The sequence below is a fragment of the Schistocerca americana genome, chromosome 8 (assembly GCF_021461395.2).
Source record: "Schistocerca americana isolate TAMUIC-IGC-003095 chromosome 8, iqSchAmer2.1, whole genome shotgun sequence".
Classification (NCBI taxonomy): domain Eukaryota; kingdom Metazoa; phylum Arthropoda; class Insecta; order Orthoptera; family Acrididae; genus Schistocerca; species Schistocerca americana.
Genome location: NC_060126.1, coordinates 191416700 through 191488788, shown reverse-complemented (window position 1 = coordinate 191488788; position 72089 = coordinate 191416700). Strand labels below are relative to the sequence as shown.

General features: G+C 42.7%; 1 protein-coding gene across 1 annotated transcript; it reads right to left on the bottom strand.

Annotated features, from left to right (window-relative positions):
- Nucleotides 1-45473: 45473 nt before the first annotated feature.
- On the bottom strand, nucleotides 45474-59865 carry LOC124545664 (arylsulfatase B-like). The gene is made up of 8 exons (XM_047124611.1): nucleotides 59764-59865; nucleotides 57382-57541; nucleotides 55286-55509; nucleotides 52010-52259; nucleotides 51642-51790; nucleotides 49627-49762; nucleotides 47390-47548; nucleotides 45474-45952 (listed from the first exon to the last, which is right to left on the bottom strand). The coding sequence occupies exons 1-8, from the start codon at nucleotides 59863-59865 to the stop codon at nucleotides 45474-45476; spliced, it is 1659 nt and encodes a 552-aa protein (XP_046980567.1).
- Between the last annotated feature and the right edge of the window lie 12224 nt (nucleotides 59866-72089).

Sequence of the window (72089 nt, the reverse complement as noted above, 5' to 3'; positions counted from 1 at the left end):
AAAATAACATTCTTCCATTGCTCCATAGTACACATTTTATAGTTTCGGCACCAAGTTTTCATGTTAAGGGCATCTGCATAACTGATCAGTGGTTTTGAATTTTAGTTTTTCCTGCAATTCCCAGCTTGTGGAGCTCCCTTTGTGTTGCTTTGGTGCTAACACAGTTAGCGAGTGCGACATTCACTTCTGCAGAGACTTTTGCAGCTGTCACTGTCTTATCTTTCTTCACAATCCTGTTCGATGGCTTCTTAATCCTTCAAGGAAAGTCAGATGGCAGCCGGACTCGAAGTACTTAAATAATGGTAACAGAACGAGCGGCTGTATTTGAATCCAAGTAGTTTATTCTTTTTAACACATACTGCTAGTTTCGACACCAAATGGTGCCATCTTCAGGCCCCATGCGTAACCTGCCATCAACAACAGTTTTCGTGTGCAATGAACAGAATCGTATGCAGAGGTCCAATCCAGTTAATTTGGCCAGTTAAAAAGAATAAACGGCTTGGTTTGAAATACAGCAGTTGGTTCTGTTATCATTATTCAAGTGATCGATGACCGTCTGTCACGATCAACCAACACACACTTTCGTCCGCGGTGTGACTTAATGAATGATTTTTTTCCGCTTCCTCTGTATGCGACATAAATCTTCCATATGGTACCTCTTGAAAGACCAAACACTTCGGCTCCGTTGGTTACGGAAACACCCACAATACGAGCGCCAACAGTTTGCCCACGTTCGAATTCAGTTAGCTCCGACATGACGCACTCACAATCACACAAAACACTGTTCAGACGATGACTGGCAATTGCAGTGTGTTGAAGGCATTTTACAGGTGCCGTTAGTAGTCAAATACAGCAACACACCCTGCACGCTGGGCTAGCATCTGCATTTATGTTCAAGCAAGCATTTCTAGCAGTGTTTCCATATTTTTCTCCACTCGTGTATAAAACGGCTAACTGTGACGATTTACCTAATCTATGGTGTAATATTAATTTCAGTCTCATTTGTTAGTCTTGGTGCTGCAGTATTCAGAAATATTAGTACGTTTCTTGGCAACATTATTGTCTTTTTTTTTCAGAATAGTTTTCTGCTATTTCCGAAACTTTGATTTATTTAGTTTTAGATCCTGTACAGTCACGCCACTAGCATGCCAGATCTAGAATGTTTTGGCATTTCATTTAAATTATTGCTCTTGCTATAGTTTGTCATTCACATTGTCACGAGCGTAATAGTCGTGGTACGGAAGCATCATAATTTCTAGAGGGGAAAACAGTAACACTTAACTGTGAAATTTAGCGAGCTCGAAACCTGGGAAAGTCTCTCGACCTTTAAGTTCCATCCTCAATGACATCTAGTTTCCCATTGTCCAACACAGGGCTCGGGTCAGCCCTTCCACATCCCCCCCACCCTTCCCACCGTTAATGTAAATAATAATAATATAGTATTGCATACTATTTTACGTCCGCAGCTCGTGGTCTCGCGGTAGCGTTCTCGCTTCTCGAGCGTGGGATCCAAGGTTCGATTCCCGGCCGGGTCAAAGATTTTCACCTGCCGAGAGATAACTGGGTGTTGTTGTGTCGTCTTCACCATCATCATTCATCCCATTTACTTTCGGAGGAAGGCAACTGGAAACATCCTCCATTAGGACCTTGCCAGTCGGCGCTCAGCCGTGGCAGCGTGCGAACGGCCCCGCGCGCCGGCCAGTGCTCCGCTGCAGGCGTTGTTTACTTCCGCGTCGCAGCTCTAAGGCTTGTGTCCGTCCACCGTGAACAACATGTCGAGCGCTTACCGCCGTGCGACCCTTAAAGTTTCCTCCCCAGCTGAACATGCGCGACCTCGTGCACATGAAGTTGAAACGTTCATACGTCAAGAAGTTCGTTTAGATCCTAACCACGTTATCGGAATCCATTTTTCGATCATGAGTAGTGTCGTTTATATTAAAATGACAAACACCGAGGTGTGTGAAAATGCTGTTCACCGCCATGCCAATGGACTTAAGTTCAAATACTCTGATGGTCACGTCGGAGCTGTAACACTTGAACTCGCTGAGTACGGTCAACGCACGATTAGGGTGTTTGAAGTACCTTTTGAAGTGCCGAAGGACGAAGTTGTCTCTGCGTTACAACCATAGGGTAACGTCATCGGTTACGTAGAGGAAAAATGGCAAACCTTCACGACCTACCATGTCCTTAATGGTGTACGTCAGGTCAAAATTGAACTGAAAATACATAGCCGGCCGAAGTGGCCGTGCGGTTCTGGCGCTGCAGTCTGGAACCGCGAGACCGCTACGGTCGCAGGTTCGAATCCTGCCTCGGGCATGGATCTGTGTGATGTCCTTAGGTTAGTTAGGTTTAACTAGTTCTAAGTTCTAGGGGACTAATGACCTCAGAAGTTGAGTCCCATAGTGCTCAGAGCCATTTTTTGAAAAAACATATACCATCATACCTGGCAACTGGCGGGGTGCGAGCCATTGTCATGTACGACGGCCAACCCCGAACATGTGCGGGTTGTGGACAAGAAGGCCACGTCAGATCCGCATGCATGCGACGCCGCCTGATCCAGACGCCGGTCGGCGAGGAAGCGTCCCCAGCGGTGATCACTCAGATCCCTGTCACATATGCCAATGTTGCCAAGGGAGATAGCACCTCTACACAGGGTCTTCCTGCTCCGTTGACGTCGTCTGATAAGGTAGATGCAACCGCTACTGAGATTCCTTCTGAGGTGCCACACACGTCAGATCCTGACCTGCCGAATCTTCGCAGCACTGTGACTGAAAATGCCACTGTTATGGACGTTAATTCGGGAGTGGTATCTACTTCTGCTTTCCTTCAGACTGGTCCGGAGTCAGACGAAAGCCACCCGCAATCAGACTGTGAACGACATGTTCCAAAACAAGGGTCGACACGAAAGAGAAAGAAACGTAGCCGTACGCCCCCTGATGAATCCATTCTACGGATAGATACTAGGGATGCAGACCCGAAGATGGACGACAAACCGCTCTTTGCTGACCAAAAGTCTGATGCGAACGACCCGCCACAGGTGACCACTGGCAACGAACACCCCTCCTTACTGGCGCCGTCGCCCCCACAAGTCGACGTTGAAGAGAACCTATCCGCTGAGCCGAAAACTACGTCTCCTCTCCACGTGGATGATGTGCACAGCCGATGCCCTACCACAGTATCGGTCTCCTGGGCAGACGACGTGGAGATCGAAGGGACTGGGGTGGACGGTGCTGATGATGGGGCGCCCCCATTGGTTGCGCCCGCGCCCGCAAACTCTCCACAACAGCAGCCGACCGGCAAGATCGAAGACCTCTCGCTCCTGAAGAAGGAGTCCCGCCTGTGCCTGTGGGACTCTAACACCAGCATTATCGTGTCGCAATGATTAACCTCGCGACCATTCGTGCGCCCCACAAACTAGCGCTGCTCCGCGATATGATTTATGATGCGGACATAGATATTGCGCTTTTTCAGGAAGTGCATGTCACCGATTTTTCACCACCACATGGCTTCACGGCGCATCTTTCTCCCGCTTCGGACACCGGTAGAGTGGTGTTGCCATCATATTACGAGAAGGTCTTCCTGCCGAAGATGTCCTATACCTCCCCAACGGCAGAGGTATGGCCCTTACTCTCTTTGGTGTACGCATCGTCAACATTTATGCGCCGTCGGGCTCCAGCTACCGTCGTGAACGCAATGCCTTCTTCGCGAATGAAGTTACATCCCTTTTTATGGGACCACGCGATGACTGGGTCGTGGGTGGAGACTTCAACTGCACCCAGCGACCTCAGGATCAATTGCCGCGTCACGCACCATGCTCAGCTCTGGAAACAGTCGCCACGCGGCTACAATTTGTCGACACGTGGAGACATGATCACGGTGATCTTATGGGCTTTACGTACTGCACTGCGTATTCCTCTAGCCGACTGGATCGCATTTACATCTCGCGATCGTTAATTCGACACACTCGACAGGCTGAAATCCGGCCTGTTGCTTTCTCAGATCATGAGGCTTACTTCTGTGATGTTGTTCTCACAAGACAGGCAGTATGGTACGGACGTGGTTTATGGAAACTGAACACGGCTCTTCTTAATTCACCTGACTGTCGACTTGTACTTGGATCACATGTAATAGACGCCGTCCCACGTATCCGTCTACCATATCCTGGTGGATCCAGTGTGCAAAACCTGCTCTTCAAAAAACTTTGATCCGGTATGGCAAAATGTTGTAGCCTGGAGGAAGAGCACCATGGACTTTTACTACAGGATCCTACGAGAATGCTCCACGATGGCAGCCTCTCCTGAGCGTCATACAAGGATGAACCATGATAAGGCACAAATCTCCAATCTCATGCGGAGGCATTTGGAAGGAGCGATAGTACGATCTCATACTGCTGATCGCATGCCTCATGAACATCCGTCAGTCTCATATCATCCAAGAACGCCAAAATCGACGCCGAAAATTGATTCACGTCCTAACAGACCAAGAAGGGCGTCGCTACGTAACCCAATCTGCAATAGGGAATGTGCTTCACGCCCACTACCAGCAGCTCTACGCCGCAATTTCACATTCCCCAGAGTTGATCGAGGAAGTCTCACAGCTCAACTTCGGTGGTATCCCAGGAGATGAGGCGATTGACTTGATGTCAGAGGTGACTGATGATGAAGTCCGCGATGCGATCCGGGCAGGAACCATCAATCGCTCCCCAGGACCCGACGGTTTTGCCCTCGAATTTTATCGCACCTTCCGTGATTTGTTAGAGACCACCTTCACCTCCGTCTGTCGGGAACTGATGTCTCCGGAAGTACCTGTGCCGGACGCTTTCATGGAAGGAATTATTATTCCTGTACATAAACCGCATGGTGGCAACAATATCAGTGATTATCGGCCCATCACCCTCCTTAACAGTGATATGAAAATCTTCACTCGCCTTTTGGCGGCACAACTTAAAAACGTTGCCCGATATGTTGTGTCGCCAGACCAAACATCTTTGGGAGGGTATAATAATATCCGCACTGCTTTATGCCGCTACAGGGATATGATCGCCGTTACCCAGGCACAACGCCTCTCTGGGGCACTTGCGTCTTTGGACTTTAGTCAAGCGTTTGACAAGGTTGACCATTCGTTCCTTACGGCCGTTCTCCACCATATGGGTTTTCCAGTCGCCGTTATCACGGTAGTGATGCGCCTTCTGCGGGGTGCCTCATCCAGGATTATGTACAATGGCAGACTCACTTCTCCGATAGAAATAGGTCGATCCGTACGTCAAGGTTGCCCTCTATCAGCGATTTTGTACGCCTTTTCCTTGGAATCCTTGCTATGTGGTCTAAGACAACGTTTGGTAGGGTTGTCCATAGATCGCTACCGATTCTGTTGCACGGCCTGTGCTGACGATGTAGTCATCTGTTTACGTAATGCCGACGAGGTTAGAGCTGTTTTGACGTGGGTAGCGACCTATGGTGAGGCATCGGGTAGCTCTCTAAACGTACGTAAGTCACAAGTTATGTTCATTGGCACGGGACTTCCCGTGGAGTGCGTTACACCTTGCACCACCGTTGATACAATTCGCTGTTTGGGAATAGATTTTTCATCTGATCTCCGGCGTTCAGCCACCATCAACTGCCGACGCCTCCTTTTAATGATCAGAGCAGGTCTTATGGACCATCGCCTTCGATACCTAGATATTCTCCAACGAGCTCGATATGTCAATATATATATCGCATCCCGAGTTCCACATGTAGCACAAGTTCTATCTTTCCCGCTTACTGTGGCACGTCGCATGTTGGCAGCGATGGCATCTTTCGTCAGCTCTGGGCTGTTGTTCAAAGTTAACTATGCAACCCTTACTCTTCCCCGTGAACGAGGTGGGATAGGTCTGTTTCACGTGCCGGATAGAGCTCGCGCCCTATTTGTCAGCTCCCAGATGACGGTATGGACACGTTGCCCAACGAGCCTCACTGGTCTCCTCCTGTCGGCACATACGCCGGTCTCACTGTCAGCCCCAGTGATGATCTCGGATGTTCCGGCCCAGTTCCATTATATACGATACTTCTTTCTTGAACTCAGTTATCAACGCCTCACCTTACCAAGACAGCTTTTACTCAAGACAAAGGCAGTATACAATGTCCTCCAATTAGGTCGTCCACCTAACCCGACTGAACAAAAATTCCCCCAAGTTGACTGGCGTCATGTATGGCGCGCGGTGTTCGCCTGTTACCTTGACACGAATCTTCAATCTGTCTGGTACCTAACTGTCAATGGTAAGCAAATCAACCAGTTTCGCCTTCATCGTATCCACCTCGCCCAATCACCTCTATGTTCCACGTGTGGAGTGCCAGACAATCTACATCTACATCTACATTGATACTCCGCAAGCCACCCAACGGTGTGTGGCGGAGGGCACTTTACGTGCCACTGTCATTACCTCCCTTTCCTGTTCCAGTCGCGTATGGTTCGCGGGAAGAACGACTGTCTGAAAGCCTCCGTGCGCGCTCTAATCTCTCTAATTTTACATTCGTGATCTCCTCGGGAGGTATAAGTAGGGGGAAGCAATATATTCGATACCTCATCCAGAAACGCACCCTCTCGAAACCTGGCGAGCAAGTTACACCGCGATGCAGAGCGCCTCTCTTGCAGAGTCTGCCACTTGAGTTTATTAAACATCTCCGTAACGCTATCACGGTTACCAAATAACCCGGTAACGAAACGCGCCGCTCTTCTTTGGATCTTCTTTATCTCTTCCGTCAACCCGACCTGGTACGGATCCCACACTGATGAGCAATACTCAAGTATAGGTCGAACGAGAGTTTTGTAAGCCACCTCCTTTGTTGATGGACTACATTTTCTAAGCACTCTCCCAATGAATCTCAACCTGGTACCCGCCTTACCAACAATTAATTTTATATGATCATTCCACTTCAAATCGTTCCGCACGCATACTCCCAGATATTTTACAGAAGTAACTGCTACCAGTGTTTGTTCCGCTATCATATAATCATACAATAAAGGATCCTTCTTTCTATGTATTCGCAATACATTACATTTGTCTATGTTAAGGGTCAGTTGCCTCTCCCTGCACCAAGTGCCTATCCGCTGCAGATCTTCCTGCATTTCGCTACAATTTTCTAATGCTGCAACTTCTCTGTATACTACAGCATCATCCGCGAAAAGCCGCATGGAACTTCCGACACTATCTACTAAGTCATTTATATATATTGTGAAAAGCAATGGTCCCATAACACTCCCCTGTGGCACGCCAGAGGTTACTTTAACGTCTGTAGACGTCTCTCCATTGATAACAACATGCTGTGTTCTGTTTGCTAAAAACTCTTCAATCCAGCCACACAGCTGATCTGATATTCCGTAGGTTCTTTCTTTGTTTATCAGGCGACGGTGAGGAACTGTATCGAACGCCTTCCGGAAGTCAAGAAAAATAGCATCTACCTGGGAGCCTGTATCTAATATTTTCTGGGTCTCATGAACAAATAAGGCGAGTTGGGTCTCACACGATCGCTGTTTCCGGAATCCATGTTGATTCCTACATAGTAGATTCTGGGTTTCCAGAAATGACATGATACGCGAGCAAAAAACATGTTCTAAAATTCTACAAGAGATCGACGTAAGAGATATAGGTCTATAGTTTTGCGCATCTGCTCGACGACCCTTCTTGAAGACTGGGACTATCTGTGCTCTTTTCCAATCATTTGGAACCCTCCGTTCCTCTAGAGACTTGCGGTACACGGCTGTTAGAGGGGGGGCAAGTTCTTTCGCGTACTCTGTGTAGAATCGAATTGGAATCCCGTCAGGTCCAGTGGACTTTCCTCTATTGAGTGATTCCAGTTGCTTTTCTATTCCTTGGACACTTATTTCGATGTCAGCCATTTTTTCGTTTGTGCGAGGATTTAGAGAAGGAACTGCAGTGCGGTCTTCCTCTGTGAAACAGCTTTGGAAAAAGGTGTTTAGTATTTCAGCTTTACGCGTGTCATCCTCTGTTTCAATGCCATCATCATCCCGTAGTGCCTGCATATGCTGTTTCGAGCCACTTACTGATTTAACGTAAGACCAGAACTTCCTAGGATTTTCTGTCAAGTCGGTACATAGAATTTTACTTTCGAATTCAATGAACGCTTCACGCATAGCCCTCCTTACGCTAACTTTGACATCGTTTAGCTTCTGTTTGTCTGAGAGGTTTTGGCTGCGTTTAAACTTGGAGTGGAGCTCTCTTTGCTTTCGCAGTAGTTTCCTAACTTTGTTGTTGTACCACGGTGGGTTTCTCCCGTCCCTCACAGTTTTACTCGGCACGTACCTGTCTAAAACGCATTTTACGATTGCCTTGAACTTTTTCCATAAACACTCAACATTGTCAGTGTCGGAACAGAATTTTTCGTTTTGATCTGTTAGGTAGTCTGAAATCTGCCTTCTATTACTCTTGCTAAACAGATAAACCTTCCTCCCTTTTTTTATATTCCTATTAACTTCCATATTCAGGGATGCTGCAACGGCCTTATGATCACTGATTCCCTGTTCTGTACATACAGAGTCGAAAAGTTCGGGTCTGTTTGTTATCAGTAGGTCCAAGATGTTATCTCCACGAGTCGGTTCTCTGTTTAATTGCTCGAGGTAATTTTCGGATAGTGCACTCAGTATAATGTCACTCGATGCTCTGTCCCTACCACCCGTCCTGAACATCTGAGTGTCCCAGTCTGTATCTGGTAAATTGAAATCTCCACCTAAGACTATAACATGCTGAGAAAATTTATGTGAAATGTATTCCAAATTTTCTCTCAGTTGCTCTGCCACTAATGCTGCTGAGTCGGGAGGTCGGTAAAAGGAGCCAATTATTAACCTAGTTCGGTTGTTTAGTGTAACCTCCACCCATAATAATTCACAGGAACTATCCACTTCTACTTCACTACAGGATAAACTACTACTAACAGCGACGAACACTCCACCACCGGTTGCATGCAATCTATCCTTTCTAAACACTGTCTGTACCTTTGTAAAAATTTCGGCAGAATTTATCTCTGGCTTAAGCCAGCTTTCTGTACCTATAACGATTTCAGCTTCGGTGCTTTCTATCAGCGCTTGAAGTTCCGGTACTTTACCATCGCAGCTTCGACAGTTGACAATTACAATACCGATTGCTGCTTGGTCCCCGCATGTCCTGACTTTGCCCCGCACCCGTTGAGGCTGTTGCCCTTTCTGTACTTGCCCAAGGCCGTCTAACCTAAAAAACCGCCCAGCCCACGCCACACAACCCCTGCTACCCGTGTAGCCGCTTGTTGCGTGTAGTGGACTCCTGACCTATCCAGCGGAACCCGAAACCCCACCACCCTATGGCGCAAGTCGAGGAATCTGCAGCCCACATGGTCGCAGAACCGTCTCAGCCTCTGATTCAGACCCTCCACTCGGCTCTGTACCAAAGGTCTGCAGTCAGTCCTGTCGACGATGCTGCAGATGGTGAGCTCTGCTTTCATCCCGCTAGCGAGACTGGCAGTCTTCACCAAATCAGATAGCCGCCGGAAGCCAGAGAGGATTTCCTCCGATCCATAGCGACACACATCATTGGTGCCGACATGAGCGACCACCTGCAGATGGGTGCACCCTGTACCCTTCATGGCATCCGGAAGGACCCTTTCCACATCTGGAATGACTCCCCCCGGTATGCACAATGATGAACATCGGTTTGTTTGCGGACCGGCGGCGGAGGTTTGGCACTTGGTTCGTCGTATTTTGGCTTTTCTAACGCGGGACATTCAGGATCGGATTACTCCCCTTTCATTATTATTTCCGGAACGTGACTATTTTCCTCGGACAAAGACCAATGCTGTGAATTGGATTCGCGGACATGCAATTCACTACCTATTTGGACAAACTGTAGACTCTGTACTCGATTTTTGGACATATCTCAATGACCGTCATTATGTCGTTGTCCGTCACCCAAAATACAGACAATTTTTCTTGAACTTCCTTGGGAGTGCTTTCCACGACCCGCCTCACAGCTGGAATGTGTTAAGCCAAGAGAGAAGAAGTTTTCCTGTTTGAACCAATGAACATTTCTGAACAATTGAACGGAACACATCAATTTCGAGAAGACGTGACTCAACATATTACCAGCGGGGCGCAGAAGGCCTCTGATCAATTACACAACAACAACAAAAAAAAATAAAAAAAACAAAAAATAAAAATAAAAATAAAATTCAGAAAAAGGAAGATTTTGTTTTGTTTGTAAGGATAGCCCTAACCTTGATTTACCATATTTCGCCTGGTACATAGGTAGCTCTGTGCAGTAGCTTTAGTCAGGAGCCAACGCCTGAAGTGGACCGGATTTTTTTGTTATAGGATGAAAAGTGGCGTTGGCACTTAGGGGTTTGTTCTTTTTAATAAGGGACTTTCTAAAAATTAAAGAAGGAAAAGAGACAAGAGAAAAGAAAAGATAAAAAAATATACATATATAAAAAAAGTACGGCGGTGCGGCTCTCACGCATCGTTCCCCTACACTCTGTCAAGAAGCTTGGGACTTCATTCATATATACTAAAACATTTTATGCGATTAATCAGTGCTCAGTGCACCGCTTCAGCATAACTTCCAAAAAATTTGCAGTTCAGGAGTAAATTGAAAAAACATTTGTCCACACATTTGAGGAGTACCTACTTCATGTGTTGGGAATGTTGAAACTAAATGCTTCTATTGATTCATCCCAAATATCCACAGTAGTAGAAAAGTGGTTTACTGCTATTATGCAACAAACTGGGTGGAGATTGCGTGGTTAAACTATCAATTTAGATGCTTGCTTGCCAGGATTGCATCAGAACAGAAATGTGGCAACACACTAAGAAACATTTACTGAGAGGATGTTAGAAAATGGTACTTAATTTCGGTACATTTTGATTCGTGACATGTCATAAAACGAATTCAGTGATCTCTAAACAACTTTTTTGTCTCCTGGCTGTCTATGACGATTCCACTGTGATTGAAAGTAATGCTGCAGACATTCGTGATTGTACTGTTACTCTGGAAATAGCGGCTGCTAAGTCCGTATGTTATCTTTTTAACGGGACTAGTAGAACTGCACACCGTAGCGTTGTTACAGGAGCTATACTGAGCTAGCAGCAGGTACTGAACTAAACTGACTGCAGGACTGGAACTGTGTGAATATCGACGGCGCGTCGTGATTCGTGCCTGTAAGTGGAAACATTTGCATCTCTGCCAGAACAGGGCGGGAGCAATGTAGTCCACGATTGATAGCACTCTCTTTGGTAGCTATCGCCACTATGGTGGACGAGTATGACGCGCAGATAGACGTGGCGAGGAAGCGCGAACTGGTCCGAATTTATGAGCGCCATCTGGAAGCTGCTCCAAGGAAGTGAGAGCCGCCAGGTGAGCGGTTTGCCTACATGGCCTACATGATGGCATTTTTTGTATACTTTAAGCCGGGTATTCAACATCATGTAAATGTTTTGATAACTATGATGGCAACAAATTTTCACAACTTTTGACGACTTCGTAATTTATACTGTATAAAATCGAACCGTGCACTCACCACCATCAGTACACTGAGGTGACAAAAGTCATGTGACACCTCCTAATATCGTGTCGCAGCTACTTTTGTCCGATATAGACTGGACTCAGTGCGACGTATCATGGACTCAACAAGTCGCTGGAAGTCTCCTGTACACATATTGAGCCATGCTGCCTCTACAGCCGTCCGTAATTGCGGAGGTGTTGCCGGCGGAGGCTTTTACGCACGAACTGACTTCTCCGTTATGCTCCATAAATGTTCGATGGGATTCATGTTGGGTGATCTGGGTGGCCATATCATTCTCTCGAATTGTCCGGAATGTTCTTCCTAGTCGTGAACAGTTATGGCCCGCTGACATAGTGCATTGTTATCCATAAAAATTCCATTGCTGTCTAGGAACAAGAAATCATGAATGGCTGCAAATGGTCCCCAGGTAGCTGAACATAACTATTTGAGGTAAGTGCTCGATTTATTTAGATCAGGAAACTCAGTCCATTCTACATAAACGCATACCATCCCATTGTTGGGGCACCGCCAGCGTGCACAGTGCCTTTTTGACAACTTGGGTCTATGACTTCGTGGGGTCTGCGCCACACTCGACCACAACCATCAGCTCTTAGTAATTCAAATCGGGACTCATCTGACCAGGCCACGGTTTCCAATCCTCTAGGATCCAATATACAGAAGAATGGAAAAGAAAATTGAGAATGCGCTAGGTGACGATCAGTTTGGCTTTAGGAAAAGTGAATGGACGAGAGAGGCAATTCTGACGTTACGGCTAATAATGGAAGCAAGGCTAAAGAAAAATCAAGACACTTTCATAGGATCTGTCGACCTGGGAAAAGCATTCGACAATATAAAATGGTGCAAGTTGTTTGAGATTCTGAAAAAAGTAGGGGTAAGCTACAGGGAGAGACGGGTCATATACAATATGTACAACAACCAAGGCGGAATAATAAGAGTGGACGATCAAGAACGAAGTGCTCGTATTAAGAAGGGTGTAAGACAAGGCTGTAGCCTTTCGCCCCTACTCTTCAATCTGTACATCGAGGAAGCAATTATGGAAATCAAAGAAAAGTTCAGGAGTGGAATTAAAATACAAGGTGAAAGGATATCAATGATACGATTCGCTGATGACATTGCTATCCTGAGTGAAAGTGAAGAAGAATTAAATGATCTGCTGAACGGAATGAACAGTCTAATGAGTATACAGTATGGTTTGAGAGCAAATCGGAGAAAGACGAAGGTAATGAGAAGTAGTAAAAATGAGAACAGCGAGAAACTTAACATCAGGATTGATGGTCACGAAGTCCATGAAGTTAAGGAATTCTGCTACGTAGGCAGTAAAATAACCATTGAAGGACGGAGCAAGGAGGACATCAAAAGCAGACGCGCTATGGCAAAAAAGGCATTTCTGGCCAAGAGAAGTCTACTAATATCAAATACCGGCCTTAATTTGAGGAAGAAATTTCTGAGGATGTACGTCTGGAGTACAGCATTGTATGGTAGTGAAACATGGACTGCGGGAAAACCGGAACAGAAGAGAATCGAAGCATTTGAGATGTGGTGCTATAGACGAATGTTGAAAATTAGGTGGATTGATAAGGTAAGGAATGAGGAGGTTCTACGCAGAATCGGAGAGGAAAGGAATATGTGGAAAACACTGATAAGGAGAAGGGACAGGATGACAGGACATCTGCTAAGACATGAGGGAATGACTTCCATGGTACTAGAGGGAGCTGTAGAGGGCAAAAACTGTAGAGGAAGCCAGAGATTGGAATACGTCAAGCAAATAATTGAGGACGTAGGTTGCAAGTGCTACTCTGAGATGAAGAGGTTAGCACAGGAAAGGAATTAGTGGCGGGCCGCATATCAAACCAGTCAGTAGACAGTAGACTGATGACCAAAAAAAAAAAAAAAAAAGGATCCAACCGATGTGGTCAAGAGCCCAGGAGAAGGAGGACTCCAGGCGATCTCGTGCTGGCAGCAAAGGCACTCGCGCCGGTCGTCTGCTGCAATAGCCCATTAATGCCAGATTTTGCCCCACAGTTCTAACGGATACGTTCGTCGTAAGTCCTACACTCATTTCTCCGGTTATTTCAAGCTGTGTTCTTATCTGTTAGGAATCATTACGCAAACTCCGCTGTTCTCGGTCGTTAAGTGAAGGCCGTCGGCCACTATATTGACCGTGATGAGAGGTAATGCCTGAACTTTGGTATTCTCGCACACTCTTGACCTTGTGGATCTAGGAATATTGAATTCCCTTGTGCGTAGCTCCAACCACTATTCCGCGTTCTAAGTCTGTTAATTCTCGTCATACTGCCATAATCATGTCGGAAGCCTTTCACATGAATCACCTGAATACCGATGGCAGTTCTGCCAATGAGTTGCTCTTTCATGCCTCGTGTACACGTTACTACCGCCATCTGCATATGTGCATATCGCTATCCCATGACTTGCGTCACCTCGGTGTGATTTATACGGTACAAAATCGAAGAGTGCTCTCACTGTCGTCAGTATTTCACTTCCCGTGAGATCATGAACACGAGTCTGCTGACTATGGTCATGCGAGCACATAAGGGAGGAGGGGAGAGTTGTGTTTCGTTCGCTCGATCCCACCTACGTTCAACAAATTCATTCTTTGTGTTACTTTCTCTTTGTTGAGCATATTCTCCATTCCATTTTACCTCTCTCCAGCTTCCTGTAGTTTGTTGCTGGCACCGCTGGACTCAGAATTTTTGTTGACAGCAGGTATGATGATCCTGCGAACAGAGACATTTAACTTGCTGCCATGTTTTCTGCCATCATTCAAGTCGCAAACCAATCGACGTGGGCTAAACCTCAAGAACGGAACTGAAAAGTATTATGATTTAAATGAAGCGTTTGATGCTATAGAATTCCTTGTTAATTTCAAGACACTTTGTTCTCACAATAATGTGTTCTCCGAAAGACATGTGAAAAGTCTGGAAAACATATATATGCTTTTATCAGGTTGATGCATAAGTTCGTAGCATTTTTGTTTTGCATGTCGTATTCCGGTTGCTATCGGTTTATTTGTCAATTGTCATTTTCATTTGTAGTTCGCTGTTGCTATTTGAATTTACTCGTACATATTGTCATTTTGTCGCCGGCCGGGTTGGCCGAGCTGTTCTAGGCGCTACAGTCTGGAACTGCGCGACCGCTACGGTCGCAGGTTCGAATCCTGCCTCGGGCATGAATGTGTGTGTTGTCCTTACGTTAGTTAGGTTTAAGTAGTTCTAAGTTCTAGGGGACTGATGACCTTAGAAGTTAAGTCCCATAGTGCTCAGAGCCATTTTTTTTGCCATTTTGTCATTTGGAGATGGTGAGTGGAGCAATGAACGGTAGAAAATGGAATGCCAAGTGGAGAATTCGGGACATTTCCGACATATTCTTCTGTCTTAGTTCATTAGATGGATGACAGCAGCGAAAGATATTTTTGTCATTAGTGACTCCCTACATTCAAGAAGACATTCAGGGTTTGATGATGATCATTTAAACGCATCAATCCGCAATGGTACTCGTTAGCGTACTCGAGAACTGGCAGACGTGATGAACTGTGATCATTCCACCACCGTGAGACATTTACATGCCGTGGGGAGCGTTAAAAAATCGGGTGTATGGGTACCACATGCTCTAACCCAAGTCATCAATTGGCTCGTGAACAATTGCGACCATTCCTATCTATCGTTACTGGTGACGAGAAATGTATTTATGCTAACGTAAGGTTCAAATGGCTCTGAGCAATATGGGACTTAACATCTCTGGTCATCAGTCTCCTATAACTTAGAATTACTTAAACCTAAATAACCTAAGGACGTCACACACCTCCATGGCAGAGGCAGGATTCGAACCTGCGACCGTAGCGGTCGCACGGTTCCAGACTGAAGCGCCTAGAACCGATCGGCCACCAGCGGCCGGCTCTAACGTAAGGAAAAAAGGAACTGTTCAGTGCAGAGGAAGTTGCAGCTCCCCCTACGAAGACCTGTACGCATCCACAGGAGATAATGTTACATGGGACAGCGACGGTGTGGTGTACTACGAATTGTTCCCACGAGGTGTAACCGTTATTTCTGACATTTGATGTCATCGACTGAGACCTCTTGGGACGCAACTTAAGAACGACGGTCAAGAGGACTGCTTGAACTGATGCTGCTCCACGATAAAGCCCGCAAGCATTCTGCTAGACCGACAAAAAACGCTATAGAGGGGTTTTGGAAATCATTCCACACTCACCATATTCATCTGATCTTGCGCCCTCGGATTTTCACCTTTCGGCTCTCTATGCATCAACCTTCGACGAACTTCCTTTACTTTTCCAGATAAAAATACTCTCCGAACATGGCTCGACGTGTGCTTCTCCTCAAAACCACGTGGTTTCTACAGTCGCGAAATCGAAAAATTACTCCTGCGTTGGTAGACTTGTAAACACTGAAAGATACTATATTATCGATGAATAAAGTCTCAATAATGTGTATCTGTTGTGTTTGTTAAATGTGGAGAAACGCTAAGAATTTATGCGCAACCCAATAATAAAATGTTGTTTGCAGGGATGGGGATAGGTTTGGAGAGGAAATCATGACTTCCACGATACTTCCTAACTTCCATCCTCTTCTAATCCGCGCCTACGTGTGTGACTCGTGTCTGACCACTAGCAAAAATTCCCATCACCCACCACCCATTGTTGACTGTGGCTTAAAGATGTCTGATCATATCTGTTAAAGACACAATTTTGCGTTTGGTAACATGAAGGTGACTTGGTGGCCCCTGAAAGTATTGTGCACCAGTTCACCTTGTGGAAAGGATTCTTCTTTTTTAAGCAATAGTTCGCAGGTGGGGTCGGTAATACCCAGCACTTCTGGAATTTTCCATCCTCATGCCGTATGACTTTTTACTAATGACAAATGTTTTACTGATATTCCTGCAAGTGAGATCCACAATACAGTCGATTGAAGTGGTTTATGCTGATTACACTGGTGACAGTGCGTACTATATATCACTTTAGTTTTCATCCGTTATCTAGCGACAGTATAAGTTTGCATTGTAATAAAGATAACTTGGCAGCTGATGGGCCACATCAAGTACTTTTCCCAAGATATTCGAAACTCACCAGGAAGCACCTGGGTGGCACTTCTTGGTGATCAACATGCGTATGGTTTCCAGAAAGTACAGTTAATGACCAATCACTCTTTTTATGCATTTCGGAGGTACTTGGTGTAACGTATCCCAGCGAGTGTCTTTCCATCATTTTAACTTTCTTCACCAGGAGAAGAATTACATAGGATATCGAAGTGACTTGTAAAGGTTCGATTTTAGGCTCCGCTTGAGTATAACTGTTTCTTCTACGCTGCTGAGATAACATCGCTGCCTCAGACTTGTTGTCACGGTATCGTGCGCCTTGTCTGACATGGGTATGGTTTTCAAATGCATAGTTCTTTTTTTCTTTATTATTATTTCATCCAACTCTACTCATATGGGCTAAGTGTGGTAGAATATCCCTCTCTTCAGGCAAGAGAATTAGAATAGAAATAAAGACACGGCAACAATATTTAAGGCTGCAAGATTAAAACCTTTTAAAATCTGTAAAATAATTGATTGAATGACGCTAATAACATAAAATACGATACCATTTTTCATCGTTTCCTAGGAAGTAAAATAAAAAGTGCTATCCGGGAAAGATAGAGAAGAAATAAACAGATGATTAGAATACGTTGAAAACGACAGCGATGTACCTTAAAAAGGAACACTGCGGATTCATTAAAAAGCTAACAGACCTGAAAAGAAGAAAAGTGGTTGAAGATGAAAACAATGGGTGTTCTGTATGGGGAAGGTTGTGAGTGGAAAGTTATATTGACTGTTGGGTAGCATATACTGTATGAAAATGAAGGAAGCTGTTAGGGAGGATAGTTGGAAGATGGAAAGGATGGAGGAGTATCCATACTTCCTATGGGTGTCCTCTCTAATTGGAAGACTAAACGAATGTACTTGAGTACGCATTTGTGTGTCCAGATTCAGAAGATGACGAGAAGAACTAAGAAGGGAAGTGCGTGACCTCGAATGTACAGAACCGCACGAATGTGTGCTCAGAATTTGAACTGGTCAACCCGAAAACAGTGGCATAGGCCGTTCGCTTGCAAAACACAGCTGTTGTGTCTGGGGCCATCCGACAGTGGCATGTTGTGCCTGCACAAAGAAGTACTTACTCTGGTTGCATGAACATTATAGCTTCTGTAGAGGGGCCTCTTCTGAAATGTTCGGTTGTGGGTTAGAGTGTAAAGAGTATGGGTTGGTACCGTGAAACGAATCAATCACCATGAATGTTGTCAAAACATTAGAAGCAAATTTGCGACGTGCTGAACATGGAAATGTAAACGGAGTCGAGGATATGGAGTTCAGCAATACGCTGTGTAGCATAATAATTGACAATCACAACGTGGATGACGGAGATATCCAAGAAGATACGCTGAAGCGGTATCGTGATTTTGAAGGACAGGAAGACCCCGTACCTGAAGTTGGTTCGTCCAACAATACAAGACTTTCATATCCAGAGTAATAGTAAACTTTAGCGTTGAAGTGACAACGAACGATAGCCATCTAAAACTTCGAGGCCCAGTATATTACAAGATGTTGGTGGCAATACATTGGAGAACGTTTATCAAGACTACCACACTTGTGGCTTCAACTACCTTAGCTAACTTACGAGGTGCTGGAAGTGCATTCGAAGTCAATCAAATTTCGAGATAACTTTAGATCATGCGACTAACAAAAGGTGAGACGGGGCTCACTTCAAAGGAAACAAGCTGACACAGAATTCGGAAAGATCATGTAATGTCACAATTTGATACGACAAGAGCGGAAGGATCTGCTGTTCACTATTGCCATCTGCGAATGTGGTCACTATAAGCGTTTGATATGGTGGGCCTGGATAATTTCACAATTTAGATTACTTTCATCAACACACTTACGGCTGAATATAGCACTTCTTACATACATATTCACACTTAAGTATGTACTAAAGGATCAATATCCTCCACTACGCGATAACTTTGGTATTGTTCCTGATGGGAACGCCACTACAGAAGAGCTACTAAACGTGGTTTTCCAGAACTCCTTCATTCCAAATTTAGAATCTAGAACATTTACCAACATGAGTATAGAAGTAAATATCCTCGGCGTAGTGAAGCAGATTAAATCAATAAAGTTAAGGCCTCTGGTCCGTATTGTATGCCAGTCAGGTTCCTTTCAATGTTTGCTAATACAATACCGCTTAGCAGTTAAATACAACCGCTCGCTCTTCGACAGGTGAGTACATAAAGAATGGAAAGAAGCAGAAGTCACACCATTACACAAGATAACAAGACTTTCATATCCAGAGCAATAGTAAACTTTCTCGTTGAAGTGAGAACGAACGATACCCATCTAAAGCTTCGAGGCCCAGTATATTACAAGATATAGGAGACTGATCCATGTCACTAACGTCGATTTGCAGTATAATTTTGGAACATATATTGTGTTCGAACATTATGAATTACTTTGTAGAAAACAATTTATTGACAGATAGCCAACATGGGTTCAGAAAAGATCGTTGTTGTGTTCTCACGAAGTAATGAGTACTATCGACAGGAAATTGATTCCATATTTTTAGATTTACAGAAGGCTTTGAACACCGTTTCTCACAAGCGTCTTCTATGAATTTGCGTGCCTACGGAGTATCGCCACAGTTTTATGGCTGTATTCGTGATTTCCTGTCAGGAAGGTCACAGTTCGTAATAATTGACGGTTAGCGGAATGCCATCGGGTAAAATACAGGGTGAAATTTAATAAAATCGACAAGCTGCATGGACGGATTCCTGACTGCAGACGAAGGAAGAAAGGTCCCATGTTTTGTATCCCGCGTGGATAGGCGGTGCGTGGGTCTGCTCCTGCGAACTGCTTCTGTAATATAGGCCGAGAATGAAGGGAGCGAGTAGGAGGAGAGGTGAAGCACTTCGGTACTGCATGTAACTTTAACACTTTAAATAGAGTCACAAAACACAAGTCAATATCAAATACATACATTGGCTAGTATTAGCACGTAGGTGCGAAGCCGTAGTCCATGTCTAATCAAAGTCTCAACAGCAAGCTAGCTAACACTTTTAATAGAGTCACAAAACACAAGTCAATATCAAATACATACATTGGCTAGAATTAGCACGTAGGTGTGAAGCCGTAGTCCATGTCTAATCAAAGTCTCAATAGCAAGCTAGCTAACACTTTTAATAGAGTCACAAGACACAAGTCAATATCAAATACATACATTGGCTAGAATTAGCACGTAGGTGTGAAGCCGTAGTCCATGTCTAATCAGTGTCAATAGCAACGTAGCCCACTCGGTAGTAGAAGCGATATTTCCAGGCCGTCTGCTCCTGATGAAATGGGCCAGCAATCAAGACGGCACTCGCTGAGCCCCACAGCGTCGGCCAGGGGGCGCTGTGGTCAGCGTACGTAGTTAGTCTTCTCTCGTTGTACCAACTTACGAGAGCGTGCACCTACGTTGTGGCATCGTAACTACCGACGCCACACTATGAACATGTGTCCGGAAATGGGCGGCGTGCGTGCAAGGCAACTAATTGTCCCGGAACACAGTACAGAGCTGCACAGCATCTACGTCATAACAAGTGTTCGAGGTGGCCACCTTGGGCTTGCATTGACAAAATTCTTCCCATAGAGGTAAATCCGCCGCTGATAATCCTTGCACTCGTTACTGGTGATAGGGATAGCAGCGCTTGTCGTGCAGGATACACATAATTGTAATTTGGCTTACCCTGTGTTGGTGAGCCACTTGCCTGCAGCTTGTATTTGGATTAGTCTCAACATGATGTAGAACCTGGTCCTTCATATCTGGTGTACGTACTCTGCGCTGCCTACCTGCACGTTCGTGTGTATGAAAAGATCCATGCTCACACAAACGCCCAAAAAGGGCTTGAAATGTTGATTTTTTTTTTATTTTCCTTTATTGTTATTTCATGCCTCATCTGAGGCGGGCCGGCAGCGGCCTACATACGCCGCTCTTCGGCCAAGAGACACAACAGAGAGACATATAAAGCATGGTAAATACATGATGAACATTTCACAACATATTAGAAGTCGTTCGACGGAAGGCATTATACATAAAGGGTGTCATCAGTTGAACAGACGAAGACATCCAGTTGGAGACGCGAATGTAGGAGAACACCGGTGAAACCACTGTACCACACAACGGAGAAACACTGACGCATGGGAACACTCGTGACGATCATCGGCGAAGCACTCTGCGCTGTCCCCGCCCCACTGATGAGTTTTACGAGGTGCATTCAAGTTCTAAGGCCTCCGATTTTTTTTCTAATTAACTACTCACCCGAAATCGACGAAACTGGCGTTACTTCTCGACGTAATCGCCCTGCATACGTACACATTTTTCACAACGCTGACGCCATGATTCCATGGCAGCGGCGAAGGCTTCTTTAGGAGTCTGTTTTGACCACTGGAAAATCGCTGAGGCAATAGCAGCACGGCTGGTGAATGTGCGGCCACGGAGAGTGTCTTTCATTGTTGGAAAAAGCCAAAAGTCACTAGGAACCAGGTCAGGTGAGGAATCACTTCAAAGTTGTTACCACGAAGAAACAGTTGCATAACGTTAGCTCGATGTGCGGGTGCGTTGTCTTGGTGAAACAGCACACGCACAGCCCTTCCCAGATGTTTTTGTTGCAGTGCAGGAAGGAATTTGTTCTTCAAAACATTTTTGTAGGATGCACCTGTTACCGTAGTGCCCTTTGGAACGCAATGGGTAAGGATTACGCCCTCGCTGTCCCAGAACATGGACACCATCATTTTTTCAGCACTGGCGGTTACCCGGAATTTTTTTGGTGGCGGTGAATCTGTGTGCTTCCATTGAGCTGACTGGCACTTTGTTTCTGCATTGAAAAATGGCATCCACGTCTCATCCATTGTCACAACCGATGAAAAGAAAGTCCCATTCATGCTGTCGTTGCGCGTCACCATTGCTTGGCAACATGCCACACGGGCAGCCGTGTGGTCGTCCGTCAGCATTCGTGGCACCCACCTGGATGACACTTTTCGCATTTTCAGGTCGTCGTGCAGTATTGTGTGCACAGAACCAACAGAAATGCCAACTCTGGAGGCGATCTGTTCAACAGTCATTTGGCGATCCCCCAAAACAATTCTCTCCACTTTCTCGATCATGTCGTCAGACTGGCTTGTGCGAGCCCGAGGTTGTTTCCGTTTGTTGTCACACGATGTTCTGCCTTCATTAAACTGTCGCACCCACGAACGCACTTTCGACACATCCATAACTCCATCACCACATGTCTCCTTCAACTGTCAATGAATTTCAATTGGTTTCACACCACGCAAATTCAGAAAACGAATGATTGCACACTGTTCAAGTAAGGTAAACGTCGCCATTTTAAGTATTTAAAACAGTTCTCATTCTCACCCCTGGCGGTAAAATTCTATCTGCCGTACGGTGCTGACATCTCTCAGACGTATTGACAATGAACGCGGCCTCATTTTAAAACAATGTGCATGTTTCTATCTCTTTCCAGTCCAGAGAAAAAAAATCAGAGGCCTTAGAACTTGAATGCACCTCGTATTGTTTCTGTAGTTTGGCTCTGTCTAAATGTTGACTAAATTCGTCGAGTGAAAGAGGGGACGGCGCAGCTGATGAAGAAAATGTCGCCTATGGCGATCATTCACCAGTAACTGACGCTGCTTCTCGTAATAACTCTTATTCAGAACTCCTTTTTTACAGTAGTTACAGCGATTTTTTTCTGATACCTATGTACAGTCGGCTCTTGAGGTACCGGCTACTGCGTTACCGGCCGCTAAATTGCTTCTTCCTACTTTCACCGTTATACACAAAGTTCCTCATTATACTTCTTCGTTTTTTTCCTGCGAAGTCCAACAACCCCCTCGGAGTATCCCGCTGCCATGACTCTGGACCTCCATGGAGTGACGTCATCAGCCTCACTGTGTTTGCTCCATGGTGGCCGCATCAACGGAGGTCCGCGCCAGTTGCTGGCTCAGTGTTTGAATTATCTGTGCATACAAAAACCAAATACTTCCGCAGTATTTATGCACATAAGTAACAAATCCTAACCTGCAACTCAATTTTATCATTTAATTAGAATTTGTACTAGGTCAGGGGCGATAGACGGCGCATGCAACAGACCACTTGTCGTCTGTTACACCACACATCCCTCATGTAGCCGCGGCCTACTCAAATCCTTTGACATTAACTATATACAAAATTATAATGATTATATAACCTTAAACTCTGCCTTTCATAGACTATCTCGATTAGTTGCTGCATGTCCGTGTATTATGTCCCATGTAGTATTTCTTACCTTTACCATACCTACTTAATATATAAAGTCTATTTATTGATTAATTCTTTCATTAATCATTCTTATAGCACAATGTCTATCACATTATTGTCTCAAATTCTAAGTCGTTATAGCATCATTAACTAGAGTCCTTAATTACTAATCACACTGTTAAATTTTCCTTACACCCCTTTTCTCATCCTAACGATTACACACATATGTGAACTTTGCCCTACTTCTGAATATGAAAATATTGTCATAATTACTTCAGCCTTAAATGGTGGTGCCAGAGGTTATATTTTACATTCTTCTTTGTTCCTAGTTTGTTCAGCTCATTTTCATACACTTATTACTAGTATACACACTTTAGTAAGCATTCGACTTATAACAATACATTGTACTCATTATTAATTTTACTCATTTTACTATTCATTTTCATAGCTTAATTGTTCTATACAAAGGTTGCTTTGTATTAATTCCTGTAGACATTGAGGAATAGGTACAGCTGTTTCTGCTAACGAGATATATTATATCATCATTATTACTGTCAATCATCTTCCACAGCTAATATGGAGGCCAATTTACCTGTCAGTTAATGCATTTTATCTATTAATATATTCATGGTGGTGGATAACCGTTTTACACCTGGCATTATATCCCTAACAAATCGAGAGCCCTGCCCTTCTAGGTCCTGATAGCATCTCGCCCTAACTATATGAGAGCCCTGCCCTTCTGGGCCCTGATAGCATCTCATTTAATAATGGAGAGCCTGCCTCTTGGGTCAGGTTACATCTCTTTAAATGTATCTGTATGTAGGTACCTCTCTTTTCTCTCTTTTGAGGTAAGACCTTTTCATTCTACAATATTGTTAATACATAATAGCCGAAACTGCCAACCCTGTAAGACTATGTTTCACCAACCACGTTTCCTCCTTATTTATAATTTATCTATGTATATCCCTTCATCTCTATACTTAAACACTCCTGTACCTGCCTCTGTCTTTAAATAACATTAGCCTCTAGCTCTTTTGCTTTAATTTTTAATTATGGTTGTTACCAGTCAACTACATAATGATGTCTAAGTATCTACTCTCCTGATACTCCTCCCATTAAGGAGACATCATTATGTGTATTATTAACAGTGCACACAAGCTTGATCATATAAATCCTATATCCCCAAACAATAAATAAAAATACACAAAGAGACATACCCACATCCTCAGTCAGTAAAGAACTTAGAAAAATATAAAAAGAACTATGTATCCATGTTTACTATGAATAGCTATCATCTTCTTTAATGAATGGCTTTATATGTTCCACATTGTATAATCCTACATCTTTACCTGTTGCATGATCTATTAGGGATACTGCCTTTAGAAAAGGTATGTTTAATATCTCGTATGGTCCTTGCAATTGTAAAAAGAATTTCTTTTTAGAACCAGTTAAAGATGAACTATGTGGGTGAGATCTTAGTAGTACTTTATTGCCCACTTTAAATGTAGGTGCCAGTCGACACTCATTAACTTTTTTAAGTCTATTGTCAGCACTTGTTAATAAACTCTTCATGATTTCGTCATTAGTAATACATTGTCTGTTAAATGTATGTTGTGGCCATGGGAAACATTTTAGTAATGCTTCTCCTACAAACATTCCCTGCACAACTTCACCCATTGATATGTGTGGCAATTAATTAAGTACTGTTTCTAATTCCTGTAATCATAGTGCCCGTTTAGTATGTTTATTGTAACAATACATTCGAAAGTATCGCCCTAGTTCCTTCATAACTCCTCTGATGGATTAGATTCTGGATGGTATCTTGAAATTTTTATGTGTTTAATTGACTCCCATACTAATAAATTCCACAATGTTTTACTAATAAACTGTGGGCCATTATCTGATGATAACCATTTTGATTTGCCCACCTCGACGAAGTATTTCTGCAACAAAGTGATAACTGTCTCTGTCGTTGCTCTTTATAGGATAAAGTTTCACATACTTAGACCAACAATCCAATGCTACTAAAATGTATTTTACACCTCCTCTACTAGCTGGTAATGGACCATAAAAGTCTATTGCTACTATGTCCAATAAGCCCTTAGGTATTATAGGAAATAACTTATATTGGCATATCCATTTACCGTCTTTTGCTTTCTGGCATAACTCACAACTACTAATTACCACTGTTACCTTCCTTGACATGTTTTTAAAATAATAAAACCTATTTAAATGTCTTAAACACTTCTGAACTCCAAAATGTGCATACCCTCTTGTGTATGTACCATATTAGATCTTTTACTACAGTGTGAGGGATGCATAATCTCCAATCGTTTGTTTGTATGTTTCTCCAAAATAATACATCCTGAGTCCATAACCAATGTTCCTTAGATGTTGTTGGTAATCTATTACTTTGCAAAGATCTTACTATTGGACCAAAATAATCGTCTTTATGTATATCTGATTTGATCCTACCCTGTAAGCTATTCTCTATGTTATTTGCTGACCTTATAAAATAAACTGTAAAAGCAGATATCGGTCTTCTATTTGCTTACATAATGGCAATCTTGACAAAGCATCTGGAATAATATTGGATTGTCCTTTGACATGGTGCATTGACATATCGTACTCCTGAAGAAACAGTGCCCAGCGTATCAGTCTACTGTTCAGCAGTTTACTCTCCATTAGAAATTGCAAAGCCTGATGGTCTGTGTATACATGAAAATGTGTTCCGCCCAAAACGTAATGAAATTTATGGATTGCCCAAACCAAAGCAAGTAACTCTTTTTCAGTCGTACTATAGTTGATTTCATGTTTATTTAATGCATGACTTGCGAAAGTCAATGTGTAATGTGTCCCATTTCTGTTGTCGAAATCACCTTGAAACAACTCTGCACCCAACCCATACTTAGATGCATCTGTCGACAAACAAAATTCTAAATCTGAACGAGGATGATGCAGTATTTCAGTTGTCAATATTGATTGTTTGATATCTTGAAAAGCCTGTTCCTGATTGTTTCCCCATATCCATGTCGTTCTAACCTTTAGTAATCGTAACAAGTGTAACAAGTGTGGATTATTCATGGATTGTCCCTTTATGAAACGTCTCTAAAAGCCTACTAGTCCTAAAAATGACTTCAGTTGTTTTGATCGACATTCTCTTACCGCTTTTAATCTATCTGGATCCAGCTAAATTCCATTTGATCCTACAATATGTCCAAGAAACTTTACAGTTTGTTTCGCAAACGACGATTTTGAAAGTTTTATCGTTATTCCTCGCTGTAGTAATGTATCTAAAGTACTATGCAATAAAGACAAATGCTCTTCCCAGGAAGCTGATGCTAACAATAAATCATCAACATATACTATTATTTGTTTCAATAATTCTAAGTCCAAGGCTTTATCTAATACCCTAATGAAAACAGCTACACTATTATTGAGTCAGAAAGATAATACTTTGAAGTGATAACTTCGTCCATTGAATAAGAAAGCTGTGTATTTACATGCATGTTTCGACAACGGGATTTGCCAGTATCCTGTAGTTAAATCCATTGTTGTAAAGTATCTTGAATTTGAAAATTTTGTAAGTATGTTTTCAATAGGTAATGGTCTATCACGTTCCATTTCAATATGCTTATTTAAAGTTCTAGCATCTAACACCAATCATACACCTCCACATGATTTTTTTTACAATTAGCAGCGGGTTATTATATGCTCTATTGCTTCTTTCAATAATGCTATTTTCTAACATTTTTTTCGGTCTCTTCTGATACTGCCTGCCGGCCCGAGTGGCCATGCGGTTCTAGGCGCTACAGTCTGGAACCAGGCGACCGCTATGGTCGCAGGTTCGAATCCTACCTAGGTTCGTTAAGTTTAATTAGTTCTAAGTTCTAGGTGACTGATGACGTCAGAAGTTAAGTCGCATAGTGCTCAGAGCCAACCATTTGATACTGCCTGATGTAGTGCTGCAGGGATCGGATAAGGTTTACAGAAAAATATTCTGTCACTTTTCATCTTAAAGTCATACACGTAATCTGCAATTACTCCTGGCTGAGTTGAAAAACTGATTTATATTGTAGTAATATGTTATGCAACTGTTGCCTCTGTAATTCAAAAAAAATGGTTCAAAGGGCTCGGAGCACTATGGGACTCAACTGCTGTGGTTATCAGTCCCCTAGAACTTAGAACTACTTAAACCTAACTAACCTAAGGACGTCACACACATCCATGCCCGAGGCAGGATTCGAACCTGCGACCGTAGCAGTCGCACGGTTCCGGACTGCGCGCCTAGAACCGCGAGACCACCGCGGCCGGCTCTCTGTAATTCATTCAAAACATCAGATTCTGTACACTTATTGGTAATTGCCCCTTCAGTATCCTCCTCGATTGTTATTGATGTAGAATATGTCATGTAAGTTGTTATTCCTGTTACTAATTCTTGTGGTGACAGTATGTCACAACCTTTTTGAATGAATGGAACTTGAAGGTTTAATTCCTTTGTTAATAATGTGTTGCTAAGAAAATCTAAGCACACTGCATGTTTATACAACCAGTCTGCCCCTAACAAAATTTGTATCATCAGATTTCTTGCGACTAAAAACGTGTGATGAAATGTCTAGGATAAAATAGTACAACATAGGCTTGTTTCTTCTGTTACTATCTTACTTTTCTTTCCATCTATTCCTCGTAAGTGGACTCCTGTAACTGTTAATACTAGACATTTAATATGTTTCCTCAATTCTGTGAAAACTTCTAGTGATACTATACTGACCTCACTGAATGAGTCTAGCGCAAGTGAAATTGGATAACTTTCCACATAGCCTTGTACTGTTGATAATACAATTTGGTGTGTAGTGGTATTTGTAATTTGTTCCGTTAATAAATCGTCCTTAATATCATTGTGTTCTAAAAAATTTACAGAACAATGAACATCAGTTAGGTCTGAAGTACGTACTTCACGTTGTGCACTGTGATCCTCTGCCCAGAACATGCCTCGTTTTCCAAATTTGTGGTCTGTCTATAGTAATCATTATCATTTCTTTGATTCTTAAAGCCCTTGGATCGTTGAACCCATTCTTGTGATCTATTGCTATTATTATTTCTCTCTCCTGACTTATGATTTGAATTAGATGAAGCATTATCCATTCGGGAGCTTCTGTATCGTATTTTGTATGTTAGAAGTTTGTTGTCTAGTACTAGATAAACATCTACTTGCTCTGTCTGTTTGCTCTTTATCAAACGTATTTAGGTGTTCTAATACTGTCAACAACTGTGTTACTGTTTCCCAACCTTTACAAAACACTTCTTTTTGTATCTGTACCGGCAAACATGTTAACATTACATCGTCCAGTTCATCCTCAGGTATGGGATTATCTAAGTATCTTGCTTTCATTAAATGATGTTGCACATAAGCTCTCAATGTTCCCTCATTCCTCTTATAAAATGATGGATTCAGAAGGTACTTTCGTAACTTATCTTGAGCTCCCTTTGAACAAAACCTTTCCTTCAATTTATTTTCGAAGTCTAACCATGAAGTAAATTCTTCTAAGAGTGTTATTCTCCAATCGTGAGCTTCATATTCGATATATCCTATTACAAAATCGATCTTACGCGCATATGTCCAGGTCTGAGGTAATGAACTAGAGAAAGCCTTTAAAAACACAGCTGGATGGGTCTTACGATCAGATCTAAAATATGGAAAATGTTTCACTAAATTATTGTTATACTCAATAAAGTGACGTTCTAGGTTTAATTTAGACATTTTTAACTGTTCTACTTCATTTATCTTATCACTAATGTTTATCAATACTTTATTCTCTACTTCGTTTTGTAGCTGTGTAAGATCAGGTAACTGGGACATAACATTGGTCGTTAATGATGTTATTTTACTTTGCATTTCAGTAGTTGCTGTAAAGATACTATGCACCTTATCCTCAATGTCAACCTTAAAAGTACCCCATGTGTTTGTTACGGTTGTTATTGGTTTTTGGATATCTGTAAGCAACTCAGTTCTAATCATATCTAGGTTAGAACTGAGTTCCTTATACCACTCTTCCAGGTTTTGATCGATTTCTGTTTCATATAGTATAAAAGTTATTATTATTTTCATTACTTTGTTGAGTAATGTAGTCTTGAATGTCAGTTTTAAAAGATTCAGGATTTTTCGTATCTGGTCACTAAGTCTTTTATCCAAATCTTGTTTTAAATCAATTAAAGTCTGAGCCTGTGCCTCGAATTTCTTGTTTTGGTCGTCTGAAAGTCAGTGAAAGCCTGTTTCTGTTCCTGTTTTAAATCATTTAAATTCTGAGCCTGTGTGTTTGTAAAGTCCGTGAAAGCCTGTATCTGTTACTGTTTAAATTGATTAAAGTTCTGATCGAATAATTGTTGCATTTGTTGCAACAGCTGCTCCATATTTGCACTCATATTGCGTGTTAATGTTGGCATGTAATAGTAATATTATACTCATAATATCACTGTATAGAAATCACTGTATATCATTATATCTTTTTTTTGGTGTATAAACGTCACTGTATTGAAATCACTGTATATTCGAAATATCACTAATCACATTATAGTAGTTAATTATATTTAAACAGTTGTAGCTCACCAAATGTAGTGGTGGCGCGTTGACTAGCGTCGTCTGCTGGTGTGTCTCGGCTGTAGCATGGCTGTCGTCGTCTGCTCTGATGTAGTTATCTTCGCTGGTGATGTAGCTGTAACTCGTAGCGTCGCTCACTCGTTGGTTGTTCTCGATTTCTCGATATTTGTATATGCTGGTTAAACCGTCGTATTATGTGTTTGTTTTCGTTTTGTTACTCCGTGCTTGTCGTTATACTCGATCACTTTCAAAGAGTAAACAGTTTCATTTCTCTCATATGTTCCAATTTCTTATGTAAACGTTTTAATTTTAATTAGATTAATTCGTTGCTTCATGGTTCTTGTAACGAAGCGATATCGTCTTCCAATTGCAGGGTCGCCAAGTGCGCTGTCCCCGCCGCACTGGTGAGCTTTGTTATTTGCGTAGCTCGGCTCTGTCTAAATGTTGACTAAATTCGTCGAGTGAAAGAGGTGACGGCGCAGCTGATGAAGAAAATGTCGCCAATGGCGATCATTCACCAGTAACTAACGCTGTCTGACTGCTTCTCGTAATAACTCTTATTCAGAACTCCTTTCTTACAATAGTTACAGCGATTTTTTTCTGATACCTATGTACAGTCGGCTCTTGAGGTACCGGCTACTGCGTTACCGGCCGTTAAATCGCTTCTTCCTACTCTCGCTGTTATACACAAAGTTCCTCATTATACTTCTTCGTTTTTTTCCTCCGAAGTCCAACAACCGCCTCGGAGTATCCCGCCGCCGCGACTCTTGTCCTCCATGGAGCGACGTCATCAGCCTCACTGTGTTTGCTCCATGGCGGCCCGCTACTTGCCACGTCAACGAAGGTCCGCGCCGGTTGCTGGCTCGGTGTTTGTATTATCTGCACGTATAAAAACCAAATACTTCCGCAGTATTTATGCACATAACTAACAAATCCTAACCTGCAACTCAATTTTATCATTCAATTAGAATTTGTACTAGGCCAGGGGCGATAGATGGCGCATGCAACAGACCACTTGTCGTCTGTTACACCACAACTCACACACTGATGAAGGAAGGGGGGGCTGCATCCAGGTGGAAGGGAGAATTAGGAGGGTTGGAACGAGGGGGGTGGAGCCAGTGGGAGAAAGAAAGGAGAGTGGGAGTGGGGGGAGGAGAGAGGGGAGGGGTTTGAAGCCTGGGGAGGGGGGTGGAAGTGGGAGATGTGACAGAGAGGAGGGGGGGAAAAGGAAGGTGAGTAGGGGGAGAGGGAGCCCTGGGGGAAAAGAGGGGGAATGAGAGGGTCGGAGCTTGTAGGAGGGATAGATTGAAATGTTTGTGAGGATACTTGTTTCGATGTAGGCGTGCTGACTTTCTATTGTTGCCATCTGATTTTCCGTATGCAAACACCATCTCGGCTTGTTGCCGGCATAAATACCTGATCTTCTGCTGCTTACAGTGCGCTGCGTCAATCATACTGCGTACAACACGCGAAGAACGCAGGGCACGTGGTCGGAGGAAACGTCATTCGTCAGCGCCATCTATCGTGGCAACGACGCATATCCGGACACATGTTCATAGGACCTATTTTCCTCCACTTCACGTCAGTAATCTGTTCCTGCAGTTTGTCGGTTTTATTAATTTTCATCCTGTACAAGTAATATCTGGCGTTCTCTGAGTGGGAGTTACAGGCCCTTTGCTGTTCCTGATGTATGTAAACGGCACAGGGGACAATCTGTGCAACCCACTAGACTGTTTGTAGATGATGCAGTCATTTATCGTCTCGTAAAGTCATCAGATGATCAAAATCAATCCCAGAATGATTTAGAGAAGATATATGTGTGGTGCGAAAAGTGGCAATTGACTCTAAGTAATGAAAAGTGTGAAGTCACCCGCAAGAGTACTAAACGAAATCCGCAAAATTTCGCTTACATGATAAATCATACAAATCTAAAGGCTGTAAATTCAACTAAATTCTTAGGGATTACAGTTACGAATAACGTAAACTGAAACAATCACATAGATAATGTTGTGGGTGAATCAAACCAAAGACAGCGATTTATTAGCGGAACACTTACAAAGTGCAACAGGTCTATTAAAGAGACGGCTTACTCCACGCCTGTTTGCCCTCTTCTGGAGTATTGTTGCCCGCTGTGGGATGTGCATCAGACGGGACTGACGGAGGACATCGAAAAAGCAGTTGATTTTATACTATTGCGATACAGGGGAGAGCGTGTCACAGACATGATACGTAAATTGGAGTGGAAATCATTAAAACAAAGGCGTTTTCCTTTGCGGCAAGACCTTCTCGTGAAATTTCAATCAACAACTTTCTCCTATGACTGCGAAAATATTCTATTGATACTAACCTACGTAAGGAGAAATTATCATCATGATAAAATAAGAGAAATCAGAGTTCGCACGGAAAGATTTAAGTGCTCGTTTCTTCCGCGCGCTGCTCGAGAGTGGAACAGTAGAGAAGTAGCTCGAATGTGGTTCGATGAACCCTCTGCCACGCTCTCAATTGTGAACTGTAGAGTAATCATGTAGTTGTAGATCATAGTATTCGTCAGAAGGTACAAAGGTGTGTGGAGTAAGTGAACAAATATATAACAGATTGGAGTGTGGACAAAGAAAATATTTGGAACAATCACTAAAGTCAATTTAATTATGAAATGCCTTCATTGTAAACGCTATCTCACAAAGGAGCGAAAACTACAGCTCATGTATTGTGGTCTGTGGATAGCTCTACACACATATACACAACTGATGTGGATTTATCAGTGAATGGGAGATTAGCTAACAAGCTATGTATCTGTTATCAAGCCACAAGACACTTATAGCCCAAATGTTTCAAAGGGACTTGAAGCACCATGTCCACAAAACATTCATATGAAAAAGACAAGCAAAAGCGGTAAAACGACGCAAGAGCACATGCAAGGATTTTTAGCTACAGTTCTTAGCACGTGACGATGCGAAGAGCCTATTGCTGAAGGGATTCCTGCTCAGGACGTACGGATTATATTATGTTGAATGAAAGGATTCCGAACAAGAAACGCTCAAGATATTGCCAACTCAGATAACAAAACATTGCTAACGTCTTGATATGTACGTATTAGGCAATATAAGGTGTACAATGGAAAGATGATTTGTTTTGTAAGACGGCAATGTGAGAAACCACAAGTAAAGTTACACGATTGTTATTTCATTACCAAACATCACTCCGTGCTTAATAGTCATCTTTATGCACCGAAGTATTAGCCTATATTATGACAAAAAGCAGGTTATGATACTGATATATCAATATCATCGTTTGAAAACGAAATTTGTGTGGCATTTGAGACTGGACTGCTTGACTGAAAAAAATGATGTTAAATTTTAAAAAAATGACTTTACTCAGAGGTGCATATTCTTTTGTTCCACTTTGCTTTGAACAATTGAGGCGCTGAGAACCATAAGAGCGTAAAGCACATCATGGTCGATTGTGCAATTGTAGCATTTATGCATGTTCTTCACATCTGTTGATATTATTGTGAGTCACGTTTATCTGTGCTGTAGGCACACATTGTGTATATGTAGATTCTTTATACTGTAGCAGATCTTTCTACTCGTATCTATGGTCCGAGTATCATCGAGCTGTGTTGCCTGGCAGTAACAGAGCATCCAAAATTCCCTTTCGTTTCTACGTTTTTCACACCAGTTCACACTGGACTCGCATTCGGGAGGACGACGGTTCAATCCCGCGTCTGGCCATCGTGATTTAGGTTTTCCGTGATTTCCCTAAATCCCTCCAGGCAAATGCCGGGATGGTTCCTTTGAAAGGGCACGGCCGACTTCCTCCCCCGTCCTTCCCTAATCCGGTGAGACCGATGACCTCGCTGTCTGGTCTCCTTCCCCATACAACCCAACCCCACACCAGTTCCTCATGAATGCCTATCGGCGTGAAATGGCGATAAATGCAAGGTAATGCGTTTTACTAGGAATAGAAACGGCACGTAATTTTTGATACTTAAGTGAAAATCTTCTGCACCAAGCTAGCTATTCAGTATCTTACGATAGAATGAAAATCAGGAGTAATTATAGAGAAATTAGCGAGCTCTTATTGACAGTGGTACTTAAAAAAGAGACAGCGTATAGGTGTGCAGTCGAGCTGCTCTTTAATACCGTACGAGTCCTAACAAGGGAACCTCCCCATCGCACCCCCCTCAGATTTAGTTATAAGTTGGCACAGTGGATAGGCCTTGATAAACTGAACATAGATCAATTGAGAAAACAGGAAGAAATTGTGTGGAACTGTGAAAAAATAAGCAAAATATACAAACTCAGTAGTCCATGGGCCACATACGCAACATCATGGAGACCGGCAGCTCAGGAGCGCCGTGGTCCCGTGGTAGCGTGAGCAGCTACAAAAGGAGAGACCCTTGGTTCATGTCTTCCCTCGAGTGAAAATTTTATTTTCGTAATGTTATTATCTGTCCGTTCGTTCATTGACATCTCTGTTCACTGCAATAAGTTTAGTGTCTGTGTTTTGCGACCGCATCCCAAAACCGTGCGATTAGTAGACGAAAGGACGTGCCTCTCCAATGGGAACCGAAAACATTTGATCGCAAGGTCATAGGTCAACCGATTCCTCCACAGGAAAACACATCTGATATATTCTATACGACACTGGTGACGGCATGTGCGTCACATGACAGGAATATGTTGTCGACCCACCTAACTTGTACACTTGGCGAATGGGTAAAAAGATTCTTCTACCTTGCCCGATTTAGGTTTTCTTGTGAATGTGATAATCACTCCCAAAAAAGTGATGAAAACATAAGAGTTTGTCACAGAAACTGAAAATAAAAAATTAAACTTTTTCACTCGATGGAAGATTTGAACCCAGGACCTTTCGTTCCGTAGCTGCTCACGTTACCACGAGACCACGGCGCTGTGATGTTGCCTATTTTCCCATGAACTACTCAGTTTGTATATTTTGCTTATTTTTTCACAGTTCCACACAACTTCTTCCTGTTTTCTCAATTGATCTGTGTTCAATTTTTCAAGGCCTATCCACTGTGCCAACTTATAACTAAATCTGAGGGGGGTGCGATGAGAGGTTCCCTTGTAAGTACTCGAGTAAATAATGACGCTAAAATAAGATTAAGAAGATAGAATAAGATAAAAGGTACGACCATCAGTCCACTGCCATTAGTGTTGAAACGCTGGAATACACGTCTGCATCTAAAAAGTAGCAACGAAACGCTGATAACAGAGCAACTCAGTATCATGAAGAGGATGTTTCGGGAGGAGAGTTTCAGCCCCCTTATAATTCTAGTTAACACTCAACTCATTTTCATGAATACTTAACTCAGCCGGATTTGAGTTCACCATTAAACAGAAGAAGGACTTTAGTTATATGTCACATCTTCTGTGTACGTCGATGACAAAATACACTGACAGAAAAAGTAGCAACACCAAAAAATAAATAATGTAGAGGAATAAAATTTCGGGAATACATTTGAGAAGGTAATACACGTAATTAATTAACATTGTAGGATCACAGGCTAATGTAAGCCATTGCAAATGTGAAATGCTGATGCAATTAATAAATGGCGTAGCCGCCAGAATGTTAAATGCAAGCATGCAATCGGTCATACATTGTGTTGCACAGGCGTCGAATGTCAGTTTATGGGATGAAGTTCCATACCTGTTGCGCTCCTGGTCGACCAATACAACGACGGTTAATGCTGACTGTGGATGACGCTGAAGTTCTCCTCCGATGATGTCCCATATGTGTTGGATTGGGGACGGATCTGGTGATCCAGCAGGCCAAGGGAACATGTTGACACGCTGTAGAGCATGTTGGGTTAAAATAGCGATATGTGGACGAGCGTTATCCTGTTGGAAAACAGCTGTTCATGAATGGGAGCACAATAGGTCGAATGATCAGTTTGACGTGTAAATATGCAGTCAGAGTACATGGGATAACAACGAGAGTGTCCTGCTCATACGAAATCCAACCCCACGCCATAACTCCAGATGAAGGCCTAGTGTGTCTATCACGCAGATGGGTTGGTTGCAAACCCTCAACACTATCTTTTAATTAACGCACTGCCATCACTAGCAACGAAGGGGAACCAGCGTTCGTCAGAAAACGCAACAGACTTCCACCCCGACCTCCAGTGAGCCCTCACTTGACACCACTGAAGTCGAAAAAAAAGGTGGTTTGGAGTCAGTGAAATGAAAGCTACGGAGTATCTTGCTCGGAGCTGACCTTGAAGTAACCGATGTGTAACAGTTCGTTGTGTCACTGGATGCCATCTGCTGCTCAAATTGCTGCTGCAGATGCAGTACGATAAGCCAGAGCGATACGCTGAACGCGACAAGGTCTTCCCCGACAGTAGTGCCACGTGGCCGATTGGAGCCCGGTCTTCTCTTGACCACAGCTTCCAGGAGTCAGCTACAGTTGCTACAATCCTGCCAATTTTTTCTGCAATATTGCAGAAGGAACATCCAGCTTCTCGTAGCCCTATTAGACGAACTCGTTCAAATTCAGTGAGGTGTTGATAATAGCGTGTTTGTCGCCTTAGAGGCATTCTTGACCAACTTCAACTCACCGTGTTCAAAGGCAACTAACGCTCACTACAGTTACGTCGGTGTATTTAAAGCAAACCTGATCGGCGTCCTCATAGTGGCGCTACCAGCGTCCATTTCATGCGACCGGCGCGAAATTTTTATACACATCATCTTTCAGATGTAGAAACATGCCTACCAACTTTCATTTATGTCGCACATCTCCTTCGTGGTATTGCGTTTCTCTTCTTCTGTCAGTATATTTACCACAACAGAAACACTGATGACCCATCTGTTATAAGCTTTTGGAATGTTTTCTGGAAAGCATGTCATTTAGCTACAAAAATGCAGGAGAATAAATAAAATGAACAAGATTCAGATTACTGGGTTTGGGATGAGGGATGGAAACTCAATTGAACCTAGGAATTAATTCGATACCTACAAGTTTTTCGCTCTACAAGGACGTCGACTAATGTACGAAACCATAAAATAACGCATGACTACATTGGCCAGGATCGTTTCATCAGGTCTGAAAATGAAACTAAATGGAGAACCAGCTTCAGCATATTCAGTACATTTGCATTTCCGGTACTGATTTACAATTTTTGTCCTTTGAATTGCACAAAGGCAACCGTGGTGGAAATTCAGTCTAAACGGTGAATTTGCACGAACTGTGGCATCCATCATCCTAAATACTCTGTTGAGAGGCTGATTATCCATCGTATGATAGGAAACAAGGGGAAGGGCTTAACACATATTGAGCAGTTGGACGAAATCAGCTTTTGAACCTGAGACAGTATTTTTAGTACTGGAACTCGTCACACTATAATGTAATACGAGGGTTGGAACTTAAATGGTGGCAACTATTTATTCACAACCGATACAGAAGAGTTACATGTTTGCATCTGTTACTGTGCCTCAAAGTATTCACCAGCGTTGTGTAGAGCCCGTTGCCAGCGGTGGGGAAGGCATCGTATACTGTTAGAAGAGCCTGTTGATGGTGCGAATGGAGCGGTCTAAAGTTATGGTGATTCTCGTGTACGACTGTGACGATGTTATCCTAACGCATTACGTTCCTCCACACCAAACCATCAATGTACAGTATTACTGATTGTTTTTGGAGCATCACCTGAGACCTGCCCATAAGTACCGATTCTGGTTGGATAGCCTAGAGGAGGAGTAAGAATTAGGGGCAAACAGTGCCCCATGTCAAGCAGCCATAAAGAAGCACTGGGAGGATTGTTGGAGAATAAAGGCAGAGCTTGGTCCTGGGAGTAGTTCCGTGGTGGCCAGTACAGGTGAAGAAGATGCAGCAGCTTGATTCGTTTCCCTTGTGCTTGTGTAATAAAAATAGCTTATTGTCCAGGATAATTCCAAGATATTTTACTCTGTCCGTCCAGTTGAATGATCGATTGTGCAGAATCAAACGATAATGGAGAGTGGGGCATCGTTGTGTAAACATCGCGGTCTTTGTCTTTTCTGCGTTGAGTGTAATATAGTTTTGCGCAGCCTATTATTCAGTTTATGCCAAGGAGATGAAGATGGCACTGACTCGGCGGCTACTGGCCAACAAAGCCGCAACATCAGCAAATTGGACAAACACCACTCGCAGCAGAACTGGAATGTCATTAACATAGATGAAAGAGTTTGTGACAGAACCAATCCCTGTGGAGTGGCTTTCGAAAGGTGTTTGAAACTGGAGCGTTGTCCTTGTATCTTGACCGTTATCTTCCTGTCCTGAAGAAAGCTGATGATCGACTGATGCATCGGAGACAGTGCGCTGGTCTATGTACCGCTAAGGCGGAAGTATACAGCGCGAACTATTTCCAGGCACGTGACTTGCGGAGGGAAATAGCCCAGCGCAGACTTCGCCTCCTTGTCGTCGACTGGAACGCCACCAGACGGTGAGATCAGCGCGTGTAAAGGGTAACGACCTGAATTCCCGGCGATAACAAACCCTATTGTACTTGTTGTTGTGCTGACTGGTTACCGGGAACTGTGATCGTCGATCTGACTTGCAGATGTCGCTGCGGAGAGCGGATGGCACCTGTGACTCTTCCATTGCAGAAGTGTCGTTGTTGTCCATCCTATTTAGTTTCACCATTCACGGCAGTCACCTTCAGCTTTCATTGAGCTGTATCATTTATTATTTAGCTTGAACTTCTGCTGTGTACGAGGACAATCCCAAACGTGAGGTCTCCTATTTTTTTATAAGTACATAGACCTGTTTATTTCTACAATGGTTTACATCAGTTTACAGCTTGAACATTTAGCTATTTTTCGACATAATCACCATTTCTGTCGATGCATTTTTGTAGACGCTATGGCAGTTTTTGTATGCCCATGTCATGCCAGCTCACTGCCATGCTGTTCAGAAAGTTATGAACCTCTTCTTTCACCTCGTCATCGGAGCTGAACCGCTTTCCGGCCAAATGTTCTTTTAACCTAGGGAATAGTCCTGGGCGCCAAGTCAGGACTATAAGGTGGGTGGGTGATTATGTTCCACTGCAACTGTTGCAGGAGAGCAACGGTTTGCCGAGCGATGTGTAGGCGAGCGTTGTCGTGGAGAATGTGTACGCCCTTGCTCAACATTCCTCTTCTCCGGTTCTGAATTGCCCATTTGAGTTTTTTCAGAGTCTCACAGTACCTTTCAGCGTTAATTGTGGTCCTAGTGGGCAGAAGACGACCAACAATAGCCCTTTCCGATCCCAAAAAAACGGTTGTCACGACTTTAACGGCAGACTCGGTTTGTTTGAATTTCCGCGCCTTTGGCGAAGAAGGATGCCACCACTGGCGTGATTGTTGCTTCGTCTCAGGTGTAAAGTGGTATGCCCAGGTTTCGTCACCCGTGACAATTGAGTCCAGAAAGTTGTCCGGTTCGGCTGCAAGGCGGTGAAGAAATGGGCGGGAAGCATCAACTCGTTGCCGCATGTGGTCCTCAACATGCGTGGCATCCATCTTGCGCACACCTTCCGGTAGTTCAACGTTTCCGTTAAAATTCTGTGAGCGGTGCTTCGGGAAACCTCAGGAACCAACGTGCAGAGATCATGCAGGGTGATCCGCCGATCTTCACGCTTGCTTTGCTCAACCATCAACACTGTCTCCTCAGAAACTGACCGTCTTCCGCTCCTTTGTTCGTCGTGAATTTCGGTCCGACCAGCTGCAAACTCTCTACACCACTTACGAACATTTTTGACATCCATGCACGACTCACCATACACTTCCGTCAATTGGCGATGGATTTCAATCGGCGCAGTGCCCTTTGCGATCAAAAACCGAATAACTGCGCGCAATTCGCACTTGGCGGTTACATCCAACGGAAGCTCCATTCTCAACGGCTGCCAAGCCAAGACAGCGCCTCAGCGCGGCGTGCGCATGTTTACACACAGCGCGTGAAGCACTCTTAGTAACAGTGTGACCAACTGCCACACAGAGTTCTGTGCTTATAAAAAAATAGGAGACCTTACTTTTGGGATTACCCTCGTAACTTTCTCTAAGAAATTTCGTTTTGAATCTTGGCGTCTGAACTCTTTATATTCAATAAATGGAAGGTACCAGTTTGCTTTTGTTCTACAATATTACTTTTACTGTGTTAACCGGCTTAGGCTTACAAGGCCATCTTGAGACATTTACTGAGTATTTTCACCAAAGAAGTTACAATGTTTGCAAACAACATTGGAACAGAAGTAACACGTCTTGATTCAAGCAGAAACATACAGTAAGTAACATTTTTGACAGTGTGGTGGTAATTCAATGAAAAAGTAGAAAATTAAACAGTAAATAAATTGAAATGGAGTACACAGGAAAAACTTTAACACAAAATAGGAGCATCAAGCCTACATAACAGCTTATATTAATAAACAAAACTAATAAAATAAAATTAGTACTTGACAAAGCTACATCAGAAGGTATAAAACTTGGAGAGTGATATACAAACCAATTAAAAAAAGAAACATTTAACAGTGTAACTACAGAACACATAACAACCTTAGGCAATATCAATAAGATAAACAGAAATAAATAAATTCGGGGAAATGGAGGCGTTTGAGGGAACATACAGCAAACGCAAGTTTTTAGAGAGTGGTGGTACTGCATTTTAACAGTAACATTACATTCAAAACTGTGGCTACGTAACAGTTTCCAGTAAATAAATGAACCAAGTAAAATATAAACAATATTTGATGGGACGACTACAAGAGGTATTAAACATGGGCAGTAATACAGGCACCAGTTAAAAGAAAGCCTTAACAATTGAAACTACAGTCTATATGGAATACATACACAACTTCATTAAAACAAGAGAACGTAATGAATACAGGAAAATGGGAATATGTAGGAACAGACAGCGTGGGATGTAATGAACATCAGAGATGATTATATGAAGTTTAGGAGAGAGGAAGTGTTGAGTTGAGTCTGGACTGTGAGCATGTACAATGAGAGAATTTGGAAGATTCTTCCGAGTATACTGCGGAAAGAAACGTAAGATGTGGATTTATAAGTTACGATAATGTTTGAAGATCTGATGAATACTTTGGCACATGATAGGACTGCTATGCTACCCTGTACATCTTAACATGGCAAAGATCCCGGCAATATTTTCGATGAGATTATCAATTTTCCGAAGCAAACTTTTGTGAATTAACCACAAAAAAAGAAAGAAAGCAAATAGCCAGGAAGCTGGTGGAGATAATGGCAACGTTGAGTAAATTAAGACACGACATTTGAAGTGCTCTGTGGCAAAGGACGAAATTAAAATATTTCTACATTATTACTAGATCTCATTTACAATTCGCAGGATAGTGTATCCAATTTCTATTGAGTTAGAGAGACTTAGTAGCAAAAAGTATTCTGGACTTCACCATGTGGAGAACACTAAACTGTACCGTCGGTGTATGGAAGAAAATGAAATTGAATGGTGTTATACTTTTATTGGGACGTAACAGGCTGGCTGAGTACATTTCGCAGTGGTGTCATCTAAGGAATTGGTTGAGCTTCCTCTATGTGGTTAGTTTGCTGCATTGTCAATAGTTGTGAGCTAGTGTACAAACATGATTTGTGTATACAAACAAAGTTTGTAACGAATGACAATGTGTATTAGACTGAGCGATAGTCCATTTGAAGCCGTGTCCTGGTTCTGTGTTAAAACCAACCTGTTTCGTGATGTAACGGCTCGTGTTTTGTTTTGAAGTGATACTTCTCACTGCTCCCTCTTTGTACTCACGAGGCTACGTCACTGTCATGCCGTGGTTGCAACCAGGTGGCTCACGGGGGATCAACTATGTATATAACAGGCAAGGTCGACGACAGTTAGTGAATCTTCCGCTGAGCGGCACTATAGTCCACTGCACACCAAACAGGCAAAGCACTCAAGCACGCTGTGCGAATTGGCTGTGGTATCGCCGCCCCACAGCAGGCCACATGGGGTCGGCCTGTTTATTAAGTAATCACATGGAGCGGTGCGGCGACACGCTCTTCGATTTTGTCAGTCAGTGTACTTACAAAAACAGAGCACCTACGAGTGCAGTGATAATGTGTATGTATTTGAATATTCCGAATCTTAACGTATTTATGTAATTAAATCGGTACATCTCAAGCCACAAACGTAGTTCTTCCCCTTCCCATTTTCTTTTTCCACCTCTGATTTTATTAATTTTTAGCATTAGCGTATGTAAAGTAGGAGATTTACCTACCTTGTGTGTAAATTTTCTTGATTGTGTGATTACTTTTGTTTTATTACTACAAAAAAGTTTAATATTTGCTTAATATGATGATGTAAATGAGAAGAATTATTCGCCTTGACATAAATGTTGTTAATTCCAATGGTGGTCAAAACAGAATAACATCGACTGATTTTCATTATTCGGTAGAAGACATTTAATTGCGAGTAGTTGATACTTCCTTAGTTACTACACATTTTTCGCTGGTTTCTTAACTACATTGTTGGCAAATCAAAGTATAAAATATTTGTGGACTGTAACAGACACTGTCCTCTAAAAATGTACCTACTACCCGGTGGTTATAATTAAACTTTCCCTATTTAATACGTTATAATACGGAAACTAATTACCATACTAGTACCAAATTGGGTAGCATTAATGTCAAGGACAGAGGCAAGAGAAATAATGCAGAAATAATTCAATTGAAACACTTTTAACCTGCTGCCGTCCGCGGCTCGTGGTCTTGCAGTAGCGTTCTCGCTTCCCGCGCACGGGGTCCCGGGTTCGATTCCCGGCGGGGTGAGGGATTTTCTGTGCCTCGAGATGACTATTGTGTGTTTCATCATCATTTCATCCTCATTCACTCGCAAGTCGCCGTAGTGGCGTTAAAGAACTTTGGAGCGGCGGCCGAACCGCCCTGCGAGAGGTCTCCCGTACCGGTACTGTTACTGCTCCAATAGGGGCCAATATGGCGCCCATCAGCGTCCAGAAGAGTCTGAAAGTGCAGGATTGCATTCTCCATAGCAGAACGAAGTATGTTCGTAGGTGTGCTTGCTACCTCTCTTGATATGCTGCGCTTCAGATCAGTACATCTGTAAATGTTCCCCTCTAAACCTTGTCCTTCAAGTAGCCCCTCAACCACAAATCATAGGGAGTGAGGGTCTCTCTCCTATAGGGCGGGTATGACATGCTGGCGAAGCATATCGCAGTAACGCTGGCGAGTCACAATACATTGGTCCTTGAGCGCCAACCTGTACAAGAAAGAATGGACGAATGATGAACATAGCCGTAAAGCTACACCATTCGGTGACACGTTCACCATACAGTGACTGGAGGTGAAGATATGAGAATTTCACTACACTTAACAATTCTGTGTGTTCACCTCACCCTTCAGAGAAAAATGAGCTTCGTCTGCCCATAGGATGGTCCATTGCCAGCTCTCGTCGACTTCAATTCTTGCGAGAAAGTGTAGAGCGAAGTCAACACCTCGTTGAGCGTCACGTAGTGCAAGCTGCTGTACCATATGGATCTTATACGGCTACTATTTGAGAATGGTTCGAAGCACCTTCCGTACAGTGGACCACGGGATGATCAACTGTCATGACACAGCTTTGCGCGCAGTGGTGTTTGCTATAGTAACAGCGATTTTATCAACCACTTACGGTGCAAGTGTTGGTCGGCCTCTTCCTGGAGCGACGCCCAGTTCTTCAGTCGATTCGAATTTCATCCGAAAAGCAGGTGGAGAAAGAGAACCCTTCGGTAATCCTTTCAGCCGGCGATATTCTCGAAGTGCAGCTGCAGCATTACTGTTGTTTTGATAATAGAGCTTCACCAATAATGCTCCTCTCCTTTTGTCCAAGCTCATTTTTACATGTCAAGTGCACTGCGGCTGATCAGGTGTGTGAGACTATGAATCACGATGGCTGATCGCGGCACCTGATTGCCGTAGTTGGAACTGGACGATGGTGCTGTGAACCATGGAAAACATGCACCACATATTCTGGACACAAACGCTACTAAGTTTGGTACTCGGGTACTCGTATGGTAATTAGTTTCCGTGTTATAACGTGTTAAATAGGGAAATTTTAATTATAACCACCAGGCATTTAATGGTGTCATTACCATAATTAATACTGTATATGTGGTGACTGTTCTTTTGGACGTACCCGAAAGAACAGAGACAGTTTTGATCCAGCAGACACTATGAATCAAATTCAAAGTAGTGACGGACATTGGCTGCAGGTGGCTATTGATGTAAATGAATGGGGAAAGATGAAAATTTGTGCCGGACTGTGATGCAAATCCAGATCTCCTTCTCACTAGGCAGACGCTCTGACTACACTGGTCAGAGCATCTGCCAAGTAAGAAGGAGATCTTGCATAGATTTTCAATTTATCCCGTTGGTTTACATCAGTGGCCACATGCAGCCAATGTCTGTAATTTCTTTTGTGTTTAATTACTACTGTTGTTCGTCAGGGACGCCTACTGTTGAATGTTTTCTTTTTTGTCTTTCTTTGCCAAACTTTTTTGATCACAGTATAAAGAACTTTTGATAGCGCCACATATAATTCAACTTTAAAGATACATTTTCACGTTGTGACAAGTACTGATTGTAAATAATCCATATGCTTATTAATTTAACAATACGTATACTTGTTCTGTTCTGTGTCTCGTGTCTGCTGGGGTCGTTCTTAAGTTTTCAGTTACATACTGAAACTTCATGTCCCCATAAATTTTCAGGCGAAATTTATTTATTTTTGATCTGGGGAGATGTCAGGATCCTATATCGTCACAAGTCAAAATATTTGTCATTATGTGTAGCATTCCATCGTAAATTTGTCGACCTACTTTATTGCAGAGCATATATTTTACTAACTCAGATTTTTCCTAGGTGGTATTCCAAGGTAATTATTATGTGATGTTTGTTGTTGGGCGGGAGCGCTTAGTATGGCAGGGTATTGGAGAAAGTCAGCTTATGGTCGAGTCGAGTGGAGCTTAGACGGTGCACCTGGCAGCACTGTTCGGATTAATATCCTAATTCACTTTTAATATAATTATCCACGTCGCATTTCTTCACTTTAGAGTGTCCCTATGAAACGTTCAATGTGATGCGATGGTATTCAGAATATTGCTAAACTGCACGTATTATAAGTTTTAAGTAATAAACCGTACTGTTGGTATTCGGCTAACAGTAACTGCTCTGAGTCGAAGCTGTCAGTATCCGCTTTCTTAAGCTACAAGTCACTGAAATATGAGTCGTTGAAATTATGGAATAGTAAGAGGCAGCTTTCTTGTAATGGAATGTACCCGAACTGTCATGTTATAACCTGATAGTGAGTGAAGTGTTTTAATTTGTTCCAAAGGGAAGGCATCTACTCTGGAGACATTAGCAGATTTGTTTTCCTTGATAGCCTTGTTCGTTCTGACATCTGGAGGGGGCTAGTGAGAGCATTGGACTCCTCCTGACACTCATGATCTATTTCAGGTACTTTGCCTTTGTGTTTGACTTTCCTCTTCATGAGCAGATGGTAAACTATCTAGTTCACAGCGTTGTAGCGTGTAATAAGGTTGGTTGTCTGAGTAATTTTCATGATTTTTCGTTGCATCTAGTTAGATCCATTTATTCTTTTTTATCCAAACGTCCCTTTTCAATGCTGTTATGAAACGAGGAGTTCATCCTCACTTTCCACAGTTGCTTGTAAATGCCAGAATATTAGCTACACCATTTACACTAGGAGCTACATCTGGTTCCTCTTCAGGACCATAGCTGACAGTCATCTCAGTAAATACGACAAGTAACACCCTTTCATTGCTAACTGATTAGGTGAGCCAGTGTACACATATCACGAAAGGGGCAATTGTCGTAGGTATTGTAGTGGACTTGATCTTAAGGTACACATAATGTTGAGGAAAATTCAAGAAGTCCGATATGTGACAGCCATTTATTGCTCTTTACATAGCTACATCACACTATTGAGGCAAAGTAAGTGTTGAAAGAGAGAGCGGCCACTACGTGATGACATTGCACATGGGGTCTGCGTTGTCGGCGATGCAGTCGACCCAGGGCACCCAGGTGTTGTTCCAGCGCTTGGGGTCGGCCAGGTCGGTCTGCGTGACGTTGGCCCCCGGCTGCGGCATCAGCGGCTGCGACAGCGTCTCCAGCCGCTCCAGCAGAGTGTCCACCAGGCCCTCCGGCATGTCGGCGGGAGCGCCGTCGCCCGCCTCGCATGGGTCCTGCCTGATGTTGAAGACGCACCAGCCGCTGCTGCTCGTGATGTTGCACAGTCCGTGGGCGGGCCGCTCCGGGCAGGACACGGTCGCCTCAGCGCGCAGCCGCAGCACTTCCTCCGCCTCCGGGGACGCCCCGACCACGCTGGAGAGCGCCTGCCCCACTGGGCTGGCCAGCACCTCCTCTGGGTCGTAGGCTGGCGTGAACAGCGGGTCCTCAGCGCCGCTCGCCCCGGCGTAGTAGTCGTTGTTCTGCACACCTGCCGCACCAGCACACCGCTTACCGTTTCGATTCAAACAACTTACAACATTAAATTCACAGTAAATGGCTCAACTTCATAAAAACTACTACTTCTTCATACTCTCTCATTCCTCTCACACCTGCTACTTTTTTTCTCGCCGCATGAGATGGCGCAGTGTCCATTAAATAATTTAGATTTGTGTAGCTACCCTTCTTTGATCACTTGTTAGGGTTTCCAGCTGGTGTTGTACACATCTCACGGAAACCACTACACGATGTGCGAACACCATATGAGTAACCACTTTCTATATTGCACACTTTCCTTCTTTAGTACCGTCGACACTGGTTTTCATACCACAATGCCAGTGGCAACTAAGTAAGAAATGTACCCCTGCTCTTCAACAATCGAGTATCCATTATTAATTCTTACTGCGCCCTGTCGATACTCAGTTTTTTTTGGTTTATATGCTTCTCTATCCTTCATGGCCAAAGTCTGGCCACAAAATTTTATCATCATATAACTACCTGGCGGAATCCTTCCACCTAAATATCTCACCAACTTTCCCATTAGCAATGATTTGCCTTAAGGCAGCAAATATTTAGAAAACTTTTTTCGATCTACTAGGTACGATTTCACTGAATATTAATACAGGATTAAACTTACAACACGCATCAGACTTATACAGGATGTAATGGGCATAAGCGCAGATACTGGTGACTGAGGATGCTGTACTGAACAGCATTATATCAGGATGTACATCATTTGCACACTAACAATTATAGCTATTATAAGTCATATTTTTTAGTGGTGGAATTTACCTGCTAGAACATGTGGCAAGAGTAATCCATTAATGCTAATTTTCCCCTGGACATCAAGTCAGGTATTGAAGCGTGAACGTGTGGACACAAAATGGTAAGTCTATAACGACAGCTGTAGTCCGCTTAATGATGCAGTTACAACTATGCAGAAAACATCAGGTGGTAAATTATGTGAGGTGTTTGTGGGAAGCCTGTTACATATAGAGAAAAAACAACCAATACACTGAAGTGTTTACACATTTAATGTTCAAATGTGTGTGAGATCTTATGGGACTTAACTGCTAAGGTCATCAGTCCGTGAGCTTACACACTACTTAACCTAAATTATCTTAAGGGCCAACGCACGCACTCATGCCGGATTGATGACTTGAACCTCCGCCGGGATCAGCCGCACAGTCCAACACATTTAATGTACGACATATAAAGCTATCTGCAGCTATACTCGTTACACCCTCTACAGATGAACTCTATGCTCATCGCCGACACAAAGTCTATCACATATCACTTAATTGTGCACTGTTCGCTGTGCCATTCCAAAACTGCAACTGTTGTGTGACGTGGACTGACCCAGTAGCAGAGCGTCTGATGTATTTGATAGGTTCCAGACAACGCCAGACCGGATATGGCTGCTACTGACCTTTGACCAGCTTCCAGTCGCCGACGCGGACTGCGCCGTTCTCGGCCACCTCGTCGTAGTTGAGGAGTATCTCCGTGCGCTGGCTGGGCTCTCCAGAGACCAGCCGCGGCCACATGTTCACGCCGTCCAGGTCGTCTGGCAGGTCGGATGCATTACCTCCTGCATAAACATTAAGAAAAATTACGTTTAACGAATTATCACCTTTAATACACAATAGACTGTTTGCTATAATACATCATGTCCTGAAATGAAGGACTTTTGTTTCTAGTTGCAAAAATGATAATAAAAATTCTTTGTACAGGAGAGTAATGAATGTGCTCCAAAATATCCATTTTATTGCCCCAGGACGATAAGCAGGTGTTGGTCACAGGGAAGGTGCACGGAGTTAGTCTTTTCAAAATGAACGCGAAGTAGGTACTTGTGCTCTGCAGAATAACGCTGCAATAGATATATTGTGAAAGGATTAGTTTATACTTACGTGCAGTGGAACAGTGTGAGTGAGAAGTAACTGTAATGTTAAATATTTATTAGAAATTAAATGCAATCGTCACAGTGCTATGTTTCTGAAGAAAATTAAGCCTACTGCGAAACTGAACTGCTACACTCTTTGACGGAAAGTAAAGTAAAGTAAAATAGGACCATTTTCTAAAGAGATGTGGAATATGACCCATAACCCATAATTTAATCGCAATGCACAGCTGTGCCAACTAAATGACGTGACAGTAAAGATGATGCACACCAAGATGGGGAGGAGGAAACAAACCAAAACTTCTTGGGCTGAGAGGATATGTGATGTTATTTCAGCGATTACAAAAACGAATCAAATACACAAATAACTTGGTATATCAGCCCACTTGTATGTGTGATGATGCACAATCCCCACCCCTCCCCCCGCCTCGCCCTCCGTCACTGGTCGGTCTGTATGCAGTTGGGAACCCTGTTATGGAGCTGTTGTATCCACTCATGAGGCAAGATGTCCCACAACTCTAATAACGATTCCTGATATCCTGAACACTGGCACTGGTTAGGAGTTGACGTCTGCACTGGCACAGTACAGGTTCTATTGGTGCCAGATCTGGGGATCTTGCCGGCCACGTGAATACCTCAACATCACTAAACAGACAAATTCTGTATTTGGATGAGCATTGTCTTGCTGAAAAGTAACACTACGATACTGTCGCATAAGAGGTAACATATAAGGAGGCAGAATGTCCATGACATACTGTTGCACACTCAATGACTACCAGCTGCTACTGAATTCGTACCCAAAAGTCCCCACACCTTGACTCCAGAAGTACAACAGCTGTACCCCTCCAAAACATTGGAAGAATGTGGCCCCTACCTAGCTCGCCGCTATACTCACCAACGATGGTCATCGAGGGTAGTGCAGGTCCGCTATTCCTTACTGTGCATAATTCAAAGCTATTCACTAGCAGTCCATGCTTCCTAGTCATCGCACCACTCCATATTTAAGCACTCTGTATTGTGCTGTTAACAGCAGGGCATGCATCGCATGGTAATTTCCTAATATGGCTCAAATGAATGGTGCAGTAAGACACAGTGTGTTGTACAGTGTCCATAACTTGTTATCAGATGGTAGTTACAGATGTTAAATGGTTTTGATGAGCTTGGTGCACAATACAGCTATCCCCCCTCCCCCCTTTCAACCTTGTGGTGGTCAGACACAGTCGACTGCTACTTGGCAACGAGTATTCTGGCCCTCACATTCCAATGCATTCCAACGTTGGGCCACTGTTTGGTTACTGCAAAATTTGATCAGTCGGTCAAATAGAGATGCAAAATGAGGCCTGTCTCTAACTCTTGTCAGTGCTGATGAAGCTCCATGTGTTTCGCAGTGATCGTTCAACGTCAGACACTGTTCATGTCCCTCATATACCTTACCACATACCTTACCACACCTGATGGCACAAAATGCTAATGCACTCTGCTGAATGTTTTAACTGTCGCAGAGAACTGAATTTCTAATCAGTGATATCTGCTGATGGCGTGTGGCTGTAGAAACGTACATTCACAACAGATCATGTCTTCTTGGTACTTCACTCTTTTTTGTCAGGCAGTGCAGTTGTGTTACATGTATTTCAGGACATAGTGTTTGTGTGGAATGACTGGCATTAGATGTGAGTGCTACTGATGAGGGCACTGCCTTTGACTGTTTCCCTGGCTACCAAATGAGCACCCTGCCCCCTCTTCCCACCACCCCTCTCCCCTGGACGTACCTGCTGCGGCGTACAGCGTGGGCAGCCAGTCCGATATATGCATCAGCTCGTGGTCCACCCTGGACGTGTTCTGCAGCAGGGGGCTCCACACAGCAGCCACGCCGTGCACAGCACCCTCCCACAGGCTGTTTTTTATCTGCAAACAAAGCAGCGCAACACGTTACATCACTTCACACAACATATATCATGTTACATATTGTGAATGATTTACATTGTTTAAAGGATTAGCTTCAATTTTTCGAGGCACAACACATTGGCGAGACAATTGATACGTAAATTTTTTGACCCTGTTGTGGCAATTGTGGAGCTGTGTAGATATAACTGGAACCTGAGCATCTCCTGTAACACTTCTATGCTACACATCTATAGCTGTATACAAATCTATATTAGTACTGTGAAAGCCATCGCATGTTACGAGGTGAAATATATGAGGTACACCAGCACAACAGGAATGTTGTCATCAGGAGTTGCCCTTCATGACAATGCCTGGCAGCACACTTGATCTGGAACAAAGAAGCTCCTGCAGCATTTTCGATGCAAGGTGTTTGATCACCCACCGTAAATCCCGGTCTTGGCTTTCATCTTTTTTCTCACATGAAGCGCTGGCTGTAGGGACGACTTTTTGGTGTAGAAACTACCTGTAGAGATCTGGTGGAAAGCACGGGCGGCTGCCTTCTGGGACGAGGGTACTGACCAGTTGCTACAACGTCATGACAAATATCTAAGTCGGGAATTTGGAAATTTATGGTAAGGAGTAAGGGACCAAACTGCTGAGGTCATCGGTCCCTAGGCTTACTCACTACTTAATCTAACTTAAATTAACTTACGCTACGGCCAACACACACACACCCATGCCCGAGGGAGGACTCGAACCTCCGACGGAGGGGGCCGCGCTAACCGTGACAAGACGCCTAAGACCGCACGGCTACCCTGCGCGCCTTATCGAAGTCGGAGCGGCGACTACGTAGAGAAGTAGTGGAAGGTGTAGCTAAATGTTTCAAATAAAGCATTTTTTATTTTGTTGCGGTTTTTATTTCGCGACAAATCGGACCTTGAAAAAAAAAGTAGTCTTTGTATTTCCGGAAGAATCATCATCAGGAAGAAAAGAATAGCAGGAAGTTTATGCGCCCGTTGCATGAGTTTTGTGCTCCTTGTCTCAACTATAAGACCAACTACTACGTATGTTTTATAACAGAAACTGTGAGATAGTAGCTTCAAACTGCAGTTAAACTCCGTAGCGTTAAAACTTCTCCAGTCAACAAGACTTGTCTTCCCCCATTATTCCTCCATTATTGTATTCGTACTAACAGGTTAAGTAAATGAAAATCTCCCTCTAGTACATACCCCAATACAGAATCTCTATGGCGACAGGTGTGGCCGAGCGGTTCTAGGCACTTCAGTCTGGAACCGCGCAACCGCTACAGCCGCAGGTTCGAAACCTGCCTCGGGCATGGATCTGTGTGATGTCCTTAGGTTAGTTCGGTTTAAATAGTTCTTAGGGGACTGATGACCTCAGATGTTAAGTCACATAGTGCTCAGAGCCATTTGAATCAGACTCTCTGTACAGAATCGTCTGCTGACAGTTTTAAAGATCAGTCGACGACATCCACAAAACGATTCGTTTACAACAGCATCTGTATCATTAGTTTTAAGTTACTGTCCATGCTTTCACATTTTTGATCAGGTGTTTATTTGTCCTCAAAGGGTTCAAATGGCTCTGAGCACTATGGGACTTACCATCTCAGGTCATCAGTCCCCTAGAGTTAGAACTACTTAAACCTAACTATCCTAAGGACATCACACACATCCATGCCCGAGGATTCGAACCTGCGACCGTAGCAGCAGCGCGGTTCCGGACTGGAACGCCTAGAACCGATCGGCCAAAGCAGCCGGCTTATTTGTCCTCACAACATTATTTACTAGTAGAAAATGTGGAACTGGCTAACGACTTCTGAAAATGAAGCAAATCATTATCGACTCCAGACTGTACGATATTGTAGGAGAAGTCGACTCACGCCTCTGAACGGGAAGTTGGACCCCCAGTTGACGTCGCTGCCCGCCCCGTTGTCGGCGACGAACACTATGATGGAGTTGTTGAGCATGTCGCGCTCGTGCAGGGCTGCCACCACACGCCCCACCGACTCGTCCATCTTCGCCATCACCGCTATCAACATAAGAACATTCCCACTTATTATACCATAATTTACAGACCTTGGTGTATAACAATATCTGAGTCATATTAATACCATAAGCTATGAACAACACGCTGAAGTGCCATTTTGGACACTAAATGTTCCATCCCAGCATCACCTCACTGGTGGTGAAGGTGTTCATAGGACGGAAAGCAGTAAGAGAGTGTAACCAGCGCTGCGAAACGGCTCACCTGCGAGTATGCGGCGGTCGGGGTGCGAGATGTAGGAGAAGCTGTTGATGAGGTCCTGCGGGGCGTTGATGAGCTGCGAGTGGTCCCCGGGGTGGCAGGCGAGGTGCGCCAAGTAGAGGAACAGCGGCCGCTCCGTGTCGTGGTCCCGGATCAGCCGCTCCGCCTCCTCGGTGAACACGTCCGTCGCGTACTTGCCGTTGTACTGCCACGCCGTCGTCAGGTTCTCGCGCAGGTCGTACCCGTGGGCACCCTGCCGGGGAAAACGTAATAGCCGTTACATGATTTTCCATAGCAAAAGCTCTAGCTCTCATTACACCCCGTACACTACTTAAAAAGGACAGTCTCTGGTCAAGAGACCACACACTGAAAATTAACAATCTTATTTACTGTAATGCGAAATTCGACATTCTAATGCTCATTTTTCATCATCTAAAGAAGCACTACATTAGAACGTGCCCGTCCGTCCCGATAGCTGAGTAGTCAGTGTGACGGATTGTCCCCCTACGGATCCGGGTTCGATTCCCGGCTGGGTCGGGGATTTTCTCCGCTCACGGACTGGGTGTTGTGTTGTCATCATCATCATTTCATCCGCATCCGGCGCGCAGGTCGCCCAATGTGGCGTCGAATGTAACAAGACCTGCACCAAGGCGGCCGGACCTACCCCGTAAGGGGCCTCCCGGCCAATGAGCCAGAAGATCATTTCCATTTTTTTGATCAGTACGTGCCCATAAACGATAATCACCAAATCTTCTGAACACCTATGTGAGTTACCACAAAATCCACGGAACATTTTGTATGTTCAGTTCATACAGTGGCACCGTAGTTGCTCATTCATTTAAGATAGGTAAGGTGTGTCATTCCAAGACGATGTGTGGAGCGTGGAACTTACAGTCTGCTACTTTGTGGAGATATTCGACCCTTTTCAGACAAACGTGGCACATATATACCGGAAATGCATGATCAGATGCATTGACGGTCGTTGTAGAGTAAAGAATGGTTCGTCAGGGCAATCAGGAAGACATCTTTTTCCTCTGAAGTGAATATTCTGTTACAAGGCTGGTGGTAAGTTACTGCAGACTGTCATATCTCCTACCTATCTAAAGTAGTATTACAAAGCTATGCGGAATGGTATCAATGCGTCAGATGAGTAGTGGAGAGGTCAGATGAAAACATCGACTTCTTTCTGGGAAATTGCAGTGCATCTATAAAAATAAAAGCATACATAATATGTCAGTGCGACTAACTCTAGAGCATTGTGCCATTTTTTAAAGGCCTTATACAACAATAACGACAGCAGCGACTGAAAATAATTCAAGAAGAGATTCTGCTGATAATTAGAGTTTAATACGATTGTTAAGTAGGGGATATACAAAAGGAATTTAATGCGAATAACTGAAGGAAGATGCAGTAGCTTACCAAATCAGTATATTTAGGGAACAGGTGTTGAGCAACATTTGGCTCAGTTCACTGTCGTGTAACCTGAATAAAGATCACGAGAGTAACATCAGAGTTACTACAATAATACTGTGATATATGAACAGTTACTTTTCCCTCAAATCATGTGTTAATGGGAGAGAACAGGAACTTGTTAATGTTTGTACGACATTGTTTCCACTATGCTCCATACAGTAGTTTCCGCGGTACATAACGTTGCAGTGGGGTACAGGTTTTCTGGGAATGATCTTGATACAGATACATGCTGTATCAGATAAGGACGTGAACGACATGTTTTCTACACTGCTGGCAGGCTCCGCTGTAAATGTTGTCTCATGACAGGGTTTGAAGCACAGATATTTCTACACGGTGATTGATGAAATGCCCCATATGTTTGTGATATGCAGGTTGGTCCTTTTAAACGTGTCACCGCAAATACCTCTGGAACAGCTATAGACACTGAAAACAAACTTTCACGATCATGAGTGTAAGGCAAGGGGCTCACGAAAGTAAATAGTGTGAGACATTCTAAAACGTAAGCAGCTATTATCTTCAAGGTAAACTTACGTCTTTTTTAAAAAGGGGTGCCCCATGTCGTTTCTTACGCAATCGATAATTTGAAAAATCATAAAAAGAATGGTCTTGATTGCAACGTAATACGTCAATTACATAACGAGAAACTGCAAAACGAAGATTATGTTTGAAATAAACGAAACGCGAGGCTATTGCACATCCCGAGATGCAAGCGTGAACCCCACGTTGGTCGTAATCATGACGTTCTACGATGCAACATTCTAGTATTGCAGTAGCGATAAATAAAGTATGAACCAACAAACCCTGTCTTTATTTTTCATCGTGGGTGATGGGACCTCTATATTGTTTCCAGTCCATTTAATAAGCAGTGTAAATAGCAATATGTACAGCGTTTGTTGACTCGTAGTACGTCCATCACATCGCGATTACGAGCAATGTGGAGTTCACGCTTGCATCTCGGAATGTCCAACAGCGGTGAGTTTTGTTCATTTCAAACATCAATTTCCCTTTGGAATTTCTCAGGATGTAATTCACGTATTGCGCTGCAACAAAAGCCATTCTTTTTGTGATTTTTTATGTTATTGATTCTATAAGAAACAGTATGGAACGTCCATTAAATAAACATAAGTTTTCGTTGACAATAATATTAGTTAACGTTTTAGAATAAGTCGGTTTTCAATGTCTATAGTTGTTCCAGAGATATTTTTGCTGAAACATTTAACTGGGCACCCAATAGGTTGACGCCAATATATACTTGTTTTATTTTAAAAGATGACTATGTTTTCATAAGACATAGATTGGGAACACCAAATGAACATGTGGTGTTGACAACCACTCTGAAAATTGTGAGACAGGCAACAGCTGTGCGTTTATGTTCATCTCATATGTAGCCACTTGGGAAACTGTATCAAGGGACTAATTAAAAATTTACAAGAGTGAAGCCGTTCTTAATAAAGCTGCAAGTAAAAGTTCCTGAGACTTTATGAGATGATTAAGCCATAGAGATCAATCTCTTGGTCACATGTTAGTCTCTTTATACTGATGACTTCTTTTGATATTGCAGTCATCATTAAATTCAAGGAATATAGCAACGATGTAAACACGCATAGTCAGTACTACATGTCATTGTTGTAATCGTTGAATCATATAATGACTCCAAAACTGAATCTGATTATAGAGTTTAATAATTAGTCACCAAGACATTTATTACTATAATTTAATGCTTTTACAGTGGCCACCGACCCCCTCTGCAGGTCCGAAGGAATTTGTGAGATGAACTGAAACGCAGAAAAGAAGCCGACTGGTTACCTGGTCTGCAAATATGTAGTCATAGTAGCCGACGCCGGCGTTCCAGTAGCCGAGGTGGGAGTCGAACCCGCGGTAGGTGGGCGTGTAGACCTTGGAGTAGTGGCCCAGGTGCCACTTGCCGATGGCCCTGGTGACGTAGCCCAGGTCCTTGAGGTACTGCGGCAGGATCTTGCCCTCGGGCAGCGCGTGCACCTCGTCCCCCAGGATCACGTGGCCCTGCATGCCTGCAACAACACGGGGGATCCATTAGTCACAGCGCTCACACACGTAGAGGGCACATGTGTGGAGCAACTCATGGGAACGGGAAAATATTTGGTCAGCAAAGTTAGTGGGGCTTCACTGATGTAGGAAAACGGGTTTCAATGGGCAAATATCGTCGTCAGTTACTGGCGAGATCGAAAGAAGGAGGTAGCCTTCAATTTTGCTTCCCACTGAAGCAGAGGTATTAAAGATTGGAAACCAGTTCTCAGTGGTCAAGAATGGCGACAGATATCTCCAAGGGTCTAGTTCAAAGTACAATGCTGTGAGAAATGACAGGTGATCCAAGTCAGATGGTCGTTAAGGGTCTGGAAGCCGTTTCTGATCAACACGAGTTCTGTTGCTGGACGCAATAGTGTAAAATATTTACACAAGAGATTTTGTCTCGAAAATTCGAGGATTGGAACTTTAGCAGTGGATCTATGTGTTTACAATTTATGTTTCAAAGTTGTATTGGCCTTCAGAGTAGCATTGTGTATAACCCGTTGCCAGCGACATGGAAGTAGTAGGATATACTTAGCAGCGCTAGTTGTGTTTATAGTTCGAGTGGAGCGGTCTATTGCCCCACGAATTTATGTAACAATTGTAAAACGAATGGCATAAAGTGCATCCTTCAATTTAGAAATCAAATTGAAGTCACAAGGGCTTAAGTCCTGGGACTACAGTGGTGGTACAGCACACCGCAGATCTAACAGATCAATTGCAACTTGCGCCATATGCGTCAAAGCATTATGCTGTAAAATGATGAGTGGGCTTAGCACAAAGTGCCGTCACTTCTTTCTCTAAGATGGTTGCAGTCTGTGTCGGAAAACTGATCAGCCAAGAGAAAGAAGCGGCGACACTTCCCGCAGGAAGAGCCCATCATTTTTGCAGGACAATGCTCTGGCGCATATGGTGCAAGTTGTGACTGATTTGTTCAGTCGACGGGCCTGGAAAGTACAGTACCACCTATCACACTACCCACAGCTCTTGTGACTTCAGCTTGAATCCTAAACTGAAGGAAGAAACTCATGGTATTCCCTTCAAAACTATTGCAGAGATTCGTCGGGGAACGGACCGCTTCACTCGAACTATAAACACAACTAGTGCTACTAAGGATATTCGGCCTTTCAGTATGGACCCACGCGACCGCTACACTCGCAGGTTAGAATCCTGCCTCGGGCATTGATGTGTGTGATGTCCTTAGGTTAGTTAGGTTTAAGTAGTTCTAAGTTCTAGGGGACTGATGACCTCAGAGCCGTTTGCTAACTATATTCCACGACTTCCACATCGGAAACTCGTATCTACTTTGTATAATTTGTAATAAATACTTGTCACTATCAAAGTTGCAATCCTCGTATCTCTTAATACCAACATTTTTAACTTACGTTTGATTTATTTGGGCAATGTCCTGCGATGTTCTTTCCCAATCAGCTGTGCAAATTTACAAGGATAAGTTTATAATGTTTTATTTCTGGTTTTCAGTCCGTACATTGTGTGAACAGCGTCCGTCGTCATCTAAGAAGGTTGTTTGAAAAATTGTAGATAGAAAATTTTTGTATTTCAAGCCTGAATTTGAAAGTGTTGACAGATGTAGAAATAAGACCACTCGGTTGTAAGACCGGTATGCTTACTGATTTAACGCAGCCATAAAGCAACTTCAATCGTGAAGTGAAGTAACTTACAGCTTGAGAGCTAAACTGGAATGAAAAAGGAGGAACGAAAACTTGTGCAGGTATTATCAGAGGAAACCATGAACAAAGCAAGCTAAAAAGTTGGTGAAGGATTTCTATGTATACGTTGTGCTCACGAGCCCTGCTGACGAAGAAGTGCTACTTCCAAGCTGACGTCAGACTCACCCAGTCGGACGGGGTACTTCCCGGTCATGATGGCCGACCGGGACGGCGTGCAGACTGGCTGCACGTAGTGGCCGTTGAGGATCACCCCGTGGTACGCCAAGGCGTCGATGTTGGGCGTGGGCACCTGGTCCGAGCCGTGGAAGCTCACGTCGTTCCAGCCCTGCAACACGTTTTGTTACGTCTCACACATTCTTCGGCTCAATACCACTCGTCTTCACTAGCTGCTTGGGCCTATTCCCCAAACGTAATAAAGTTTCGTTTAGAGAATGAAAACAGTGTAGTGTTGAGCAAAATACCGCGAAATAAAAAGACAGGTTCTCATCGATACTGTTATTACCGATGATAGTCGTGACACGTTTAAATGAACTAATCTCCATTGACTACTTCCATTGCCAGTAAATGAAATGAATAACTACGCACATACTGAAAAACTATCACCTACAATTTCAGAAGTTTTTGGTAGATATCTTTCCCTACCCTCTCTGAACTTCATTTGTTACATTTACTTCAAAAGCCTTTTTAAGAACTATTTTTCGATAGGTGCAAGTCTTTTCTTAGCTCACTTGTTCAACTGTTTACTTTTAATTTTTTGACATTAATTTCCTCGGCATACATAGCATCGTTTTGCTTTAGAGTTTTAAAATATGAGAAGAGTGTGTTTAATTGCTGAATTATATTCATAAAAAAAGCACTCCGTCATCAGGCCACAAGGGGACCATCGGGACCATCCGACCGTCGTGTCATCCTCAGCTGAGGATGGAATAGGAGAGGCGTGTTGTCAGCACATCGCACTCACGGTCGTTATGACGGGTTCCTGAATTATATTCATGAACAGTTGTTTTAGCAGGATTTTACTTTCGTCTGTGTTGCTTATTACTTTTCTGTTTTCCTACTCTTTTCCCTATAACTCGAATATGTATTACATGCCTGATTTACTTTGCCGTTCCATTTCAGCCATCAATTTTCTTCTAACCCTTCTCAAAAAAAGCGGACCTTAGGAAGTCATTCAGGTTTTTATATCACTTCTGGTATTCTTTTGCACTTGATTGGGACTGTTCTGTGTTCAGATCACTGGGTAGATCGTTGTGTTACCTCTCTTCTCTATAACCTTTCTAATTACAGTTGTCTCTTATCATTGCACTTGCAAGTAATTTTTAATTTCTGAACTGTAACGTACGAGTCTGTGTCTAAGTCTGCGGCATATTATAGCTCAACCAGATGAGTCAACTGAAAAACGTGAGGGCTATTCGCAAAGCAAGGTCTGATCGGTTGCGAAATGGAAACCACAGTGAAAAATCCGATGAAGCTTTGAATAGCTGTGTTGGACAGTGTCTCCAGTATGTCCGTCGATTGCGTCACGTCTGAACGCACAGTGAGCACGTAAATACGCCTAGAACAATAATGTCTCCAGCCAAGTATGAACACCTGTAACAGTTTTCGCCTGATTTCGTACAGTTCACACGACCTAATTGTCGTGCATTTTCTTGTTCGTGACAAGTCTCGCCCACATACTGCATAGGCAATGAGGACGCTCCTAAAGCGTTTTCGATGGTTTCCATCATCCACCATAAGCCTAGACTTGGCTCCCGCTGATTTTTGTCTCTGTTCGTATGAACCTCTGTCTAAGACGATAACATTTTGGCCCAGACAACGAGCTGTAGACTAGCTTAGAGAATTGGCGGCTGCCTTCTATGACGATAGTATTGAAGAGTTTGTACAATGCTACAACAAATGTCTCAGTCGGAGCGGTGACGATATAGAGAAGTATCTGGAAGGTATTGCTACCTATTACAAGTAAAAAATTTAAGATTTTTCTTGTGGATTCCATTTCGCTTATGATAAGACTTGACCCCTGACACAGATCCCAGTACGGTCCCAACCTCGTTACTCGGACTGTAGAGAAGGTACGACTGAGTAGTAGATATCAGTCACTTCGAAACACTAGTTTTAATTGATTCTGTCCTTTGTAATACCATAGGGTTTGTCAATCATGCAGGGAAGATTCCTGGAAGAGCCAATTAGACCAACCATCAGCTGGAGAATCCATAATGAACTGTAAATTCTGAACATGTTGATGGTGAAATCATGGCTCCCATGAAATGAAGTCATGGTTCCAAATGATATAAAGATGCATTGGAGTTACATTTATCTCTTACAAACTTAGAACTCCTACTATAATGAGAAGCAATAAAGTTAGAGACTTTATATCTTCAAAAAGTCATAACGTGCCATCTGGTGTCTCGTAATTCTGCAAAAAATTGACGTCAGCAGTTCAAGCCCTGTAACTGACGTATCTGTCAGATGCTCCCTCATGAAATCCTAAGAAACAGGGATGTATAATACTATTTGTCCAGTTGACGGCAGGACAGGACGGCGACTCACCATGTCGTCGGCGACGATGAAGACGATGTTGGGCGGCTTGGCCCCTGCCTGCCCCACGGTGGCCACCAGCCACACACTAGCCACCACCAGCAGCAGTCGCATCCTCCCCAGATGTCTCTGCCGACAGTCAGACAGAGCAGGTGTCAGTACAATGCCTTGTTCTACTGGAAATGTACACTTGGTTGTCATACTAATGAAATTCATTTGTAAGTCTTTCAGAGCCGTGCGACCAACTTACAACATTCAGCTAGGAAGGTAATTTGCAATGTGCAGCACTGCAGCCCCTGAGTAAGTAATTATTACTATTAGCTCTCGGCAACACATTCATTCTTCTCTAATGTGTTACCAATTTTCCCTGTCTTGAAATGGAAATTTCTGTTAGCTGCCATCAGCTTCCACTTAAAAAAGATTTTAAATTGTAAGTAGTTTTTGATAACACATCTTCTTAATTTGATTTCACTTATTGAGTATTGGCATTTAGTAGAGTAGTTATTTAAAGCATGGACAATTATAGTACTGATAAGATTTTGTAAATTGCAGCACTGTTAAATTTCAATACAATGTTTGTCCATAGCTGCATGGCCATGTTGTATCTTAGAACAGTTTTTCACATTTTAGAAACCTAAATTACTGGAAAATGTTTTGTAATTTCAGAAAAAAACTGCAGCACACATAAAGTGAATGTTGCCATTTCAAAATGAAATGAGAAAATATATTAAACTTAGATAACAGGGCCGACAGTCTGAAAAGTGTTCCAATTATGAAACCGAATTGAGAAGTAAAGCCTCCGAATTTTTTGTGTGAAAACTATCATAGCATTTTAAATGAGACAAACTTTATTAACATTATACATCTTTATTGTTCATATGTACACATTTATTCCGAAAAATAGTCAACCTCATGACGAACAAATTTCTCCTAACGAGAGACCACTTCCAAGGTCATCACTGTAGAACGTTTGGCTTTATTGGCGAAGTCATAACCTCACTCCTGCTTACGTCGCTGCATGGCTGTCAACTTGAAGTCCTAGCAGATGTTCTTTAAGCTTTGGAAACATTAAAATCGGATTGAGCCAAGTTGTGACTATATGGAGGATAACTGTTGACAATGAATCCATGGCATCGAACTGTTGCGGATGTCGCAGCGTTGTATGGTCTGGGATTGTCATACTGAAGGGGAGCGTCCTCCACGTGTGAACGAACTCTTCGAATTCGAATCTCGATTACAGCACGCCGTTTCTCACGCACCGACATAGTTACGTTACACACCGCCATTTTACACACTACAATTCAGACGCCTCTAGCGGCTGCAAACATGTAGACATGAAGAATAAATATGTACAATGTGAATAAGTTTTGTTTTATTTAAAATCCCTTAAGAATTTTCACATAAAATGTTCGGAGGTATTAGTTTTAGAATGATAACATACACATATCGTGTAACTACTGCCAAATCACGTCGGTTGATATCGACGTCAGTAAAACTTCAGAATATCGATGTAAAAGGCAAACAGAAATTAAAAAGTCTTACTAAACTAAAAGCATTTCTTTTGCACCACAAGGCTGCACTATTTCGACAAACCACGTAAATTACGAAAGTCTGTAACAGTTATCAGTTTCGATAATTATCACTAAGGCTGTAACTCTTCTTTCCAAAGTGAATCAGACATACGACATAACATGCAAAAACCTACGTTATGGAAAGATAAAAAAAAGTTGAAAATAAAATGTCGTGCATCGGCTAAATATTTAGGGGTAATAGTAATAAGCGATACGTAACGGATCGGACATGTGAAATTAGAATTAAGGAAAGCGAAGGGAAAACTTAGATTTCTGGCAGAATGCTGTGCATCTGTAAAACCTACTCCTTACAAGACGCTAGATGGACCAATTTCAGAGGACTGCTCCAGCACGGGGAATCATCATCGAGTAATCACGGCAGTAGATACCAAACTACTCCAAAAGCGTTGTGATAGAACCAAAGCCTATGCGAAAGTAGCAGATCTGCTCAGGGAACGTAATTGTGAATCCTTGGAAGAAAGGCGGCTGTATTCTCGCGGAAACACATCTCTTTCGTAGCGAGCTCTTTATTTCCCACATTTTTGGACGAAATAGTATGAACAAAAACAAGAAAAAAGGGTGTGGTGAACATGGGCTCTGAAATACCAATCTTAAGAACCGTGATCACTTGTTCATCTTCGGTACTGAGGAATCCATTTGTTTTACTGAACACGTGCACATAGCTCTTAAAGTATGCATTTTTGAGCTCATATTCACTAGACATTTTTTTTCTCATTTTTGTCCACCCTACCTCCTCTGAAAACTGCCTACCCTACAGTCTCAACAACAACGGTACTAGAGTACCAGTACATATATTCCACTGTCTCAGGTATCAGAACGATTTTCTCTTGTAACTTTCGACCTTGTCATTTCCGGACCGGATCCCTTACCTTAAACTGAGACATTTACCCTTCTCCGTCATCCCTGAAAGCTTAGATGTAACGTGTAAGTAAATGATGCGAAGACATTTGAAGGCAGACAAGGCAGAAAAGGGTTTTCTGCGACTACCGTGTGACGTGACACGAGATTCTCAAAGGTGACGACTTTGGCAGAGTAGCCATCCATAAATCTCTGAATATCATCAAGTCACCACACAGCTCGAACTGTACGAGGCCGCTTCAATGAACCAGTAACGATTGGCTGCTTCTGTAATAGTCTTAGGCACCAAATGTTGCCTTGTCTCCGACAAGACTTCGCTTTTACACACGGATAGTCGCAAACAGGTTCTCCCGTCTGACTGCCTACTTTCAACCTTGAACGTGCAGGTGGACATGATTAGGGACATTACTTTTTGGCAGTATGTTCATCTTCTTGCTACTCTCTAAACGCAACCCATGGCCGAGATATATGTGGACATTTCAGTGGTGGAAATCCATCTACTTGTACAAGACATTGTTCCCACATAAATAGACAATACATTGTTCTAACTATGTTCAGCCGTTCTTTTACGAAAACGAAGTTTAGCTCCACACTCCCTTTCCTCGCATAGCTATGCGACGTCTGTATTGTTGAGAATACATTTTAATGTGTGTAAACACTATGCTTTGGAGATGCAAGCAATTACTGCTTAAACCTGACAGAATACGAAGACGTGATACTTTTCTATGGGTTTTCAGGGGGTGCTACAACACATTTCTATCGCTTTAGCCGCTCCACATGCTGTCTACTACGCACTCAATATGACAGTCCTGTGGTAAAGATGAAGCTAAATGGAGCTCCATTTTGACACTCATTGCTAATTCATGGTCAGTGTTCTACATGAGAACCTATTATTCCAATTCAATTAGTTCATGTACTGCTTCGAACATGAATTAACTGAACATAGCTCAAATTATCTTGTGGACTCGAAGACCTCTTCTCTGCGTTGACAGTGCCAAGTTAACGCGTTAGTTCTCACGTGGGCAATAACTTGCATTAGAATAATCTAACGCGCTTAAAGGTATTACCCCAGAACACATATAAGCAACGCCCAAATTTACTTTTGGATCAGGTTTATTCATCGGTACCATCAATGAGTACCAAACTTGCGATGAAATGAAACACTTGGAACATTTTTTTTTTAAGTTATGAGAATTAGAACTAGAAACTCCCTACATATTGATATAATATACATTGACTGTGAACTATAGAACTGAGAAGCAGCAAAAACACTTACAGTTGACGTCAGTGACCGTAAGATGTATGCAGGCTACTGCAGGCCTATAGTGCTCTGTCTGTTTTGTGAAGGAACTTATATACGTCTTGTTTACGTAATAATCTTGATTTCAGTATGCAGTATCATGAAAGTAATCTTCCGTTATTTCAGATATGGGATTTATCGCAGGTGGAACAGAAGCTGTTATCACAGATTGCGTGACAAATCGAAGTAATGACACTTTGCGGTAATGAGGTGTTGTCAGGATGACACACACTACGTGATTTCGCGACAGCTATCCCAGGGTGTGGAATGACTTGCGATAGCAAAGCACTGGGCCGTACTATGAGTCAGCAGCTAAGAGAGGAATGAAAGTCAGAATGTGCACTAGAGGGGAGCGAAGCAGTTTTCTGAAACTGTCTGTACAAGAGGCTAATACAAACTTGGAACAATTAGAAAGACAGGCGAAGGCGATTAACAGCAGCACAACCTTCACGTCAGAGCTATAAGCTCTCAGTAACGGAGTAAAAAGGTTTGTTGGTATCCGTCTCCGCTATTTCCCGTGATGACGTTGAGATCCATTTGCCTATTTACGAAGATATTGAATGGAAGAAATACAGTTGTTGGGCACGTGTTACGATATGTGTCGTTACTGAATACTACAGTTGAAGGGATTATAAAAGGAAACAATTGGCATGGATTTCAGATAAAGATACCAAAGTATCAAAATCTTGTGCTGACTTCGTAGCATCCCCTTGAGGCACCTTCATAATCAATGTATGACTGAAGACTTCTTATTTGAAAGTATGCAGTAGTGTGTATATACAACTGATCTGGAATTATAAACTCATCTCACTAATCGAGCTATAACTGATGTTACTGCATTCCACCTAATTGTAAGTAATAAACAAGCCCAAGCTACATATTGCTTTCAATGGAATATGAGTACCACATAACTACAATCCAGTATATATGTCAATCATTCTGGATAGTCTCTTGACATTCAAACAACAGTGCATCAAGCTATCTGAGAAACTAGTCTCAGGAGTAAATCTACTTCGCAAGATTGCCAGAAGCAACTTGGATGTGGACGCATACTCTACGCATTGTTGCACTCGCAATAGTGTATTGATGGAGAATATTGCGTTTCTGTGTGGGAAAACAGTGGCCATCAGACAATGATTGATGTGCAGCTTAATGAAGGCATGAGAGTTACCACTGGTACTGTCAGACGTTCTCCCAATCAGTGGCTGCCAGTCTTGGCTAATGTTACTCCGCAAGATCTAAGAAAGAAAGAAGCCAACATAAACTAGCTCAAAAAGATTACTTCTCATAAGAATTCTCCATTATGTGATACCCTACAAGATCCATCAAAAATTCGTCTCAGGTCACGCAAACCACCCTGGGCTGATTTAGAGGGTAGCAGTTCTCTTGACGTGACCTCCAAATGGCGACACCGCTGGAACGAACCTCCACCCAACAACGCTCACATGGTTCAAGATCCAACAAAGCAGGTCCAGGGGTTCGAAGTACCACGCTAAATCTGGTCAAGGCTGAACCGTATGAGGACTGGCCAAGTAAGATAGGGTTACACCACGAAGAAGTGGGGTTTCTGTCCATCCGCTGACTGCGACTACGGAGCGGAGGAGCAAACAATAAATCATATTGTTAATGAGTGCCCACTTCGAGGATTTACTGATGATCTAAGGACTTTACATCAAGTGACTCAAAGTGCTCTTGACGGTTTGTTACATTTGGACATTTCCATTTGATTGTAAATACGTTGTGTACTTGTAAAACCATACGACAAAATAAATAACTCTTTTTCTCTCCTTTACGTGCTCCCGATTTATTTTGAAAAGTTAGTCTACGCAGTAATACTGCCCCAAGTTTCTGAGAATAACCTTTCAACAACATATCATTTTCACTTCCATGAAGGGTTGTCTTCTGAGGAGGCGTTATATGACGTCATGAACTCAGTTTTTGGTCAACTTAATAAGAAATTCTCCCTGTTGGTATTTTGTGTAATCTTGCCAACGTCTTCGATTGTGCACATTAGAAAATTTTCTGAGAGAAACTAGAGCGGTGTGGAATTAAAGGCTTTCTCTCCATGAACGGAGCGTAACCTCAACAGCAGAAGACAGAGGGCCACATTAACGAGTGGTACGACAGGAGTAAGTGTATACCAGGTGTAAGGAACATTAAAAATGCAATCTCGCAACTTTCGGTGCCTTTTTCGCTATATAAGTGATTTCGCTATATAAGTGATTTACTCGGAAGTTGTTTAAATTTTAACATGTTTGGTGATGACATATATTTAGTGAGAAAAGTTTCAACCATAGTCGTAAGAGACACACGTAGGAGGATAGTGTAAATGGCTTACAAAACCTTCACAGCAAACAGCATAATATTTAGTCGTATAAAATCTCACATACTGAAAATGAAAACAAATAACACTGTCTGACAATCATCCAAAATATAACTCGCCGTGACACTCCACGTGTGATAATTCTGGGCGACTGTGTGGATAATAAACTTACGCAGTATCACTACATGGATAAGTTAGCCGCAACGCTCAGATCTGCCGGCTTTGTACATCGAAATCTTTCTTGTTCTGTTAATTTATAGATGGCATTGGTCGCATGCTATGGACACTTACACTCGATCTTGTCCTTTGACATAAACGCCTGGGGAAATCCAACTGTCCCCACTCAGAAAGAGAAAAATTCGTTTAATAAGGGTTTTCTGTAAAGATCGTAACTGGACATCTCTCTGAGGCCACTTCAGGGACTTAATAGGGATTTAGATATTCTCACATTTATTTGACAATAAATTACTCCTATTGATGAATGTGGTTAGTAACAGGCGTGAATTTACGATGAACTGTACAATTTACAACCACAATATTTCATGTAAAAATAATTTCTAAACATACTGTGCATGCCAATCTAGGTATCAGATAGGAGCTTTTTATCTACGAGGGTTGGAACTTTAATAGTGGCAGCTATTTACAGCTCGTACAAAATAGATACTCCATGAGAACCAAAACAAATAACACTGTCTGACGGTCATCCAAAATATAACTCGCCGTGACACTCCACGTGTGATAATTCTGGGCGACTGTGTGGATAATAAACTTACGCAGCATCAGTGTAAAATTCCTTCACTGTCTATTCATCCACCAATTGTACAGCAGGAATCTCATCCGGAAACGGAAAATGAGAACACACACATAAACACACATACACACAGAAAGCTATTATTTAATACTGTGGAGTATCTGATACACTAGAGAGCCTTCAGACAAGTCACACCACTACCCAAGACAGGAAATAGGAGTAATCTGCTGAATTATAGACCCACATCACTAACGTAGATTGGCAGTAGGAGTTCTGAACATAAAGAATGAACGAACACTATGAACCACTTCGAAGGAAATGATTTATTGACAGATAGCCAACAAGAATTCAGAAAATATCGTTTTTATGAAACGTAACTATCTCTTTATTCTCAGTAAGTAATGAATGCTGTCGACAGGGGTTGTCAAATTCATTCCAGATTTCCAGAATGCTTTTGGTACAGATTCTTCTAATTAAATTTCGCGACTAAGGAGCACCGTCTCAGTTGTGTGACTAGATTCGCGATTTCCTGTCAGAAAGGTCACAGTGAGTAGTAATTGACGGAAAGTCATCGAGGGTAACAAAAGTAGTATCTGACATCTCCCAAGGAAGTGTTATAGGCTCTCTTTTGTTCTTGATGTCCATAAACGATTTAGAAGACATTATGAGCTGCCTCTTACATTGTCTGCAGATGATGCTATCATTTACCGCTATGCAAAGTCATCAGTAGATCAAAATCAATTGCAAAATGATTTAGTCAAAATACCTGTACAGTGCAAAAAATTGGCAAGTGACTCTTAATCATGAAAAGTGTGAAGTCATAAACATGAGCGCTAAAAGGAGTCCGTTAAATTTCGGTTACACTGAAAATTTCTTAAATCTAAAGGCTGTAAATTCAACTAAACACTTAGGTATTAGAGTTTCAAACAAATTGGATCCATCACATAGATAATGTTGTGAGGGAAGCAAACTAAAGTCGGCGATTTATTGGGAGACCACTTAGAAAATGCAACATGTCTGCTAAAGAGTCTGCCTACACTACGTTTGCCCCCCCCCCCCCCCCACGCGCCTCCATTCCCCCTTCTCTGGAGTGTTGCAGTGTAGTGTGGGAACCACATCAAACAGAACCGACGAATGATATCGAAAAAGTTCAGCGACGTGCAGGTCGTTTTTTACTGTCGTGAAATAGGGAAGAGAGTGTCACAGATATGATACATGAGTTGGGGTGGCAATCATTGAAACAAAGGCGTGTTTCGTTAAGGCAGGGCCTTTTCTTGACATTTCAATTACCAACTTTCTCCTCACAATGTGAAAGTAATTTTTTGGCTCCCACTACATAAGGAAAAATGATAATCATTCTAAAATAAGAGATGTCAGAGCCCTTACGGAAGGTTAATTGTTCGTTTTTCTCGCGAAATGTTCGAGATTGGAACGATAGAGAAGTAGCTTGAAGGCAGTTCGTTGAACCCTCTACTAGGCACTTAATTTTCAATTGCATAGTAGTGATGTAGATGTAGATAACGAGCAACCAAATAGCATTTTTTCATTAATCAAGTACGGTGGAATTTGGAATTACTTGCGATGTAATATTTCCAAAGGCCTTGTTGTTTCAATAATGTTCATCTTCTTCTCTCGAAAGACTAATAAGAGTACACTAAGAGCTCCATTTTTCTATAGTCTTGACTACACAAGCAGTTCCTTTTGTTTTCTTGAGGGAGCAGGGAATCAAATTTTTTCATATGAGATCCCCTTTGTCTTCATGATTTGTTTTTACCACGTTAGAGTGTTCAAACAGCATATCGATATATTTTCGAGTACACTCAAGATTTTATCGCGACTAACCACCACAGCTGCTCTGGAAAGTAATCGGACCTACTTGAATCTTATGGACCACTTGTGTTAGAGTCGGAAGACAGGAGTGTAATGAGAATTTTATCAGGTGATGAGAGCCACATTGTCAGTTTTTTTTGCTGACATTGCACTTAAGTGGACGCTCTACTAGCTGAGAAACTACATAGAAACGCAAACTCACTGAAGACGTTGTTTTCAGCTCGTCGTGAATGACTATTCACGTTAAATATCGCCGAAAAGCAAGGTAATGCGCCTAATTAGATGAAAAAAAACACATTATATTTGATTGCTGCTTTAGCGATAACCGCCTGCACCCTGCCACGTGAATCAGTTTATGCATGTCATGCTTCCAAGCGGTTACAACAGAATGAAGATATAAAATCTCGCGAATGCGAATCAAAATTTCGTCTAGTGAGTGCGTTCCTTCAGAAAGTAACACCTCCGCAACCTCCACAGAGGAGACCGTGTACAGATCTGCGTCTGGCCAGTTAGTAATAACAATAATAATAATAATAATAATAATAACAGCAGGATGACGGAAACCAGTGAAAGTGGTCCCAGTCTTTCTAAGTACACTCGGAGCAGTGCCAAAAGATCTTAGTGGGGCTCTTGAAAATCATGGGCACTGATGTAATATCCATCTGCAGACTACAGAAACATACTCTACTTGAACCTGCTTGAATTATGCGCTGATACATCACGCGGACTTACGTGCGTAGAGTGTACCCGACTTGTGACAAAATACGAAATCCAGCACAGTGAACTTATTTACTGTGTTTACTGTTATAATCCATACATATTTTTTGTATCACTTTCTGTCTGGGTGGAAAGAAACACTGTAACTGCAAGAATAGCTCCCTCTAAAGAGGGGGGGGGGGGGGGGTGAAAATAGAGAGTAGCTTCCGACGTGCCAAAAGCCAGACAACGTTCCCCCAGTGTTTTAAAATGACCATGTGCGCTCGTGATCGAGCAGTAACTTCTTTGATTCTTAATAAAAATGTCGTTGATCCTTACGAACCCCACCACCGCTTACATTCTCAGTAAAAATCTTTAGCGATGACGGCCGAAGACTTCCGGCATAAGAAGTCACCCTCATTCAGCCAAAGGCCATTGTCAAAGACGGTGGAGCACCGGACAGAGGTTCAGGGCACTCTCTTGCTCTTGGCGTGAGGAACTGCCTCTAGCCGGCTGGAGTGGCCGAACGGTTCTAGGCACTACAGTCTGGAGCCGCGCGACCGCTACGGTCGCAGGTTCGAATCCTGTCTCGGGCATGGATGTGTGTGATGTCCTTAGGTTAGTTAGGTTTAAGTAGTTCTAAGTTCTAGGGGGAATAATCAACAATGATCAACGGCATGGGGATGCAGAAGGCAATGGAAACCACTGCATTGAAGACACATAATGTGCTCTTGGCCTGTAATTGAAAAAAGTGTCATGATGATCTCTCCATTCAGGTGATCGTGAGAAAAGATTAAAAAACTAAATAAAGGATAACGTTCTACGTGTCGGGTCTGGAATGTCAGAAGTTTGCACGCGTTAGGGAAGCTATGAAATGTGATAACGGAAATGCTAATGCTCAGTCTAGACATAGTGGGGGTCAGTGAAGTGAAATGTAAAGAGGACAAGCACTTCTGATCGAACGACTACAGAGTAACATCAACAGCAGCAGAAAATGTATAACGGGAGTAGGACTCGTTGTGAATAGGAAAGTAGGACAGACAGTGACTTAACTGTGAACATTCGAATGATAGGGTTGCTATCACGAGAACTGACAGCAAACCGATAACGATATTTAAGGTGTACATGTCAACGTCGCAAACTGAAGATGAAGAGATAGAGAAAGTTTACGAGGATATTGAATGGGTAATTCAATACATAAAGGGATATGAAAATCTATTAGTGATGGGAGATTGCAATGCGGTTATAGAGAAAGGAATACAAGAAAGAATTACAAGAGAATATGGGTTGGTACTATGAATGAGAGAGGAGAAAGACTAATTGAGTTCTGTAATAAATAGAGTACGTTATGGTCAGGCAAAAATTTTGAAATCAGTTACTGGATTAGAAAGCGTACCGCGGTGGAGATACAGACACAGGCCACAATTCAGTAGTGATGAAGAGTGGGCTGAAGCGTAAGAGACTAATCAGGAAGAATCAATGCGCAAAGAATTGGTGTACAGAAGTACTAAGGTATGAAAATATAGAATAGCGGTCGAAGACTGAAACCCCATATTTTATTTAATGAACGATCGCGAAATTCCCATTGAGACAATCATGTCTAGTTTTGATATGCTTGAAGTTCTCGAGACTATAGATACCGGGATAAGAAATGGGTCAGTAGGAGTTTAAATTGAAGAGAAATGGACATATCTAAAAAAAAAAAGGCAACCACAGAAGTTGGAAAGAAAAACATACGTATAAAGAACGTAACTGCGAAGAAATCATGAGTAACAGAAGAAATACTTCAGTTGATCGATGGAACAAGGAAGCACAAGAACGTTCAGGGAAATTCAGGAATAAAGAAATACAAGTCGCTTCGGAATGAAATAAACAGGAAATTCAGGGAAGCTAAGGCGAAATGGCTGCAAGAAACAGGTGAAAAAATCGAATAAGAAATGACTATGGGAAGAACTGACTCCGTGTGCAGAAAAGTCAAAACAGCCTTCAGTGAAATTAAAATCAAGGGTGACAATAATAAGAGGGGAGAGAGCGGATAGGTGGAAAGAGTACACTGAAGGCCCCTATGAGGAGAAAGACTTGTGTGATGCCATGATAGAACAAGAAACAGGAGCTGATACAGAAGAGATAAGGGATCGAGTATTAGAAACAGAATTTAGAAAAGCTTTGAAATATTTAAGACCGACTAAGGCAGAAGGAATACATAACATTCCATCAGAATTTCTTATATCATTGTGGGAAGCGGCAGCAAAATGATTATTCACGCTGGTGTCTAGAATGTATGAGAATGGCGATATACCATCAGACTGTCGGAAAAAACGTCATCCACACAATTTCCAAAATTATCGCGAAATCAGCTTAACAGCTTATTCATCCAATCTGCTGTCAAGAATAATACACAAAAGAATGGAGAAGAATATTGAGGATGTGTTAGATGACGATCACTTTGGCTTTAGGAAAGATAAAGGCGCCAGAGAGGAAGTTCTGACGTTGTGGTTGATAAGGGAACAAGAATAAAGAAAAATCAAGACACGTTCATAGGATTTGTCGACCTGGAAGAAGCGTTCGACAATCTCTAATGGTGCAAAATGTTCGAAAATCTGAGAAAAATAGGGGTAAGTTATACGGAAAGACGGGTGATATACAATATGTACAAGAGCAAAGAGAGAACAATTAGAGTTGTAGATGAGAATGAAGTGCTCGGATTAAAAAGGGTGTAAGACAGGGATGTAGTCTTTCACCGGTATTGTTCAATCTATGCAGCGGAGTAACGAGGACGGAAATAAAAGGATGGTTCAAGAGTGAGATTAAAATTCAAGCAAAAGTATATCAATGAAATATTCCTGATGACATTTATTTCGTTAGTGGAAGTGTAGAAGATTTATTACGGGACCTGCTGAATAGAATCAACAGTCTAATGAATACGGAATATCGATTGAGAATCGAAGAAAGACGAGTCTAATCAAAAGTAGCGGAAATGAGAGCAAT

Coding starts and splice junctions, on each gene's coding strand:
- LOC124545664 (XM_047124611.1), bottom strand. CDS start 59,865: ATGCGACTGCTGCTGGTGGTGGCTAGTGTGTGGCTGGTGGCCACCGTG. Junction 51,791..52,009: donor CGACCGCCGCATACTCGCAG/GTGAGCCGTTTC, acceptor TTATGTTGATAG/CGGTGATGGCGAAGATGGAC. Junction 47,549..49,626: donor CACGCTGTACGCCGCAGCAG/GTACGTCCAGGG, acceptor ATGTTTATGCAG/GAGGTAATGCATCCGACCTG.